At 43.9% G+C, this 72,089-nt stretch overlaps 1 protein-coding gene across 3 annotated transcripts; it reads left to right on the top strand.

The window, feature by feature from the left end:
- The first annotated feature begins 30,776 nt into the window (after nucleotides 1-30,776).
- LOC138645808 (zinc finger protein 84-like) lies at nucleotides 30,777-68,121 on the top strand. Of its 3 annotated transcripts, none has more exons than XM_069735323.1 (3): nucleotides 30,777-30,981; nucleotides 51,514-51,621; nucleotides 65,470-68,120. In XM_069735323.1, the coding sequence occupies exons 2-3, from the start codon at nucleotides 51,561-51,563 to the stop codon at nucleotides 66,990-66,992; spliced, it is 1,584 nt and encodes a 527-aa protein (XP_069591424.1). In that variant the 5' UTR covers nucleotides 30,777-30,981; nucleotides 51,514-51,560; the 3' UTR covers nucleotides 66,993-68,120. The 3 variants fall into 3 exon arrangements, with proteins under 3 accessions (XP_069591424.1, XP_069591426.1, XP_069591425.1); XM_069735324.1 differs by lacking the exon at nucleotides 30,777-30,981 and adding an exon at nucleotides 40,942-41,135 and having other exon boundaries at nucleotides 65,470-68,121; XM_069735325.1 differs by lacking the exon at nucleotides 51,514-51,621 and having other exon boundaries at nucleotides 65,470-68,121.
- The last annotated feature ends 3,968 nt before the right edge of the window (nucleotides 68,122-72,089 follow it).

The raw sequence follows: 72,089 nt of genomic DNA, 5'->3' as shown, positions 1-72,089 counted from the left end.
AATAGCTGCGGGAAAAAAGGAGCATGTCACTTCTTTTTTCGGAGCCGCAGCAGTTCTGCACCCATAGACCTCCATTGTGAGGTCAAACCCGCAGTAAAACCCGCAGATCAAAAATATATCTGCGGGTTTTATTGCGGTTCGTGGTGCAGAACCGCTGCAGCAGGAAGTGCGGGGAAGCGGGCGGAAGTGCGTGGGCGGAGTGTGGCTGCCCCGATCCCACCCCCCCATGCTCCGATGCCCCCCCCCCGTGCTCCGATGCCCCCCCCCGTGCTCCAATGCCCCCCCGTGCCCTCATCTCCCCCCCTTATACTTACCCGGCCTCCCGGTGTCCGTCCGGCCGTCTTCTCCCTGGGCGCCGCCATCTTGCAAAATGGCGGGCGCATGCGCAGTGCGCCCGCCGAATCTGCCGGCCGGCAGATTCGTTCCAAAGTGCATTTTGATCACTGAGATAGGTTATATCTCAGTGATCAAAATAAAAAAATAGTAAATGACACCCCCCCCCCTTTGTCACCCCCCATAGTTAGGGACAACAAAAAAAAATAATTTTTTTTTTTTTTTTTTTTTTTCCACTAAGGTTAGAATAGGGGTAGGGGTAGGGTTAGGGTATTTTCAGCCATTTTAACCCTAAAAAACTTCCTAGAAAACACACAGACTCTGCATAGAAAACTGCATAAAAAAAGGATCAAAAAACGCATAAAAAAACGCATAAAAAAAAGCACCAAAAAAAGGACCTGCGTTTTCTGCAAAGAGCTGCGGTTTCAGTCCTGAAAAAAAAAGGATGGAAATCAGGAACGTGTGAACATACCCTAACTCTGTATGTAACCCCGTTCTCATGTACAGCACCATGGAATTAATGGTTCTATATAAATAAATAATAATAATAACATTAAAAATAAAAATACTCAGCTCTCCCCAGTGCTCCAGACTCGACAGCAAGTACTGTGAAGCTCGTCACTGGTCAGTACAGCTGAAGTGGAATAGTGATGTTATCGCACCCGCTACGCTGAGACATCAGACGCAGGAGAATTATGGCTGAGATCCCTCATTCATTATTACCTTCAACTGTATCGGAATCCAGGATGCTGAACAGTTGAAGGAGTGATGCCGGGGAGGGGGCAGGGATTGGTGCGAACATCGTGGGCCAAATATAATCACCCCGCAGGCCAGAGTTTGACATAATGTGATTCAAACCATACTGGACTTCATGTAAATATTAAAAAATGGGTGGACAACTTTTCTAACATGACATATCAGCAGAAATGAATGCGATAAAAAGAAAAAAAAAATGCTTCCAACCTCAAGAAAAAATAGCATGGATCCCAAGAATACAACATCTCCAGACAAAACATTGCTTAAATAATGCAAAAAATAAAACTGCTAGTTCATTTAACCCCCTTACAACATCTTTTTTACTGATCTGAGATATAAAAGACTAGCATCCCCATACAAGTGACAATCCAGCAGCTGTCGGCTGTCCGCTATAGCTGACCACTTGCTGTATCAGCGACGATCAGTGTTGGCAGCGTCCATATCTGGTTATCCTCTTAGATGCTGCGGTCAATAGTGACTACATCGTATAAATGGTTAACAGATTGTCGGCGCTTCCGCTTTAATCTGATCGACACCCTAAAGCTGGAGTTACACTAAACGACTTACCAACGATCACGACCAGCGATACGACCTGGCCGTGATCGTTGGTATGTCGTTGTGTGGTCGCTGCGGAGCTGTCACACAGACAGCTCTCTCCAGCGACCAACGATCAGGGGAACGACTTCGGCATCGCTGAAACTGTCTTCAACGATGCCGAAGTCCCCCTGCAGCACCCGGTAACCAGGGTAAACATCGGGTTACTAAGTGTAGGGCCGTGCTTAGTAACCCGATATTTACCCTGGTTACCATTGTAAAAGTAAAAAAAAAAAAAAAACACTACATACTTACCTTCCGATGTCTGTCACGTCCCCCGCCGGAGTCCACCGGCATACACTGAATGTGTCAGCGCCGGCAGTAACAGCGGCACTCGGCCGTATTACGGTCTAGTGTGACCCCGGCCTTACACGAGTGATAGCTATTGTAAATTCTACAATACCATACAGCAGAGGGGCTTTATATAAGTCAACCCCTTATATGCCAATTATGCGAGAGCGACGCGCGAGCCTTGCATTGCCTCACCCGAAACGTCCGTTTTTCTATGCAGCTGCACACTACTGTCCAAAGAAAGGGCGGCTATGCAGGGTGAAGTGATGTGAGGATCTCGCAAGTATATATACTACTATATATAGTAGTATAATGCACCTCCATAGTGTATAATATGCCCCATACTGCGGCTTTAAATAAAAAATAAAGTTACTCTTTACCTGGCTGAGATCCAACGGTGTCCTCCACTAGATGCATCTGAGGCGCGGACCTTCGTTCCGGCGTATGACAGTGATGTCATATGCCGGCTAAGTGCCCGCTGATGTCAGCTGCGGGCCTGTGATTGGCTGGCGGATGTTAACTGTTGCCGTGGGGTAGCAATCTCCCGCACAGCAACAAATTTTAACTGCCTGTGCGTCTCAGGACACACGATCAGTTGCTGAGCTGGCAGAAGCCTTTACCTCTACTCATCGGTCCCTATCCTGTAAGGGCAGTAAGGCCCTGATGGCAGCCCTGCTTAGGTCAGTGGGTTTGGGAAGAAGGATAATATAAGGAATATTAGGAATAATTAAGATATATAAAAGAATTGTCCAGCTGAAAAAAGTGTAAGACCGGGGTCCCACGAGTGATAATTCTCTCATGTGACAGAATCGGCTCAATTGTGCCACTGACACTCGGCTCAAACTCTCATCTGAGTGTCAGCTGATTCTCTTGCATGAGATAATCGGAGCATATTGAGAAGACAAGGACACTTAATTTCTCCATCTTCCCCACTGTCTGAGGCCATGTATGTCGGACTGCACTCAGATGACAGCTGAGTGCAGCCTGAAGTTTCATCTGTTGCATCCCATTATATGGAGTTCCATAATAGCAGGCATCAAGGCATGCGGATTATGGTTGTGGACCAAGTTCTGGGTAACATCCGTGGAGGGGACTTAACTAAGGAACTCCTACGACGTGAAGCACGCTGGATCTATGACCTGAAGACTACATCTCCAAATGGACTAAATGAAGAACTTTTGTTCACTGGTTTTTATGCCTGATACTCGAATCTGGGGTGGTATCGGATATAGGGATATTGGGGTGTGCTTTTTGGCACGCTGTAACATTTTGCCTTGCCTATCGTGCATTTAGCATAGTTTGGCTTTTTGCATATTAGGGTTTGGTCCATATCACAGTACCATATGGCATGTGGTGTTTTCAATTGCTTGACCCTTCCATTTTCATATGTACCCTCAGTTCTGCTGTACCCTTATTCTCTGGGCCTGTTTTGAGTCTTTTCGGCATTGCGCCCATTATTGTTCTATTTTTGATAGGGTTTTTTTAGGGTTGCTTATCAATATGACTTTGAGACGCCATAGAAATACAGATATTGTACATTATACGAGATGGATATCGTTTTTCTAGGGTTGCTGGTTCATGTGACCTTGAGATACTATAAAAATAAAAAGATTGTATAAAATACTTGATGGATATCACAGTACCTTATAGCATTTAGTGTATATTTCCCTCCTTTTTTGGGGGGGTTTCAACTTTTTTAAGTTTTTTTCACTTGTCATTTCCCTTTTTGCTGGTTTTTGGGCTATAGCATATTTTTCAGGCCATGCTTAATTATGCGGATATACGTACGTTTTTGGTCACTTGTGCGTTTATCATGCGTCGTCCATCAATATATCATTATGCGATGAGTTCAATTTTTTTGCCAAGCCCTTTTGTATTCATATATGATCGCGCCGCATCCCGTACCCTTTGTATGTTTAGATAGCTTTGTACATACTTTTGTGTGTCCATGTTACTATCGCCGATCTCCATCTGATCTAGTCTGTGTGATATCTGTGGGGTTTGTATATTTTCTTGTCCCATGAGTATGTGTCGGAGGATGTATGACAATTTGGATAAGAGTGTGGTGGTCTGTGGCTATAGGTGGGCTGGCACTGGGAAAGCTGTGCAGGTGCTATGTTTACTTGTTTCCTTGTGCCGTCTTACACATATTCAGTGTGACTCTAAACATTGCTATATCTAAGATCGTAGCGGTTCAGCATGTTGTTGTTCTTACTGTGGGACTACTGTGGGAGGTGCCGTGTCTGTCTGGGACTGTTTCTTTAATAGGTGTGCGTTCTTCCTTCAGCGTTTTCCATTCAGCGCGCGGGCATACTTTCTATATGGGAATCAGGTTGCTGGGGACTTACTACAGGAGCGCGAGTGTGCAGGTTTATCGCGCACAAGTGCGCATGCGCCGGCGTCGAGCCCTTGCACAACTTTATTAGTCAGACGCCGTGATTCTGGACTAACAACATGGCCGCGTCCATCCTGCTCCATGTGTCTCTTGCCGCTGACGTTTTTGTACAGGTGAACACCATTTATGTCGTTATGATTTAGTTTATATTCATGTCTAACGTTCCACACAGCATGCTATTCTTTTCCCTGAGGAAGCCGCCACAGCTGCGGCGATACGCGTGGGTTGCACCCCACAGCCCTTTTTCCCTCTCTCCCATTTCTCTCCCTCTCTTACCTGTATATGACCTGGTCATTTATACGCATATGGACTTTCTTCAGGCGTGGGTATTTTGTTATATTCTGACATGTTTGTGACTACTTTGCCTAGCATGTGCTTTACCCATGTGGAATGAGTTTCTTTTTACCACAGTTGCCCAGGCATTGATTGCTACGTACCGGTTAGCACAACATTGTTATTATTTTTTCAGGGCTATATGGTACTGTGATATTAACCCCTTCCCGACCCATGACGCCACGTAGGCATCATGAAAGTCGGTGCCAATCCGACCCATGACGCCTATGTGGCGTCATGGAAAGATCGCGTCCCTGCAGATCGGGTGAAAGGGTTAACTCCCATTTCACCCGATCTGCAGGTACAGGGGGAGTGGTAGTTTAGCCCAGGGGGGGTGGCTTCACCCCCTCGTGGCTACGATCGCTCTGATTGGCTGTTGAAAGTGAAACTGCCAATCAGAGCGATTTGTAATATTTCACCTATTATAACTGGTGAAATATTACAATCCAGCCATGGCCGATGCTGAAATATCATCGGCCATGGCTGGAAATACTAATGTGCCCCCACCCCACCCCACCGATCGCCCCCCCAGCCCCCCGATCTGGCCGGTACACTGCTCCGGCTCCCCTCCGTCCAGTGCTCCGCTCCCCCCGTGCTCTTGTCCGCTCCCCCCGTGCTCCAATCACCCCCCCCCGTGCTCCAATCATCCCCCCTGCACTCCGATCCACCCCACCCGGTGCTCCGTTCCACCCCCCCCCCCCCCCGTGCTCCATTCCAGCCCCCCGTGCACCGTTCCACGCCCCCGTGCTCCGTTCCACCCCTCCCGCGCTCCGATTCCCCCCCCCCCCGTGCTCCGATCCCCCCCCGTGGTCCCCCCCAACCCCATCATACTTACCGATCCAGCCGGGGTCCCGTCCGTCTTCTCCCTGGGCGCCGCCATCTTCCAAAATGGCGGGCGCATGCGCAGTGCGCCCGCCGAATCTGCCGGCCGGCAGATTCGTTCCAAAGTGCATTTTGATCACTGAGATAGATTATATCTCAGTGATCAAAATAAAAAAAATAATAAATGACCCCCCCCCTTTGTCACCCCCATAGGTAGGGACAATAAAAAAATAAAGAAATTTTTTTTTTCCACTAATGTTAGAATAGGGTTACGGTTAGGGCTAGGGTTAGGGGTAGGGTTAGGGGTAGGGGTAGCGTTAGGGTTAGGGGTAGGGTTAGGGTTTCGGTATGTGCACACGTATTCTGGTCCTCTGCGGATTTTTCCGCTGCGGATTTGATACATCTGCAGTGCTAAACCAGGGCCGGCTCCAGGTTTTTGAGGGCCCCGGGCGAAAGAGTCTCAGTGGGCCCCCCCTTTAACACATACCCCGATTCATGATCGCATATAAACACAGCCATGTAGTATATAACACTGCCCATGTAGTATATAGCAGCCCATGTAGCATATAGCAGCCCACGTAGCATATAGCAGCCCATGTAGTATATAGCACAGCCCACGTAGTATATAGCAGCCCACGTAGTATATAGCAGCCCACGTAGTATATAGCAGCCCACGTAGTATATAGCAGCCCACGTAGTATATAGCAGCCCACGTAGTATATAGCAGCCCACGTAGTATATAGCAGCCCACGTACTATATAGCAGCCCACGTAGTATATAGCAGCCCATGTAGTATATAGCAGCCCACGTAGTATATAGCAGCCCATGTAGTATATAGCACAGCCCACGTAGTATATAGCAGCCCACGTAGTATATAGCAGCCCATGTAGTATATAGCAGCCCATGTAGTATATAGCAGCCCACGTAGTATATAGCAGCCCACGTAGTATATAGCAGCCCACGTAGTATATAGCAGCCCACGTAGTATATAGCAGCCCACGTAGTATATAGCAGCCCACGTAGTATATAGCAGCCCACGTAGTATATAGCAGCCCACGTAGTATATAGCAGCCCACGTAGTATATAGCAGCCCACGTAGTATATAGCAGCCCACGTAGTATATAGCAGCCCATGTAGTATATAGCAGCCCATGTAGTATATAGCAGCCCACGTAGTATATAACAGCCCACGTAGTATATAGCAGCCCACGTAGTATATAGCAGCCCACGTAGCATATAGCAGCCCACATAGTATATAGCAGCGCCACTCACTCATGCACTGGTAGGACTAGGAGCTCCTCCTGAATCTGCCTCATAACTTCAGCAGCACGGGGCGGAGATCAGAGCAGAGAAAGTGCTCTCTCCCCCCACAAACAATGTCATGCTGGCTGCCTTCTCTTAACCCCTATGTGTGCCTGCCTGGCTGCACTCACTGAGTGATAAGATGCTTGTGTCAGAGCTGGCACATAGGGGTTAAGAGAACGCAGCCAGCAGTGACTTTGTAGGCGGAGAGAGCATGTTATCTCCTGCTCTGCTCTCCCAGCTGTATCTATGAAAGCATGAGTGGGCCCCCCTCTCTCCCCAGGGCCCCGGCATTTGCCCGCTGTGCCGGGTGCTGACGCCGGCCCTGTGCTAAACCGCTGCGGATTTATGGCGGATTTACCGCGTTTTTTTCTGCGCATTTCACTGCGGTTTTACAACTGCGATTTTCTATTGGAGCAGTTGTAAAACCGCTGCGGAATCCGCAGAAAGAAGTGACATGCTGCGGAATGTAAACCGCTGCGTTTCCGTGCAGTTTTTCCGCAGCATGTGTACAGCGATTTTTATTTCCCGTAGGTTTACATTGAACTGTAAACTCATGGGAAACTGCTGCGGATCCGCAGCGTTTTCTGCAGCGTGTGCACATACCTTTAGAATTAGGCTATGTGCACACTGTGCGGATTTGGCTGCGGATTCGCAGCAGTGTTCCATCAGGTTTACAGTACCATGTAAACATATGGAAAACCAAATCCGCTGTGCCCATGGTGCGGAAAATACCGCGCGGAAACGCTGCGTTGTATTTTCCGCAGCATGTCAATTCTTTGTGCGGATTCCGCAGCGTTTTACACCTGTTCCTCAATAGGAATCCGCAGGTGAAATCCGCACAAAAAACACTGGAAATCTGCGGAAAATCCGCAGGTAAAACGCAGTGCCTTTTACCCGCGGATTTTTAAAAAATGGTGCGGAAATATCTCACACGAATCCGCAATGTGGGCACATAGCCTTAGGGTTGGAATTAGGGTTATGGCTACAGTTGGGATTAGGGTTAGGGGTGTGTTGGGGTTAGTGTTGGAGTTAGAATTGAGGGGTTACCACTGTTTAGGCACATCAGGGGTCTCCAAACGCAACATGGCGCCACCATTGATTCCAGCCAATCTCGTATTCAAAAAGTCAAATGGTGCTCCCTCACTTCCGAGCCCCGACGTGTGCCCAAACAGTGGTTTACCCCCACATATGGGGTACCAGCATACTCAGGATAAACTGCGCAACAATTACTGGGGTCCAATTTCTCCTGTTACCCTTGTGAATCTAAAAAAATGCTTGCTAAAACATCATTTTTGAGCAAAGAAAAATGATTTTTTATTTTCACAGCTCTGCGTTGTAAACGTCTGTGAAGCACTTGGGGGTTCAAAGTGCTCACCACATATCTAGATAAGTTCCTTGGGGGGTCTAGTTTCTAAAATGGGGTCACTTGTGGGGGGTTTCTACTGTTTAGGCACACCAGGGGCTCTGCAAACGCAACGTGACACCCGCAGACCATTCCATCAAAGTCTGCATTTCAAAAGTCACTACTTCCCTTCTGAGCCCCGACGTGTGCCCAAACAGTGGTTTACCCCCACTCATGGGGTATCAGCGTACTCAGGAGAAACTGGACAACAACTTTTGGGGTCCAATTTCTCCTGTAACCCTTGGGAAAATAAAAAATTCTGGGCTAAATAATTATTTTTGAGGAAAGAAAACGTATTTATTATTTTCACGGCTCTGCATTATAAACTTCTATGAAGCGCTTGGGGGTTCAAAGTGCTCACCACACATCTAGATAAGTTCCTTTGGGGGTCTAGTTTCCAAAATGGGGTCACTTGTGGGGGTTTCTACTGTTAAGCCACATCAGGGGCTCTGCAAACGCAACGTGACGCCCACAGAGCATTCCATCAAAGTCTGCATTTCAAAACGTCACTACTTCACTTCCGAGCCCCGGCATGTGCCCAAACAGTGATTTACCCCCACATATGGGGTATCAGCGTACTCAGGAGAAACTGGACAACAACTTTTGGGGTCAAATTTCTCCTGTTACCCTTGGGAAAATAAAAAATTGCAGGCTAAAAGATCATTTTTGAGAAAATAATTTTTTAATAATTATTTTTGAGGAAAGAAAACGTATTTATTATTTTCACGGCTCTGCATTATAAACTTCTATGAAGCGCTTGGGGGTTCAAAGTGCTCACCACACATCTAGATAAGTTCCTTTGGGGGTCTAGTTTCCAAAATGGGGTCACTTGTGGGGGTTTCTACTGTTAAGCCACATCAGGGGCTCTGCAAACGCAACGTGACGCCCACAGAGCATTCCATCAAAGTCTGCATTTCAAAACGTCACTACTTCACTTCCGAGCCCCGGCATGTGCCCAAACAGTGATTTACCCCCACATATGGGGTATCAGCGTACTCAGGAGAAACTGGACAACAACTTTTGGGGTCAAATTTCTCCTGTTACCCTTGGGAAAATAAAAAATTGCAGGCTAAAAGATCATTTTTGAGAAAATAATTTTTTTTTTTAATTTTCATGGCTCTGCGTTATAAACTTCTGTGAAGCACTTGGGGGTTCAAAGTCCTCACCACACATCTAGATTAGTTCCTTTGGGGGTCTAGTTTCCAAAATGGTGTCATTTCTGGGGGATCTCCAATGTTTAGGCACACAGGGGCTCTCCAAACGTGACATGGTGTCCGCTAATGATTGGAGCTAATTTTCCATTTAAAAAGCCAAATGGCGTGCCATCCCTTCCGAGCCCTGCCGTGCGCCCAAACAGTGGTTTACCCCCACATATGGGGTATCAGCGTACTCAGGACAAACTGGACAACAATATTTGGGGTCCAATTTCTCCTATTATCCTTGGCAAAATAGGAAATTCCAGGCTAAAATATCATTTTTGAGGAAAGAAAAAATTTTTATTTTCATGGCTCTGCGTTATAAACTTCTGTGAAGCACCGGGGGGTTTAAAGTGCTCAATATGCATCTAGATAAGTTCCTTGGGGGGTCTAGTTTCCAAAATGGGGTCACTTGTGGGGGAGCTCCAATGTTTAGGCACACAGGGGCTCTCCAAACGCGACATGGTGTCCGCTAACAATTGGAGCTAATTTTCCATTCAAAAAGTCAAATGGCGCGCCTTCCCTTCCGAGCCCTGCCGAGTGCCCAAACAGTGGTTTACCCCCACATATGAGGTATCGACGTACTCGGGAGAAATTGCCCAACAAATTTTATGATCCATTTTATCCTACTGCCCATGTGAAAATGAAAAAATTGAGGCGAAAAGAATTTTTTTGTAAAAAAAAGTACTTTTTCATTTTTACAGATCAATTTGTGAAGCACTTGAGGGTTTAAAGTGCTCACTAGGCATCTAAATAAGTTCCTTGGGGGGTCTAGTTTCCAAAATGGGGTCACTTGTGGGGGAGCGCCAATGTTTAGGCACACAGGAGCTATCCAAACGCGACATGGTGTCCGCTAACGATGGAAATAATTTTTCATTCAAAAAGTCAAATGGCGCTCCTTCCCTTCCGAGCCTTACCATGTGCCCAAACAGTGGTTTACCCCCACATGTGAGGTATTGGTGTACTCAGGAGAAATTGCCCAACACATTTTAGGATCCATTTTATCCTGTTGCCCATGTGAAAATGAAAAAATTGAGGCTAAAAGAATTTTTTTGTGAAAAAAAAGTACTTTTTCATTTTTACAGATCAATTTGTGAAGCACCTGGGGGTTCAAAGTGCTCACTATGCATCTAGATAAGTTCCTTGGGGCGTCTAGTTTCCAAAATGGGGTCACTTGTGGGGGAGCTACAATTTTTAGGCACACGGGGGCTCTCCAAACGTGACATGGTGTCCGCTAAAGAGTGGAGCCAATTTTTGATTCAAAAAGTCAAATGGCGCTCCTTCCCTTCCAAGCCCTGCCATGCGCCCAAACAGTGGTTTACCCCCACATATGAGGTATCAGCGTACTCAGGACAAATTGGACAACAACTTTCGTGGTTCGGTTTCTCCTTTTACCATTGGGAAAATAAAAAAATTGTTGCTAAAAGATAATTTTTGTGACTAAAAAGTTAAATGTTCATTTTTTCCTTCCATGTTGCTTCTGCTGCTGTGAAGCACCTGAAGGGTTAATAAACTTCTTGAATGTGGTTTTGAGTACCTTGAGGGGTGCAGTTTTTAGAATGGTGTCACTTTTGGGTATTTTCAGCCATATAGACCCCTCAAACTGACTTCAAATGTGAGGTGGTCCCTAAAAAAAATGGTTTTGTAAATTTCGTTGTAAAAATGAGAAATCGCTGGTCAAATTTTAACCCTTATAACTTCCTAACAAAAAAAAAAATTTTGTTTCCAAAATTGTGCTGATGTAAAGTAAACATGTGGGAAATGTTATTTATTAACTATTTTGTGTCACATATCTCTCTGGTTTAACAGAATAAAAATTCAAAATGTGAAAATTGCGAAATTTTCAAAATTTTCGCCAAATTTCCGTGTTTATCACAAATAAACGCAGAATTTATTGACCTAAATTTACCACTAACATGAAGCCCAATATGTCACGAAAAAACAATCTCAGAACCGCTAGGATCCATTGAAGCGTTCCTGAGTTATTACCTCATAAAGGGACACTGGTCAGAATTGCAAAAAACGGCAAGGTCTTTAAGGTCAAAATAGGCTGGGTCATGAAGGGGTTAATAGTTCTATGCGTTTGCATACTTTGCATTGTTTCAATTTAGGTTGAGAGCTATATATTATACTATGTTTTTCCATACTATGTATGTGAATATGTGACTGTGTTTTGGGATTACTACATTTGTTTATATACATACATCTCTGTTTTCTTGGGAGGAGATAGGGTTGTGGGTCGTCATTTTCCCTATACTAGGATATGACTGCTGTGTCTTTTTGGTGTTGCATTTTTAAATGTTTTTAATCGTGTGCTTTTTTTGTGTGGTATATTGTCATGCTGATCAATAATAAAAAAACTTTGTATTTTTGATATTTGCTTGAGGTGCTCCCATTTTTATGGACATGATTTTTTCTTTCTCTTGGTTTCATTGTAGTTTGTCAAGTCCATGGTGAGCCCCAGTATATTACTTAGATGTATATTCAGTGGTGCCCTCCGCCTTTCTCCATTTTATCTACAGCCTGAAGTTTCACACACATCCATAGATTTCAATGGGTCCGTGTAATCCAAATTCCAGAGCCACTCGCAGCGTGCTGCAGATAAATTTTTCCACAGATGAATTCGGTCTGTAGAAAAAAATCACAGATCTGCTTTGCCCTATAGTATAACTTTATGCCGAGTGTTATCCTATAAACATCACATAGCACTCGGATGGGTTATACATTCGTGTGAGCGAGGACTAAGACCCTTTATTCCCCTGCAGATCTTCTCTCATTAGCCTTTCATGCTAAGTCTGGCCTCAATTACTTTTCTGTAGTACTGTGGAATTTTTGCATACTTTTACCATATACTGTGTTATATATATACATATATATATATATATATATATATATATATATATATATATCTATATATATAATTGTCTAAGGGTTTTTCCGTCTGTCTGTCTGTCTGTCTGTCTGTCCTGGAAATCCCGGCTCTCTGATTGGTCGAGGCCGCCAGGCCTCGACCAATCAGAGACCGGCACAGCATCGACGTAGAAATCCGGCGTCTCTGATTGGTCGAGGCCGCCAGGCCTCGACCAATCAGCAACGGGCACAGCGACGATGATGTCATAAAGGACGTAGAAATCCCGCGTCTGATTGGTCGAGGCCGCCAGGCCTCGACCAATCAGCAACGGGCACAGCGACGATGATGTCATAATGGTTGCCATGGCGACGATGATGTCATAAAGGTTGCCTCAGCCAATCAGCGACGGGCACAGTGTGCCGTGAATTCTGGAATCATCATTGTCCATATACTACGGGGACATGCATATTCTAGAATACCCGATGCGTTAGAATCGGGCCACAATCTAGTGTATATATATATATATATATATATATATATATATATATATATATATGTATATATATATATATGTATATATGTGTATATATATATATATATATATATATATATATATATATATATATATATATGTATATATATAAATATATGTATATATATAAATATATGTATGTATATATATATATGTATGTATATATATATATATATATATATATATATATATATATATACATACAGTGTGTGGTCATGTTATATAACATCTCTAGAAGGTGAGCCTGTTCAGCAGCTTACAACTCCTGATGAGCCCCCTCCAGAGAACAGAGAAGGATAAGGCTATGTGCACACGTAGTCTGGGTCCACTGCGGATTTTTCCGCAGCGGATTCCAGCAGTTTTGATAAATCCTCAGTGGTAAACCGCTGCGGATTTACTGTGGTTTCCACTGTGGATTTACAACTGCGGTTTTCCATAGGGCAGTTGTAAATCCAATGCGGAAAACGCACAAAAGAAGTGACATGCTGCGGATTGTAAACCGCTGCGTTTCCGCGCAGTTTTTCCGCAGCATGTGCACAGCAGGTTTTTTTTCCCATACGTTTACATTGAACTGTAAACGCAGGGGAAACGCTGTGGATCCGAAGCAAAATCCGCAACGTGTGCACATAGCCTAAGGCTTCTGTTCCCCATCTGCCCCCTGACAGGACACCACAGCTCCATTCTGAAGACTGAAGTTCTCAGATGTACATGCAGGGAATCTTGAGAGGGGGGGCTGCTGTGTCCTGTCAGGGGTAGGTGAAGGGGGAAGGGGCACTCAGCTCTGCTATTTTCATGATGATACACAGACCGGTCAGACTCAGGACATAGCAGCTGCTGTGCTGACTGATGCTGTCAATGAGCACAGTAGACAAACTCATGGAGGATGGTCAGCTGCAGGGACTGGACTAGAGCCTGTCAGGACACCGTCCATGAACTTAAAAGGAACCTGTCACCCCGAAAATCGCGGGTGAGGTAAGCCCACCGGCATCAGGGGCTTATCTGCAGCATTCTGTAATGCTGTAGATAAGCCCCGATGTTACCTGAAAAAGGAGAAAAAGACGTTATATTATACTCAACCAGGGGCGGTCCCGCTGCTGGTCAGGTCGGATGGGCGTCTCTGGTCCGCTGCGGCGCCTCCCATCTTCATTACAAGATGTCCTCTTCTGATCTTCAGCCACGGCTCCGGCGCAGGCGTACTTTGCTCTGCCCTGTTGATGGGCACAGCGACGATGTCATAAAGGACATAGACATCTCACGTTTCTGATTCAGCGACAGGCACAGTATCGACGTAGATGTCATAATGGTTGCCATGGCGACGATGTCATAAAGGTTGCCTCGACCAATCAGCGACGGGCACAGTCTGCCGCGAATTCTGGAATCATTATTGTCCATATACTACGAGGACATGCATATTCTAGAATACCTGATGCGTTAGAATCGGGCCACAATCTAGTCTATATATATAATTGTCTAAGGGTTTTTCCGTCTGTCTGTCTGTCTTTCTGTCTGTCTGTCTGTCCTGGAAATCCCGCGTCTCTGGCGGCCTCGACCAATCAGCAATGGGCACAGCGACGATGTCATAAAGGACGTAGAAATCCCACATTTCTGATTCAGCGACGGGCAAAGTATCGACGTAGATGTCATAATGGTTGCCATGGCGACGAGGTCATAAAGGTTGCTACGAGGACATGCATATTCTAGAATACCCGATGCGTTACAATCGGGCCACAATCTAGTATCCCATATAAACAGGTGTGTATTATATTCCCTGAGCCTGATAGGTGGGGAATGAACATGAAATATATGTAGATAGCGCTATATAAAAATAAAGATTATTATTATTATTTTACTTTTTCAACGCAGAATTGGCTGGAATTGAGATCGGATGCCATGTTGTGTTTGGAGAGCTCCTGTGTGCCTAAACAGTGGAAACCCCTAATTCTAACTCCAACCCAAACACACCCCTAACCACACCCCTAACCCGAACAGGCCCCTAACCCTAATCCCAACCCTAATCACACCCCTAACCCCAACACACTCCTAACCCTAACACACTCCTAACCCTAACACATCCCTAATCCCTACCATAACCCTAACCACACCCCAAACCCTGACACACACCTAACCCTAATCCCAACACTATTCCCAACCGTAAACGTAATCCAAACCCTAACCTCATCTCTAGCCCCAACCCTAACCCAAACTTTAGCCCCAACCCTAACCCTAACTTTAGCCCCAACCCTAACTTTAACCATAGCCCTAACCCTAATGGGAAAATAGAAATAAATACTTTTTGATTTTATTATTTTTCCCTATCTAAGGGGGGTGATAAAGGGGGGTTTGATTTACTATTTTTAGTGGGTTTTATAGCTTTTTTTGCTTGGCAGCTCTCACACACTAAAATCGCTTTTTGCATCACCACATTTTGAGAACTATAGTTTGTCCATATTTTGGCCAACAGAGTCATTTGAGGTCTTGTTTTTTGCAGGACAAGTTGATGTTTTTATTGGTACCATTTTTGGGCACGTAACGTTTTTTATCAATTTTTATTACGATTTTTGGGAGGCAGAATGAACAAAAAACAGCAATTTATGAATTTCTTTTGCAGGGGGCTTTTATACCGTTCCACGTTTGGTGAAATTGATAAGGCAGTTTCATTCTTCGGGTTAGTACAATTACAGTGATACCTCATTTATATTTTTTTATGTTTTGGTGCTTTTATACAATATAAACTATTTTATATATAAAAAAAAAAATTATTTTTGCATTTTTGCATCGCTTTATTCTGAGAGCTATAACTTTTTTATTTTTTTGCTGATGATGCTGTATGGAAGCTTGTTTTTTGCGGGACAAGATTACGTTTTCAGCGATACCATGTTTAATTATATCCGTCTTTTTGATTGCGTGTTATTCCACTTTTTGTTCAGCGGTAAGATGATAAATCGTTGTTTTTTGCCTCGTTTTTTATTTTATTTTCACTGAAGTGGTTAACTAGTGGGACAGTTTTATAGGTCGGGTCATTACAGACGCAGCGATACTAAATATGTCTAATTTTATTTTCCTTTTCTTTTTATTTACATAAAGAAATACATTTTTTTTTTTTAAATTTATTTCATTTTTATACATCAATGAATAAAGTCAGATCGCTGATATGACACTTTGCAGAGCACTCCACCTCCCTACAGGACCCAAAAGGACCCCGCTGCCATCTTGGTTTCGGGGCCCGTAGGGAGGAGACCCTCGGAACAACGCAATCACATTGCGTTGTTCTGAGAGTCCCAAGGAAACACACTGGGAACCCCCTCCCTGCGCGATGCTTCCATATGCCACCGAAATGCTGCGATCTTGTTTCCGGGGTTAAAGTGACGGGAACGGTCCGTGACTGCTCCTGGCACATAGTGCCGGATGTCTGCTGTGATAATCAGGTGACACCCGGCCGCGCTTCCCCCGTGAGCACGGCTGATCGGTGATGATGTACTATCCCGTACTATCCCGTCCATGGGAATTAGGTCCCAGGTCACACAAACGGCATAGTGCGTCTGATGGTAGAAAGGGGTTAAACAAATGTCCCTTGCAGATTATAGATGGATATTTGAACTAGACACTCTAATACCTAGAGGTCTCAACAGCGAAGCCTTCACTGAAGATAAGACAGCTCCGTCAATCAATGGACCATCCCTGACGAAGGAATCCGAGCATTCCGAAATGGGAAGGAATTAGTCCACATAGAGCTCTGTACATTGTCACGTGCCTGGTCATGTGATTTCTGACTTCACACAAGGTCCTGCACGCTCACCGCGCGCTGCCGGCTTCTACTGCGAGTGCTCCATACTTGCGCAAGGGCCTACCAGAGAAGCAAGAGGGAATCTGCCACCGGCCGGGACAGCGCTCCAGAAGACTTCCTGAACTCCAACCACTAACGCTTCTGCGAAACCCCTCCCTCCTCCGGGACTATCTAGAGATCGAACACTGGATTACTCCCAAATCTCTGCTATATAAGGTAACCCATGAATTACAAACTGATGCTTTGTTACCTTAGTATAACTTCATGTGCATAACTCTATGAATCATGTGATTATGGTCCATTTATTTAAAGGGATACATGTTTAGCGCAAATATACTGTATCATTTTTATTTTGGAATATAATATATACCTGTTTTTATGGCATATGAGTTTATTCTCCTATTCTCTGTCCTGATTGGTCTGGCGAGTAGACTGGGACCAGGGGCACCTTTCCTGGCCCTAACACTAGGGGGTGCCCTAACTCACCCTGTTCCCCGGGATACCTCAGATGGCGAGGATGTCGGCGCCCTTGCCCTGTCTCCTAACTACAGCCCTGCGTCTGTCCCCCTCCCCACCCGGGGAAGAGAGGCGCTACCGTGTACCGCAGTACACCAACCCGACAAGGGTAAAAGTGAACTCCACTCACACAAAATATGCTCTCCCAAATAACAGAGGTATTCACCAGGGAGTGAAGGAAGAGGGAAGTAAATAAGGCAGGTAAGGATGAGGAATTTCCAGGCTCTTCAGACACCAGCTTCTTACTACTCCAGGTCTATCTAGCAAGTCAGACAAGGATCTGACCAGAAGGCCTAACTTTTATAGAAAAATATTTAGAATTGAGAGTCCTCAGTGGTTGATACCTTTTAATGGCTAACTGAAAAGATGGTAACAAATTGCAAGCTTTCGAGACTACACAGGTCTCTTCATCAGGACTCTCAATTCTAAATATTTTTCTATCCACTGGCTAACACAGTACCAAGATATATTTCTTTCCTGTAACTTTTATAGGAGAGAGGAGTGGCTAACCGAGCACAGCTGAATGCAGGGAGTACCACATGGCCGATTAACCCCTGTCCTGCTGAAAGAAAACAAACACTTTTAATACACTGGAGAAGTGCTTCTTCTCAGCGGCGAAGCAGGAGCCATCAGACGCCGTGGTCTTTATTATGATGGAATATAGGCTGAACTGGATGGACAAATGTCTTTTTTCGGCCTTACTAACTATGTTACTATGTTACTATGTCTTCTGGTACTGCTCTGTCACGGTGACTCCGTGACATTCTCTACATACATTTCATGTTCATTCCCCACCTATCAGGCACAGTGACTATAATATACACCTGTTTATATGGGATATGTGTTCATTCCTCTATTATCTACGTATATTTCATGTTCATTCCCCACCTATCAGGCTCAGGGAATATAATATACACCTGTTTATATGGGATATGTGATCATTCTCCTATTATCTACATAAATTTCATGTTCATTCCCCACCTATCAGGCTCAGGGATTATAATATACACCTGTTTATATGGGATATGTGTTCATTCTCCTATTCTCTACATATATTTCATGTTCATTCCCCACCTATCAGGCTCAGGGAATATAATATACACCTGTTTATATGGGATATGTGTTCATTCTCCTATTCTGTAAATAAATTTTATGTTCATTCCGCACCTATCAACCTCAGGGACTATAATGTACACCTGTTTTTATGTATCTATGTTGATTTCCTAATTTTCTACATATATTTCATGTTCAGTTCATATCCAAGATTCATAAGAAATCTATAACATCTCTCCATCTCTTTGGACCTAAAAGTTATTATGTTCATTCTTTCTTATTCCTTTTCTTCATTCTTTTTAGTATGTCCCGTATCCTGTCTCCCCTCTCCCACAATACCCCCATGATCTAAGATTCACCCCCCAGTACCCTGTTCTCCCTCACCTACTTTCAGCCCCTACAATACCCCCATTGCCTCATTCACCCCCCCAGTACCCTGTCTCCCCTCTCCCACAATACCCCAATGGTCTCACATTCACCTCACAGTGACATACCTGAATTTAGTAAAGCTAATAAGTTCCATCCCCACTTACTGATGAAGTTTGTAGACAGGACCAGGAAGTGTCTCTGTGTCAGTGAAATGGCACTAGGACCCAGCGTGCACACTGCACAGAGTCAAGATTCAGAGCTGCAGCCCAGGAAAAGACAGACAATACCATTCACTGCAGGAGGGAGACTCTGCAGCCGGCCACTAGCAGCTTGCAGCGTCTCTGTCAGAGGGGAGCGGTGTGTGTTCTGCCTCGTCACAGAAATGGGCTCGCCCTGGCTCCCAGTGGGCCCCTTCATGTGACAAGGCCCAGGGTGATGGCCCCCTCTGCCCCCCCAGTAGCTACGCTACTGTTTCTGGGCACCAGAACTGGCATCAAAATGGGCAAACAGCCCATTTTTGCAGATTTGAATAAGTAACTGATGTTTTTAAGGGGTTAAATGCTTTTGGGCCACGGCATCACTGTCTGTGAATTTTAACCCCTTAGTGACCGCCAATACGCCTTTTAACTGACCTGAGATATAAGAGACTTATATCCCCATACAGGTAACAATCCAGTAGCTGTCAGCTGTCCACTATAGCTGACAACTTGCTGCATCAGCCATGATCAGTGTTTGCACCATCCAAATCTATTTAACCCCTTAAATGCTGCTGTCAGTAGTGACTACATCATTAAAAATGGTTAACAGAGCGTGGGGGCTCCCTCTTTATCCCAATTGGTGCCCTCAGATCTTGATTTTGTGGTCCTGATGTTTGCCATGGCAATTCACGACCAAATAGCGGCTTTAGAGTCTGACGGCTATAGTGTTCTGTTCAGAAGTTAGCGGCATTTAGGTGGTAAAAATACACATTTTCATTTTCCTCATGCCACTTTGCATTAATTCCTGAAAATCACCCGAAGGGTTAACAAACTACCTGACTGAAGTTTTCAATATGTCAGGGGGCGCTGTTTTTAAAATGGTATCACTTTTGGGGGTTTCCCTATATATAGGACCCCCAAATTCACTTCAAACATGGATAGGTCCCTAAAAAAATACATTTTGTAAATTTCCTTGAAAAAAATTTAAATTGCTGCTAAATTTTTAAACCTCCTAAAATGCTAACAAAATAAAATAACATTTTGCAAATGGTGCTGATGTAAAGCAGACATGTGGGAAATGTTATTTATTAATGTTTTGCTGTGGTATGACTATCTGGATTAAAGGGATAATCATTTAAAGTTTGAAAATTGGTAATTTTTTAACATTTTTCTCAAATTTTTGATATTTTTCATAAATAAACACAAAACATATGAACCTAAACTTACCATTATCATAAAGTATAATGTGTCACGAAAAAACAATCTCAAAATCACTTGGCTTTGTTGAAGCGTTCCAGAGTTATTACCACATAAAGTGACACTGGTCAGATTTCAAAAATTTGGCTCTGTCACTAAGGGGTTAAGTGTCGTATCAGTGGCCTAAAGGCATTTAACCCCTTAAAAACATCAGTTACTTATTCAAATCTGTGAAAATGGGCTGTTTGCCCACTTTGATGCCAGTTCTGGTGCCCAGAACCCATTTGGGTCAGGCTGAATGGACCTGGGTTTGATGCAGGGCATCACTTTCTGTTTATTTTAAGTGTCGTATCAGTGGCCCAAAGGCATTTAACCCCTTAAAAACATCAGTTACTTATTCAAATCTGTGAAAATGGGCTGTTTGCCCACTTTGATGCCAGTTCTGGTGCCCAGAACCCATTTGGGCCAGGCTGGAGGGACATGGGTTTGATGCAGGGCATCACTTTCTGTGTATTTTAAGTGTCGTATCAGTGGCCCAAAGGCATTTAACCCCTTAAAAACATCAGTTACTTATTCAAATCTGTGAAAATGGGTTTTTTGCCCACTTTGATGCCAATTTTGGGGCCCAGAACCCATTTGGGCCAGGCTGGAAATAACAGGTTTTGATTTGGGGCGCCCTGTTCTATATGTCTGCAACGTGAGATCAGTTGCCCAAAGGCATTTAACCCTTTCTTCAGCGCTCTTTGTTGCCCACTTTGATGCCCATTTTTGTGCCAGTTTTATTGTTTTGTAGCCTTTTTTAAGTGTATTCACATCAGGGCTCCTCGCTGCATTGTGTTTTATTATTGTGATAATTATTTTTTGTTGTTAAACCTATAAAAAACAGAAAATAAAAAATGGCCGAATAAGAAACTGACGAATAAGAAACCAACTTCAGCTCCGAATAAGAAACTGAACGAATAAGAAACCAACTTCAGCCTCGTCTACATTCAGGCACCTTCATTCCTCTGTGCAGCTCCCTGATTCTGACTGGGGTTATCTTTTGTCCAGACTTCAGGTGAGGAGCTACTCGCCTCTGGAACTGCTATGGTCAGTTAGAAATCCTGACATCATTATTGGACTGTGTCTGTTGGGCTGCGGAGCTGGACTTGTGCAAGACTTTTCAGCCCAAAAGGTACATTAACACTTCCATGTTTAGTGCTGTGTGCATTCTCACTCATATTATTGCTGGACTTCTACGTTTAGTGCTGTGTGCATTCTTGCTCATATTATTGCTGGACTTCTACGTTTAGTGCTGTGTGCATTCTTGCTCATATTATTGCTGGACTTCTACGTTTAGTGCTATGTGCATTCTCACTCATATTATTGCTGGACTTCTACGTTTAGTGCTATGTGCATTCTCGCTCATATGATTGCTGGACTTCTATGTTTAGTGCTATGTGCATTCTCACTCATATTATTGCTGGACTTCTACGTTTAGTGCTGTGTGCATTCTCACTCATATTATTGCTGGACTTCTACGTTTAGTGCTGTGTGCATTCTCACTCATATTATTGCTGGACTTCTACGTTTAGTGCTGTGTGCATTCTCACTCATATTATTGCTGGACTTCTACGTTTAGTGCTGTGTGCATTCTCACTCATATTATTGCTGGACTTCTATGTTTAAAGTGCCGTGTGCACTCCTGCATCATATTACTGCTGGACTGGTTTGTATTAGCGGTCACGCCCCACTATTGTTTGCTGAACATTTCTATATCATGCTGTGCACTTCGTTACAATTGCAGGAAGATCTCTGTTAGTTTTCTTACACTTCTGATTTTCTTAAATACACCTGTTTGCCTCAGCTCCATAGTACCCACATAACTGTTAGAGAGCTACACAAAAATTAATGGAATGTGGAAGTAAAAAAAAAAATAACATTTAACTTTTTTTCACTAAAATGTTACTTTAGACCCAAATTTTATTTTCAGAAGGGTAACAGAGAAATAGTGAGGATGTTACCTTTAGTAGCCATTTGTGTCAACTTCTGTGTATGCTATCAGACCCAAATCACCGGGGTATGTGAACTTTTAATCATTTGGATGTTTTGGGTTGTCATTATGATATAAAAAGTGAAAACACAGTAGTTTGACAATAAATGGCTTCACCCAACCACTAACCATGAGTGGAGAAAAAGTATTGGTGTTATCATTCATAGTCTCTTGGAAAAAGGCCAAGAAAGCAAAAATTCTGCTGGGGTATGTAAATTTTTGAGCACAACTGTAATCTCGTTGTCCTCATCAGGGTCTCCACCTGACTGCAGTTTGTCATTGTAACTGACTTGAGTGGGAAAATACATTCGTTGGTGACTGGCACATTGGAGAGGTCTTCACTTCATGGATGAATCCTGATTTTCCCTCTACAGGGCAGATAGCTGACTGCATATATTGCATCGTGTAAGCAATTTGCCGATGTCATTATTGTCAATCAAGTGGGGTTATGGTATGGCCACAGAAATGTTATGGACAACAAACACAAGTGCATTTTATTGAAGCCATTTTGAATGCACAGAGATAATGTGATGAAATTCTGAGGCCCATCGTTTTGCCATTCATCTACTACATTCACTTCATGTTGCAGCATCATAAATCACGGCCCCATGTTGCTAGGATCTGTACACAATCCTTGGAAGCTGAAAACATCCCAGTTCTTACATATTCAGCATACTCACTGGGCGTGCCCACCATTGAGCATGTTTGTGATGCCCTTGATCGTTGTATATGACAGTGTGTTCAAGTTCCTGCTAATATCCAGCAACTTCACACAGCCATTGAAGAGGAATGGAACAACATTCAACAGGCCACAATCAACACCCTGATCAACTCTATGTGGAGGAGATGTGTTGTTCTTCGTGAGGCAAATGGTGATCACCAGATACTGACTGGTTTTCTGACTCCACCCCACCTGACCCTCCCAAAACAGTGTAAAACTGCATATTTTACAGTGACCACTTATTGTGTCCAGCCTACGGCACCTGTGCAGTAATCATGTGTCTAATCAGCAATCTAATCTATGCCACACCAGTGAGGTGGATCGATTATCTAAACAAAGGAGAAGAGCTCACTAACACAGATTTAGACAAATTTGTGCACAATAATTAAGAGAAAAGTTATTTTGTGTACAAAGAAAAAGTCTTAGATCTTAGAGTTCATCTAATGAAAAATGGGAGCAAAAACATAAGTGTTGCGTTTATATTTTTATTCAGTGTATATATCAAAAAAGTGTATGAAGGTAGAAAAGGTAAGTGAATGGTAAAGATTGTATTTTTAGGATTATAAAATGCACTTGGGGGTGAGTCTTATAATCCAAATTGTAGCTGCGCTGGAGATTATTGGTGCGGTGGAGTGGGGTGCCAGGCTCGCTGCTGCAGGAAGCTACTGGCGGCGGCGGGAGGAGTGGGGCGATGTTGCAGGTCCCAGGCTGGTAGGACTGCAAGGGTTCTGCTGACATTTTATGAAAGCCTGGAGCTGGAGGCAGAGCATGCCCACATTGAGATCTTGGCACCAGAGATCTCGGCTCCCAAGATCTCAATTGCACATGCACTACCTCTGGCGGCTATTTTCCAAGAGTCCACTGCATTAAAAAATATAGAAAGTGTGGGGTTGTGGGCTTTCACAAAATGCCAGCAGAGCCCTCCAGACTACTGAACGCCCCATTCTACGAGCCTGGGACCTGCACCATCACCCCACTCTTGCCTCTGCCAAACTCCCTGTCATACAAGCCTAGGGCCTGCAGCATCTCCTGCCTCCGCCAGCTTCCTGCACCAGCGACCCTGCCACCTGGAATCCCGTTCCACCGCCACCCCTCAGGTAAGCTACCGTAAAAGCGGATTATAACACATACCACTATTTAATTAGAAAAATATTTGTTTCCTATTTTCCTTCCCAAAATTTGGAGTGCGTCTTATATACTGGTGTGTTATGGAAACAGAATAAATAGGACCAATAGAAAAGTGACTATATGGTAGTAATTTCCTTGTTCATTCAAGTACTTCAGGAAGTGTTAACTGTAAGGCTGCCGTCACACTATCAGTATTTGGTCAGTATTTTACATCAGTATTTGTAAGCCAAAACCAGGAGTGGAACAATTAAAGGAAAGTATAATAGAAACATATGCACCACTTCTGTATTTATCACCCACTCCTGGTTTTGGCTTACAGATACTGATGTAAAATACTGACCAAATACTGATAGTGTGACGGCAGCCTAATACTCAATATATGCCAGTCCCCCGGCCACAGACCCACACTCCATACTTCTTTAAAAAAAAAATGCCCCATAGTTAACTAAGCCGCATCCGTTACCCAGTGTAGATCAAGAGTAGAAACTGCTTCTGATCTCCACAATGTTTTTCTAGTATAGCTTGACAAAAGGTGTCCAAAATGTGCAAATTTCATTTGTATTTGCTTCATAAGAGCATGAAATGTTGCGGTCGTCTTTTACCCGCCATCACTTGTGCCATCCACCTGCAAAATATCCTCCCTGTGCGCATTATTCTACAGGCGAAGTTCAGTTTTCCAAGCAGAGATCTAAGACATTGCAAAGTTATCTCTGTCTTCACCATTGCTTTTACTGCTCGCTGCAAATCAAGAAGCTTTGGCTCAGGTAAGCGATATTCTATACTCTGGGAATCGATTTCAAAACATCTAAAAAAATGTGAACTCATCGGGCCCTGAGTTTTTACTACTTCCAATGGAACTCCAAAATGAGCAAAAATGAGAGTCAAATATTTCAAGTTAGTACCACTTGTGAAACGATGAACTGGACCCAGACACACATGTTCTAAAAGCCTCAAAATAAGCGCATGAAGTGGATCAGTCTATAGGGAGTCAACATATTCTGGCATGTTCCAGGAGGAGGCGGAATCCCAATTCAACATCCGCCTTTGAAAATAAAGCACCCTGACTTGCCTGCTGAACCAGTTTTACTGCCTCATCACGTGATGTGTAAGTAACATTTTATTATTATTTATTTATATAGCACCATTAATTCCATGGTGCTGTACAGGAGAAAGGGTTTACATACAGAGTTATAGATATTGTTTACAGTAAACAAATTTACAGTGACAGACTGGTACAGAGGGGAGAGGACCCTGTCCTTGCGGACTTACATTCTATGGGATAATGGGGAAGAGGCAGAAGGTATGGGCGAGGCAGCGGCTCTGGCGATGGTGAGGTGGCAGAATCGTTATTGCAGGCTGTAGGCTTTCTTGAAGAGATGGGTTTTCAGGTTCCATCTGAAGGATCTGAGGGTGGTCGATAGTCGGACGTGTTGAGGCATGGAATTCCAGAGGATAGGGGATATTCGGGAGAAATCTTGGAGGCGGTTGTGTGAGGAACGAATAAGTGTGGAGGAGAGTAGGAGGTCTTGGGAGGATCGGTGATTATGTGAGGGAAGATATTGGGAGATTAGTTCAGAGATATAGGGAGGGGACAGGTTGTGGATGGCTTTGTAGATCAGTGTTAGTAGTTTGAACTGGATTCGTTGGGGAATTGGGAGCCAGTGGAGGGATTTGCAGAGGGGAGAAGCAGGGGAGTAGCAAGGAGAGAGGTGGATTAGCCGGGCAGCAGAGTTGAGGACAGAGTGGAGTGGTGCAAGAGAGTTAGCGGGGAGGCCACAGAGGAGGGTGTTGTAGTAGTCGAGGCGGGAGATGATGAGGGCATGCACAAGAGTTTTGGTAGATTGTGGGCTGAGGAAGGAACGGATTCTGGCAATATTTTTGAGTTGGAGGCGACAGGAGGTGGCAAGAGTTTGTACGTGCGGTTTGAAGGACAGGGCAGAGTCGAGAGTTACCCCGAGGCAGCGGATTTCAGGTGCGGGAGAGAGCGTGATGCCGTTTACCATAATAGATAGGTCAGGTAGGGGGGAAAGATGAGTTCGGTTTTGTCTACATTGAGTTTTAGGAAGCGAGAGGTGAAGAAGGAGGATATGGCTGACAGACACTTCGGGATTCTGGACAGCAGAGAGGTGACATCTGGGCCAGAGAGGTAGATCTGAGTGTCGTCCGCATACAGGTGGTACTGGAAGCCGTGGGACTTTATGAGTTGTCCTAGGTCAAGAGTATAGATGGAAAAAAGTAGGGGCCCTAGGACATAGCCTTGAGGGACTCCGACAGAGAGAGGGCGGGATGAGGAGGTGGTGTGATAGTGGGAAACGCTAAATATGCGGTCAGAAAGGTATGAGGCAATCCAGGACAGGGCAAGGTCTTTGATGCCAAGGGAAGAAAGAATCTGTAGCAGTAGGCATTGATTGACTGTGTTGAAAGCAGAGGACAGGTCAAGAAGGAGGAGGATGGAGAACTGTCTGTTAGCTTTGGCTGTAAGTCATTAGTAATTTTTGTCAGGGCAGTTTCGGTGGAGTGGTGGGGGCGGAAGCCAGATTGGAGGTTGTCAAGGAGAAAGTTAGATGAGAGTTGGGAGGAAATTTGAGCATGGACATGCTGCTCAAGGAGTTTTGAAGCAAACGGGAGCAGTGATATGGGGTGGTAGCTGGGCATAGCAGTTGGGTCAAGGTTAGTTTTTTTGAGGATGGGTGTGATGGTGGCATGTTTGAAGGCCAAGGGGAAGGTACCAGAAGATAGCGATAGGTTGAAGAGATGAGTTAGGGCTGGAATGAGCATGTTAGTGAGGTTGGGGAGCAGGTAGAGGGGATGGGGTCAAGTGCACAGGTGGTGAAGTGCGATTTGAAAAAGAGGCGAGTAAGCTCTCCTTCAGTGATGTTGGAGAGGGAAGTTATTAGGGAAGGGCAGCGGTCTGGTATATGGAGTGGTTGGGGTGATGGAACAGTAAAGGTTTGCCTTGTTTGGTCGATCTTGTTTTTGAAGTAGGTGGCAAAGTCCTCGGAGGAGATGAGGGGAGTTGGAGGTGGCAGTGGTGGGCGGAGGAGGGAGGTAAATGTGCTGAATAGTTGTTTTAGGTTGTAGGATAGTGAAAATACAAGGTTAGTGAAATAGGTCTGTTTAGCAGAGGTGAGGGCTAATTTGAAGTCAAATGTAGCTTGTTTGAAAGCAGTGAAGTCGTCTGGCAGGCGTGTTTTCTTAAAACGCCGCTCCGCAACCGTGGATGCTTGTCGAAGTTTTTTTTTTACATTTGACAAGGATTCATCAATATCATCATTTACAGATACCCCTTTAGGAGATGACAAATAGTGGATCAAATAAAATTTTCCATTCTCCATTTTGAGGACCAAATCTAGCGTCGAGACCCTCAAATTATCTATTGGTGATAAGGAAAAGGGGCCAGAGATTCTTCCCATGGTAACCTCTTCAATAAGTTTTTACTAAACTAATTCCGTATTATCATCTACTGAAAAAGATTCTTAGGCTCGTTTCACATTGCATTCTTGCAGAATTTCAGGGGTCCCTTGGGGTCTCCATCTGAACCCCTGCAAAACAGAATTTGGACGTAGGCACTGACGGGGCCAGAGACTATAATGGTGGGATAGAAGATACTTGGCTCTGATGTGCATACTTTTCGGATTTATACGCCTACTGGAGGCGACACTCGGATGCAATCTACTATGACAGAATGCCTGAATGAACTCGCAAAGGAGAATGTGTAAATGGGTGATGGAAAATTTAATGTGCCAGATGACTCCATGAAACCATAGTCTGTTACATACTGTGCCTTAGGCCATGTTCACACTATGCGGTTTTTACTGCTGAACCGCGGCGATTTTGCCGCTGCGGGTCCGCAGCTGTTTTCCATGCAGGGTACAGTACAATGTTACGCTATGGAAAACAGAAACCGCAGTGCACATGATGCGGAAAATCCCGAAAAAAACCGCGCTGAATTGCTGCGGAAAAAAAGAAGGACCATGTCACTTCTTTGTGTAGAATCGCAGCGATTCTGCACCCATAGAAGTGCATTGATCCGCTTACTTCCCGCATGGGGCTGTGCCCACCATGCGGGAAGTAAGCGGATAATGTGCGGGTTATACCCGGGGTGGAGGAGAGGAGACTCTCCTCCAGGCCCCGGGAACCATATTTGTATTAAAAAAAAAAAGAATAAAAACAAAAAATCATGTTATACTCACCCTCGGAAGTCTCAGCGCTGCACGCGGCCGTCCGGTCTCAGGTTTGCTATGCGACCAGGACCTTCGGTGACGTCGCGGTCACATGACCGTGATGTCACCGAAGGTCCTGGTCGCACAGCATCTTTGGAACCAGACCGCCGCCTGCAGCGCCCAAGAGATCGGGACGTCAGAGGGTGAGTATATCATCATGATTTTATTATTTTTAACACTACTATTGATGCTGCATATTGCTGCATATGCAGCATCAATAGTAGGGGTAAATCCCACAGCGGAACCCGCAGGACAAACCGCGATAAAACTGCAGGGATAACCTCAGCGGGTTTGCCCTGCAGATTTATCAAATCCGCTGCGGGAGAACCCGCAGAATAAAAAGGAACGTGTGAATGTGGCCTTAGTGTTTGACATGGATATGAGATGTCAGTGGCTGAGTGCAGTAGTCCTACACTCAAAGGATGAACAGTAACCGCTAACCATTCACACCTTCTTCTAGTAAGGCTGTGTCCACACGGTGCAGTTTTGCTGCATTTATTCTGAGCGGAATTAGCCCCCAAATGGTAGGGATTCCTTATGACAGCAAAGTCAATGAGAATCCTGAAGTGCTATGCGCACGATCAATATTTTTCCTTTCAGGATTTGTGCTGCTTTTAAATCCGATTGATTGATATCAGTACCCTGGTAAACAACTATAGGAATATATTTGTCTCTGGTGCCAACTTTTGTATAACTCTAATCTTCTTTCTGCACTTTGGTCTATCGATATGTATAGTCCCTCTCTTGGCACAATACTTATATTTATTTCTATTCTGTTATTTGATTTTTCTTCTATTGCTTTATAATGGCTACAGTTATTTCTTGTGTTGTTTATTTCTATATTATAATACACTTATTGTAATATCTTTTTGTAGTTCTGAGGAAGGCCCTTGGGCCGAAACCTCAAAAATATTTTCTTGCAACACAATTAACACTATGTGAAATAAATCTATTTGCATCATATTCTGGATTGCCAAATTCTTTTTCGAAATTAAAATAAAGAACCCTGTCCACACCCCCCTCCCACCCCATGTGCGCCCGCCAGCTGTTATTAAAATACTCACCCGGCTCCCTCGCAGTGTCCTGTCCTGGCCGCAGCTTCTCCTGTATGCGGTCACGTGGGGCCGCCGATTAGAGTAATGAATATGCGGCTCCACCTCCCATAGGGGTGGAGCCGCATATTCATTACTGTAATGGGCGGCCCCACGTGACCGCTCATACAGGAGAAGGTGCGGCGAGGACAGGACACTGCGAGCGAGCCGGGTATTTTAATAACAGCGGGCGGGCGCACAGGGGGTGGGGACAGGGATCTTTATTTTAAAGGGAACCTGTCACCCCGAAAATCGCGGGTGAGGTAAGCCCACCGGCATCAGGGTCTTATCTACAGCAATCTGTAATGCTGTAGATAAGCCCCCGATGTTACCTGAAAGAGAAGAAAGACGTTAGATTATACTCACCCAGGGGCGGTCCCGCTGCTGGTCAGGTCAGATGGGCGTCTCTGGTCCGCTGCGGCGCCTCCCATCTTCTTTCCATGACGTCCTCTTCTGATCTTCAGCCACGGCTCCGGCGCAGGCGTACTTTGTCTGCCCTGTTGAGGGCAGAGCAAAGTACTGCAGTGCGCAGGGCCTCTCTGACCTTTTCTGGCGCCTGCGCACTGCAGTACTTTGTTGTGCCCTCAACAGGGCAGAGCAAAGTACGCCTGCGCCAGAGCCGTGGCTGAAGATCAGAAGAGGACGTCATGGAAAGAAGATGGGAAGCGCCGCAGCGGACCAGAGACGCCCATCCGACCTGACCAGCAGCGGGACCGCCCCTGGGTGAGTATAACGTTTTTTTCTCCTCTTTCAAGTAACATCGGGGGCTTATCTACAGCATTACAGAATGCTGTAGATAAGCCCCTGATGCCGGTGGGCTTACCTCACCCGCGATTTTCGGGGTGACAGGTTCCCTTTAAACACGAGAAACAAAAAAAAAAAGGATTTTTCATATCTTCTCTACAGCAAACGCTGCTGCAGAGAAGATATGAATGGCTGCTTCAGCACCAGATGCAGGGGACAGCGCTTATCTCTAGCGCTGTCTCCTGCACGGTGCGTGTGGTACCCAGTCGGCACACGTGTGCCACACTGATGTGCCACAGAAACGCACGGGCACACGGACACGGATAATTCCGGTACCGATTTTTCCGGTACCGGAATTATCTGGACGTGTGAGACAGCCCGTATTGGAAGAGCCTGGGCTAAGTGCTGGAACTGGCGTTTCACATATGAAGTGCTATTTCTGAGGGAGCTGAGGGCCATTTTTAGCCTGGGACGGTAAAAATAAGAATGAACAAGAACTTTACTATTCATGTGCTGCGGGAAGAGGGTTTTCATCAGGGGTCGATACTGGACAAGTGGTGGGGACTTGGCAGTGATAATGCTCCACCAGTTTGGGGGGGCAGAAAATAACTTGACAACCCACCCCGAACAACTATACTAGAAAGAGTTAACAAACATGGATGCTGTGTGGCCGGTTGCTATGGGCAACGGACAGGTTATATGCTAGATTTCGTAGTTTTGGTTTAGGTTTACAACTTCCCAATTAATATAAATGCAATTAAAGATTTTGGAAAATCAAACAACGGAACAAGTAGTAGGAGGAAGAGGAGTCAAGGGAGCAATGTCTGGTGTCACGTGACGACGCTGCACGTCTCCCAGCGGCCGCCTGGCGCAGGCCCCTCTGTTTCCGGTCGGAATGTCCTGAGCGGTGCACACGGGCGGATATGGAAGCTGTTGTGTCAGTCAGGCTTTGAGAAAGGAGCGGTTCGTGGGCGGCAGAGCTCTTGCTCCGTCCTGTGTGAACTGGACCAGTAGCCATCACCAAGCCGGGGCTGCAGCTCTTCGCCCGGCGCTGGGCCACGGCCAGTGATGATCTGGTGTTTCCCGGAGCCTTTGAGCTGCTGATTAGGTTCATCTGGTGAGTATGCTGGGACTTGTAGTGTTGGTTGCTGTGGTAACGTGCCTGCTGAGCTCAGCGTATGCTTCAGCTGTCATGACGTGAACATTGCTGTTTAATACGGATTCTGGTGCCTGTAGTGTTCTAGGGCTGTGGGACTACAAATCCCACAATGCACTTGTGATGACTGGTTGGTTACAGGGCTCTTACATGTCCTTTAATTGGAGGGGCAGTAACAATTTCTTCACTGCAGGCTGTAGCTGGGCTGTTCTATATCCATATAATGGAAAATGGCCACTTAACCCCAGCGTCAGACTGAGCGCTGCCCCCAAATCCTGCAGTCAGACCCCCATACCAGATACTGATGGTGACTAAATCTATATGACAAATAATAAAAAGCTGTATATGAAACAGTCCCTGAACCCAGAGGGTAGAATGGGGATGGAGCTCCTGTCCCCCCACCCTGATCCTGCTTGGGGGTCCCAAAAGTGCTGTTAGAATCATTACCAGGATAGAGGCACAATTTACAGGGGGTAACATAGTTAGCAAGGCTGAAAAAAAGACATTTGTCCATCCAGGTCAGGCTTTATTCAGAATAAATCCCCAGATCTACGGAGTGCAGAGTGCAGATTTTCCATCACCCCGTAGTACAGAATGCTGCCTTTAAAGAGGACCCGTCCTCACTCCTGACATATCTGCTTTAGTAAATATTAATCAGAAATTGTGGAGCAACTTTTCTCATGACATCTCTTATTCTTCTTGGAAATTTTGGAGCAAAAAGACAGCTGGATGCAGGTCCTTAGTGCTCTGACATTGGAAAATCAGTGCTGCCAGTATCGGACTGAGGCGTCTCTTAGATGGATTACATACATTATATACACATAGAGTAGATATATAGATGTTAGTGACATATACAATTAGTGCAGTGTGTGTGCTGCTTACTGCACATGTAAATAAAAGATTATTTTTCTGAAAAAAAATGGCGTGGGCTCCCGTGTAATTTACATAACCAGCAGGGGGAAAGCTGACGGCTGGGAGCTAATGTTTATAGCCTGGAAAGGGGGTAATACCCATGGAGCTTACCAGCCTATTTTGACCTTAATGACCTGGCCATTTTTTGCAATTCTGACCAGTGTCCCTTTATGAGGTAATAACTCAGGAACGCTTCAACGGATCCTAGGGATTCTGAGATTGTTTTTTCGTGACATATTGGGCTTCATGTTAGTGGTAAATTTAGGTCAATAATTTTTGAGTTTCTTCGTGAAAAAATTGGAAAATTTTGCAATTTTCAAATTTTAAATTTTTATTTTGTTAACCCCTTCATGACCCAGCCTATTTTGACCTTAAAGACCTTGCCGTTTTTTGCAATTCTGACCAGTGTCCCTTTATGAGGTAATAACTCAGGAACGCTTCAACGGATCCTAGCGGTTCTGAGATTGTTTTTTCGTGACATATTGGGCTTCATGTTAGTGGTAAATTTAGGTCAATAAATTCTGCGTTTATTTGTGATAAAAATGGAAATTTGGCGAAAATTTTGAAAATTTCGCAATTTTCACATTTTGAATTTTTATTCTGTTAAACCAGAGAGATATGTGACACAAAATAGTTAATAAATAACATTTCCCACATGTTTACTTTACATCAGCACAATTTTGGAAACAAAATTTTTTTTTGTTAGGAAGTTATAAGGGTTAAAATTTGACCAGCGATTTGTCATTTTTACAACGAAATTTACAAAACCATTTTTTTTAGGGACCACCTCACATTTGAAGTCAGTTTGAGGGGTCTATATGGCTGAAAATACCCAAAAGTGACACCATTCTAAAAACTGCACCCCTCAAGGTGCTCAAAACCACATTCAAGAAGTTTATTAACCCTTCAGGTGCTTCACAGCAGCAGAAGCAACAAGGAAGGAAAAAATGAACATTTAACTTTTTAGTCACAAAAATTATCTTTTAGCAACAATTTTTTTATTTTCCCAATGGTAAAAGGAGAAACTGAACCACGAAAGTTGTTGTCCAATTTGTCCTGAGTACGCTGATACCTCATATGTGGGGGTAAACCACTGTTTGGGCGCACGGCAGGGCTTGGAAGGGAAGGAGCGCCATTTGACTTTTTGAATCAAAAATTGGCTCCACTCTTTAGCGGACACCATGTCACATTTGGAGAGCACCCGTGTGCCTAAAAATTGGAGCTCCCCCACAAGTGACCCCATTTTGGAAACTAGACGCCCCAAGGAACTTATCTAGATGCATAGTGAGCACTTTGAACCCCCAGGTTCTTCACAAATTGATCCGTAAAAATGAAAAAGTACTTTTTTTCACAAAAAAATTCTTTTAGCCTCAATTTTTTCATTTTCACATGGGCAACAGGATAAAATGGATCCTAAAATGTGTTGGGCAATTTCTCCTGAGTACACCAATACCTCACATGTGGGGGTAAACCACTGTTTGGGCACATGGTAAGGCTCGGAAGGGAAGGAGCGCCATTTGACTTTTTGAATGAAAAATTATTTCCATCGTTAGGGGACACCATGTCGCGTTTGGATAGCTCCTGTGTGCCTAAACATTGGCGCTCCCCCACAAGTGACCCCATTTTGGAAACTAGACCCCCCAAGGAACTTATTTAGATGCCTAGTAAGCACTTTAAACCCTCAGATGCTTCACAAATTGATCTGTAAAAATGAAAAAGTACTTTTTTTTCACAAAAAAATTCTTTTTGCCTCAATTTTTTCATTTTCACATGGGCAGTAGGATAAAATGGATCATAAAATTTGTTGGGCAATTTCTCCCGAGTACGCCAATACCTCATATGTGGGGGTAAACCACTGTTTGGGCACTCGGCAGGGCTCGGAAGGGAAGGCGCGCCATTTGACTTTATGAATGGAAAATTAGCTCCAATTGTTAGCGGACACCATGTCGCGTTTGGAGAGCCCCTGTGTGCCTAAACATTGGAGCTCCCCCACAAGTGACCCCATTTTGGAAACTAGACCCCCCAAGGAACTTATCTAGATGCACATTGAGCACTCTAAACCCCCAGGTGCTTCACAGAAGTTTATAACGCAGAGCCATGAAAATAAAAAATAATTTTTCTTTCCTCAAAAATGATTTTTTAGCCTGGAATTTCCTATTTTGCCAAGGATAATAGGAGAAATTGGACCCCAAATATTGTTGTCCAGTTTGTCCTGAGTACGCTGATACCCCATATGTGGGGGTAAACCACTGTTTGGGCGCACGGCAGGGCTCGGAAGGGATGGCATGCCATTTGGCTTTTTAAATGGAAAATTAGCTCCAATCATTAGCGGACACCATGTCACGTTTGGAGAGCCCCTGTGTGCCTAAACATTGGAGATCCCCCAGAAATGACCCAATTTTGGAAACTAGACCCCCAAAGGAACTAATCTAGATGTGTGGTGAGGACTTTGAACCCCCAAGTGCTTCACAGAAGTTTATAACGCAGAGCCATGAAAATAAAAAAAAAAATTATTTTCTCAAAAATGATCTTTTAGCCTGCAATTTTTTATTTTCCCAAGGGTAACAGGAGAAATTTGACCCCAAAAGTTGTTGTCCAGTTTCTCCTGAGTACGCTGATACCCCATGTGTGGGGGTAAATCACTGTTTGGGCACATGCCGGGGCTCGGAAGTGAAGTAGTGACGTTTTGAAATGCAGACTTTGATGGAATGCTCTGTGGGCGTCACGTTGCGTTTGCAGAGCCCCTGATGTGGCTTAACAGTAGAAACCCCCCACAATTGACCCCATTTTGGAAACTAGACCCCCCAAGGAACTTATCTAGATGCACATTGAGCACTTTAAACCCCCAGGTGCTTCACAGAAGTTTATAACGCAGAGCCATGAAAATAAAAAATAATTTTTCTTTCCTCAAAAATGATTTTTTAGCCTGGAATTTCCTATTTTGCCAAGGATAATAGGAGAAATTGGACCCCAAATATTGTTGTCCAGTTTGTCCTGAGTACGCTGATACCCCACATGTGGGGGTAAACCACTGTTTGGGCGCACGGCAGGGCTCGGAAGGGATGGCATGCCATTTGGCTTTTTAAATGGAAAATTAGCTCCAATCATTAGCGGACACCATGTCACGTTTGGAGAGCCCCTGTGTGCCTAAACATTGGAGATCCCCCAGAAATGACCCAATTTTGGAAACTAGACCCCCAAAGGAACTAATCTAGATGTGTGGTGAGGACTTTGAACCCCCAAGTGCTTCACAGAAGTTTTTAACGCAGAGCCATGAAAATAAAAAAAAAAATTATTTTCTCAAAAATGATCTTTTAGCCTGCAATTTTTTATTTTCCCAAGGGTAACAGGAGAAATTTGACCCCAAAAGTTATTGTCCAGTTTCTCCTGAGTACGGTGATACAACATATGTGGGGGTAAATCACTGTTTGGGCACATGCCGGGGCTCGGAAGTGAAGTAGTGACGTTTTGAAATGCAGACTTTGATGGAATGCTCTGTGGGCGTCACGTTGCGTTTGCAGAGCCCCTGATGTGGCTTAACAGTAGAAACCCCCCACAAGTGACCCCATTTTGGAAACTAGACCCCCAAAGGAACTTATCTAGATGTGTGGTGAGCACTTTGAACCCCCAAGTGCTTCATAGAAGTTTATAATGCAGAGCCGTGAAAATAATAAATACGTTTTCTTTCCTCAAAAATAATTATTTAGCCCAGAATTTTTTATTTTCCCAAGGGTAACAGGAGAAATTCGACCCCAATAGTTGTTGTCCAGTTTCTCCTGAGTACGCTGATACCCCATGTGTGGGGGTAAACCACTGTTTGGGCACACGTCGGGGCTCAGAAGGGAAGTAGTGACTTTTGAAATGCAGACTTTGATGGAATGGTCTGCGGGCGTCACATTGCGTTTGCAGAGCCCCTGGTGTGCCTAAACAGTAGAAACCCCCCACAAGTGACCCCATTTTAGAAACTAGACCCCCCAAGGAACTTATCTAGATATGTGGTGAGCACTTTGAACCCCCAAGTGCTTCACAGACGTTTACAACGCAGAGCCGTGAAAATAAAAAATCATTTTTCTTTCCTCAAAAATGATGTTTTAGCAAGCATTTTTTTAGATTCACAAGGGTAACAGGAGAAATTGGACCCCAGTAATTGTTCCGCAGTTTATCCTGAGTACACTGATACCCCATATGTGGGGGTAAACCACTGTTTGGGCACACTTCAGGGCTCGGAAGTGAGGGAGCACCATTTGACTTTTTGAATACGAGATTGGCTGGAATCAATGGTGGCGCCATGTTGCGTTTGGAGACCCCTGATGTGCCTAAACAGTGGTAACCCCTCAATTCTACCTCCAACACTAACCCCCCCACACCCCTAACCCTAATCCCAACTGTAGCCATAACCCTAATCACAACCCTAACCACAACCCTAATTCCAACCCTAACCCTAAGGCTATGTGCCCACGTTGCGGATTCGTGTGAGATATTTCCGCACCATTTTTGAAAAATCCGCGGGTAAAAGGCACTGCGTTTTACCTGCGGATTTTCCGCGGATTTCCAGTGTTTTTTGTGCGGATTTCACCTGCGGATTCCTATTGAGGAACAGGTGTAAAAAGCCGCGGAATCCGCACAAAGAATTGACATGCTGCGGAAAATACAACGCAGCGTTTCCGCGCGGTATTTTCTGCACCATGGGCACAGCGGATTTAGTTTTTCATATGTTTACATGGTACTGTAAACCTGATGGAATACTGCTGCGAATCCGCAGCGGCCAATCCGCAGCCAAATCCGCACCGTGTGAACATAGCCTAATTCTAAAGGTATGTGCACACGCTGCGGAAAACGCTGCAGATCCGCAGCAGTTTCCCATGAGTTTACAGTTCAATGTAAACCTACGGGAAACAAAAATCGCTGTACACATGCTGCGGAAAAACTGCACGGAAACGCAGCGGTTTAGATTCCGCAGCATGTCACTTCTTTCTGCGGATTCCGCAGCGGTTTTACAACTGCTCAAATAGAAAATCGCAATTGTAAAACCGCAGTGAAATGCGCAGAAAAAACGCGGTAAATCCGCCATAAATCCGCAGAGGTTTAGCACTGCGGATTTATCAAATCCGCAGCGGAAAAATCCGCAGAGGACCAGAATACGTGTGCACATACCGAAACCCTAGCCCTAACCCTAGCCCTAACCCTAGCCCTACCCCTAACCCTACCCCTAGCCCTAACCCTAACCCTAACCCTACCCCTAACCCTAACCCTATTCTAACATTAGTGGAAAAAAAAAATTTTCTTTATTTTTTTATTGTCCCTACCTATGGGGGTGACAAAGGGGGGGGGTCATGTATTATTTTTTTTATTTTGATCACTGAGATATAATCTATCTCAGTGATCAAAATGCACTTTGGAACGAATCTGCCGGCCGGCAGATTCGGCGGGCGCACTGCGCATGCGCCCGCCATTTTGGAAGATGGCGGCGCCCAGGGAGAAGACGGACGGGACCCCGGCTGGATCGGTAAGTATGATGGGGTGGGGGGGGACCACGGGGGGGGGGATCGGAGCACGGGGGGGGGAATCGGAGCGCGGCAGGCGTGGAACGGAGCACGGGGGGCGTGGAACGGAGCACGGGGGGGCTGGAACGGAGCATGGGGGGGTGGAACGGAGCACGGGGGGGTGGATCTGAATGCAGGGGGGGGTGATTGGAGCACGGGGGGGTGATTGGAGCACGGGGGGAGCGGACAAGAGCACGGGGGGGAGCGGAGCACTGGATGGAGGGGAGCCGGAGCAGTGTACCGGCCAGATCGGGGGGCTGGGGGGGCGATCGGTGGGGTGGGGTGGGGGCACACTAGTATTTCCAGCCATGGCCGATGATATTGCAGCATCGGCCATGGCTGGATTGTAATATTTCACCCGTTATAATGGGTGAAATATTACAAATCGCTCTGATTGGCAGTTTCACTTTCAACAGCCAATCAGAGCGATCGTAGCCACGAGGGGGTGAAGCCACTTCCCCTGGGCTAAACTACCACTCCCCCTGTCCCTGCAGATCGGGTGAAATGGGAGTTAACCCTTTCACCCGATCTGCAGGGACGCGATCTTTCTGTGACACAGCATATGCGTCACAGGTCGGATTGGCACCGACTTTCATGACGCATACGCTGTGTCACAGGTCGGGAAGGGGTTAAACCAGAGAGTTATGTGACACAAAATAGTTAATGAATAACATTTCCCACATGCCTACTTTTACATCAGCACAAATTTGGAAACAACATTTTTTTTGGTTAGGGAGTTATAAAGGATACCAATTATCTAATGATTTCTCATTTTTACAGCAAAATTTAGAAAACCATTTTTTAGGGACCACCTCATATTTGAAGTCAGTTTGAGGGGTCTATATGGCTGAAAATACCCAAAAGTGACACCATTCTAAAAACTGCACCCCTCAAGGTGCTCAAAACCACATTCAAGAAGTTTATTAACCCTTCAGGTGTTTCACAGCAGCAGAAGCAACATGGAAGAAAAAAATTTAACATTTAACTTTTTAGTCACAAAAATTATCTTTTAGCAACAATTTTTTTTATTTTCCCAAGGGTTAAAAGGAGAAACTGGACCCCAAAAGTTATTGTACAATTTGTCCTGAGTATGCCGATACCCAATATGTGGGGGGAACCAATGTTTGGGCGCACGACAGGGCTCGGAAGGGAAGGAGCGCCATTTTACTTTTTGAATGGAAAATTAGCTCTTATCGTTAGCGGACACCATGTCGCGTATGGAGAGCCCCTGTGTACCAAGACATTGGAGCTCCCCCACAAGTGACCCCATTTTGGAAACTAGACCCCCCAGGGAACTTATCTAGATGTGTGGTGAGCAGTGGCAGTGGTCAGGCGGCGATGATGTGGCAGCAGGCCAGCAGAAGGGACATTGCTCTGCAGCTCCCATGGAAGGGATCAAGCTGCAGAGGGCAACCATATTTCACTCCGCCCCGCCACATCTAATTGGAGCCATAGCATCACATGTCTCCCTGTTCAGTGTCTCCAGGTGAACTCCTATTCCCTGTCTGATGGTGCTATCAGAAAGGTCGTGCGGGTTCACAGCCAATGAACTCCCTTCACCTTTCTAGTCAGTATTCGCGTCAGCGACATCTTTATATCTGCCTATGTTATGTGTATATCTTTTCTATTCTAACCTGCCACACTGTGATTTTACTGTACGCGGCATATAATCTATATACATAATTGTCTAAGGGGTACTTCCGTCTTTCTGTCTGTCCTTCTGTCGCGGTTATTCGTTCGCTGATTGGTCTCGGCAGCTGCCTGTCATGGCTGCCGCAACCAATCAGCGACGGCCACAGTCCGATTAGTCCCTCCCCTACTCCCCCTGCACTCACTGCCCGGCGCCCGCTCCGTAATCCCCTCCACTCACCGCTCACACAGGGTTAATGGCAGCGGTAACAGCCCGCGGTGTAACGCACTCCGTTACCGCTGCTATTAACCCTGTGTGTCCCCAACTATTTACTATTGATGCTGCCTATGCAGCATCAATAGTAAATATATGTCATGTTAAAAATAATTTAAAAAAAAAAAACCCTGCTATACTCACCATCCACCGCCTTTCTCGCTCCTCGCCACGCTCCCGGGACCGCTACATTGCAAGCGGCAGCTTCCTGTCCCGTCCCAGGGCTGGTGTGCAACAAGGACCTGCTGTGACGTCACGGTCATGTGACCGCGACGTCATCATAGGTCCTGCTCACACCAGCCCTGGGACTTGCAATGGAGTGATCCCGGGAGTGTGACGAGGATTGCGAAAGGCGGCGGCCGGTAAGTATAGCAGGACTTCAACGGGCTATAGGTGAGTATATGTTTATTTTTTTTTTTAAGTCTCTATACTACATGGCTCTGTGCTGGCCAATATACTACGTGACTGGGCAATATACTACGTGGCTCTGCTATATACTATGTGGCTGTCCAATATACTATGTGACTGGGCAATATACCGTACTACGTGGGCTGTGCTATATAGTACGTGGCTGGGCAATATAGTACGTGGCTGCGCAATATAGTACGTGGCTGGGCAATATAGTACGTGGCTGCGCAATATAGTACGTGGCTGCGCAATATAGTACGTGGCTGCGCAATATAGTACGTGGCTGGGCAATATAGTACGTGGCTGGGCAATATAGTACGTGGACATGCATATTCTAGAATACCCGATGCGTTAGAATCGGGCCACAATCCAGTGTGTGTGTGTGTATATATATATATATATATTTTCACCCCCTGATGTCACACTGTTGTGAATTCTGTTGTCAAGCTCCCTCCTGTGGTCATGAATGGTACTTCGGCTGGTTCTGTCCATGGGCTTCCTCTGGTGGTTGTGAGTGGGGCTGCGGCTTCTGAGTTTCCTTCCACAGGTGACGAGGTTAATTCGTTAGCTGGCTGCTCTATTTAACTCCACTTAGATCATTGCTCCATGCCACCTGTCAATGTTCCAGTATTGGTCTGTTCGCTCCTGGATCGTTCTTGTGACCTGTCTTCTCCAGCAGAAGCTAAGTTCCTGCTTGTTTTTCTCTTGTTTGCTATTTTTCTGTCCAGCTTGCTATTTTGATTTTTGTCTTGCTTGCTGGAAGCTCTGGGACGCAGAGGGAGCGCCTCCGCACCGTGAGTCGGTGCGGAGGGTCTTTTGCGCCCTCTGCGTGGTTTTTTTGTAGTTTTTGTGCTGACCACAAAGTCACCTTTCCTATCCTCTGTCTGTTCAGTAAGTCGGGCCTCTCTTTGCTAAATCTATTTCATCTCTGTGTTTGTGATTTTAATCTTAACTCACAGTCATTATATGTGGGGGGCTGCCTTTCCCTTTGGGGAATTTCTCTGAGGCAAGGTAGGCTTATTTTTCTATCTTTAGGGCTAGCTAGTTCCTTAGGCTGTGACGAGTTGCATAGGGAGCGTTAGGAGCAATCCACGGCTATTTCTAGTGTGTGTGATAGGATTAGGGATTGCGGTCAGCAGAGTTCCCACGTCCCAGAGCTTGTCCTGTATTATTATTAACTATCAGGTCTTTCCGTGTGCTCTTACCCACCTGGTCCATTATTGTCCTAACCACCAGGTCATAACATCACACCCCCTGACGAAGGAACTTTTCTTTGGGTCCGAAACGCGCGTCGGGGTACATATCACCACACATTGGCGGTCCTGGAAGTATTCTCCCCAGTTTTATAAGTAAGTGGCATCAGATCAGATTGGATCATATGTTCAAATAGCACTTTTTTTCAGTGTGGGTCAAGCACGGCATGCACGACAAGCTGCCTCCTATATAGTTATTGTACAGGACTTTTTCCTAGCACTTCTTGCATGTTCTTATACACATGTTCATTGTTATGTGATACACATTTTTAATATATATTGTATATAATCCTTTTATATACATATATATTTTTTATATATTCTTTTTTAACCCCTTACTGACCTCGGACGGGATAGTACGTCCGAGGTCAGATCCCCTGCTTTGATGCAGGGCTCAGCGGTGAGCCCGCATCAAAGCCGGGACATGTCAGCTGTTTTGAACAGCTGACATGTGCCCGTAATAGGCGCGGGCAGAATCGCGATCTGCCTGCACCTATTAACTAGTTAAATGCCGCTGACAAACGCAGACAGCGGCATTTAACTACCACTTCCGGCCGGGCGGCCGGAAATGATCGCATCGCCGACCCCCGTCACATGATCGGAGGTCGGCGATGCTTCAGAATAGTAACCATAGAGGTTCTTGAGACCTCTATGGTTACTGATCCCTGGCAGCTGTGAGCGCCACCCTGTGGTCGGCGCTCACAGCACACCTGCATTTCTGCTACATAGCAGCGAACAGCAGATCGCTGCTATGTAGCAGAGCCGATGGTGCTGTGCCAGCTTCTAGCCTCCCATGGAGGCTATTGAAGCATGGCAAAAGTAAAAAAAAAAAAAAAGTAAAAAAAAATGTGAAAAAAATATAAAAGTTTAAATCACTCCCCTTTCGCCCCAATCAAAATAAATGAATAAAAAAAAATCAAATCTACTCATATTTGGTATCGCCGCGGTCAGAATCGCCCGATCTATCAATTAAAAAAAAGCATTAACCTGATCGCTAAACGGCGTAGCGAGAAAAAAATGCAAACGCCAGAATTACGTTTTTTTGGTCGCCGTGACATTGCATTAAAATGCAATAATGGGCGATCAAAAGAACGTATTTGCACCAAAATGCTATCATTAAAAATGTCATCTCGGCACGCAAAAAATAAGCCCTCAACCGACCCCAGATCATGAAAAATGGAGACGCTACGAGTATCGGAAAATGGCGCAAATTTTTTTTTTTTTTTTTTTTTTTAGCAAAGTTTGGAATTTTTTTTCACCACTTAAATAAAAAATAACCTAGACATGTTAGGTGTCTATGAACTCTTACTGACCTGGAGAATCATAATGTCAGGTCAGTTTTAGCATTTAGTGAACCTAGCAAAAAAGCCAAATAAAAAACAAGTGTGGGATTGCACTTTTTTTGCAATTTCACCGCACTTGGAATTTTTTTCCCATTTTCTAGTACACGACATGCTAAAACCAATGATGTCGTTCAAAAGTACAAATCGTCCCGCAAAAAATAAGCCCTCACATGGCCAAATTGACGGAAAAATAAAAAAGTTATGGCTCTGGGAAGGAGGGGAGTGAAAAACTAACACGGAAAAACGAAAAATCCCAAGGTCATGAAGGGGTTAATATTATTTTCAATTTTTGTTTCACATAAATTGGTCCTTTTTATTTTATTATTTTTTACATATGGCTTTTTTTGGTACTTATACTTATATATATATATACATATATATATATTTTTTTTTCTGTCCACTGGGGTATCCAGAGCATATACATTTTTGACTTGCCATGTGCTAATTGTATATTGCATTATTTATATAGTGTGTGATGTGTGCATATACATATAAATGTAAAAAAACATACATATACACAGTTGTTTTATTTCCTCATTTTTAATAATTATTGCTCTTGCTATATAATAAAAATTATCATTTTAAATATTATTCCCTGCCATCATCATTCTTTTTACTGGTTTTGGTCCATGCTTGGTGCTCGTTCCTCTTGTCGTTTTAGTGGTCTCACTATATTGCTTTGACACAGGTGGTGACCGGTATTTTTATCGATATTGGTTAATGGGTGTATCCTTTTAATTTTAGCTATTTCTCTCCATAATACCTGGTTTTTCTCCTGTGTCTATTTGACTGTACTGAGTGGTCACATGGTACCGCTCATTACAGTAATGAATATGCGGCTCCACCTCCCATAGGGGTGGAGCCGCATATTCATTACTATAATGAGCGGTAACGGTGACCGCTCATTACAGGAAGAAGCTGCGGCGCCGGGGAAGCAGGGACTGCACCGCGCCAGGAGCAGGTGAGTATAACGGGGAGGGGAGCGCTGCGCGATATTCACCTGCTCCTCGTTCTGGCGCCGCTCCGTCTTCAGCGTCTTCTGCAGTGATGCTCAAGTCAGAGGGCGCAGTGACGTGATTAGTGCGCACCCTCTGCCTGAACATCAGTGCAGAAGACGCTGAAGATGGAGTGGCGCCGGAACGAAGTCAGGTGAATAATGAAAGTGCCGGGGGCCTGAGCGACGCAGAGGTGAGTATGTGATTTTTCTCTTCGCCACGACAGCACCCACTTGAGAGAGGGGATCCGCCCCTAGGAACAGGAAACCCCTATGGAGAGAATAAAAGGGGCGGTCCCCCTCGCTCCCACAGTTGGTTTCCTGTTCCTACGGGAGACACCTGGAGAGAAGAGGATTCCCAGCCTGGATGCCGCTTGCGCAGTTTACCTTATAGGGACGGCAAGGGCTCCAGAGCTGGAAGCGGCGTCGGGGGTTCTATGGCAGCTTCCCCCCTCTGCCGGCAGGTACCGTGAGGCCAGGATCGGGGAGTCGCCTGGCTCACAGGAGTTTTCATCCAGCATGCCTGCAGGGTCTGGATCGCTGCAGTAAGAACCTGTGTCGCCATCTTCGGGTGGCGCACAGGCAGCGTGTGACCCAGTGATTGTCCCCCGGAAGTATTGTTACAACTTCCGGGGTGAGGCTGAAGGAGGACGGCGCCTGCGCGCTGGATGTGGAGGCAGGCGCGCACAGCAGAGCCGCAACCCGGATGTAGTGGTCACTTCCGGGTGCGGCAGGAAGAAGATGGCGGCCCCCAGTACAAGAGAACGCTGGCGCTGATTCCCGGCGTCCATCATGGCATCTCCCCAGGACACAGCGTTGCCTTCAGTGGAGGTCACCGCTGTCACTCCTGGAAGCCGGACAAGCAGCAGCCGCAGATCTTCCTCCAAGAGCAAGAGATCGGACTGGTCGGTTCTTCCCTCTGTGCCTCCGTCTCCTCCTCGTCAGCCGGTATTATGATGACAGCTTCAGGGGTGAGTGTTGCCTACCCTATTTTAAGCTGATTACGTTCCCCTCTTTCATCTAATTCCCTAGGCTAAAAGAACAGGGAAATCCAGACATAAGCAATGTGCCTTATGCTCTCAGCCGCTCCCGGATATCTATTTAAAAAAGCTATGCCAGTCATGCATTGAATCCACCTTACGTGAGGAGTCATCAGTAAGGTCGGAAGACATACGTAGCATGATCAGAGAGGAATTACGAGCCTTTAGAAGCTCTGAGAAAGTTCCTGAAAGTAGGAAGAAATATACCTCTCCTACATCTGAACAATCCTCTGGGGTGGAGGATAAGGATTCGGACGGGTCTCAAGAGGTTATATTTTCGGAGAGTGAGCAAGATTCATGCTTCCCTACAGATAGCATTGACAACTTAGTCAATTCAGTACGTAACACCATGGGTATAGAAGATGCTAAAACCCTTAAAACGCCACAGGATGTGATGTTTGCAGGCCTATCTGAAAGAAAAAGAGCGTCTTTCCCTGTTATTCCAGCAATAAAAGAATTAGTCAAAAAGGAGTGGGAAAGCCAGGGACAAAAAGGGTTGCCGTCTTCCTCAAAACGTCGCTATCCCTTTAATGACGAGGATTTCTCCAAATGGTCAAAAGCCCCAAAAGTGGATGCGGCAGTGGCGTCCACTTCTAGAAAATCTTTATTGCCTGTTGAAGATTCAGGATCCTTGCAAGACCCGCTTGACCGGAAAGCTGATTCCCTTTTGAAAAGAGCGTGGGAATCCTGTACAGGAGCTTTCAGACCGGCTATTTCGGCCACATGTACGGCTAGATCCATGCTGGTCTGGTTAAATGATCTTGAAGAGGGCCTGAAAGGTGGTCTTTCCCACGATAAACTAATGTCCTCTATTCCATTAATTAGAGGAGCTACTGCCTTTTTGGCTGATTCTTCGGCTGATTCCATCCGTTTAGCAGCCAAATCAGCAGGTCTAACCAACGCGGCTCGCCGCGCTTTGTGGTTAAAAGGATGGAAAGGGGATCCACAAACGAAATCTAAGTTATGTGGTCTGCCATGCCAGGGTGAGTACCTATTTGGTACTCAATTGGATGACATTCTTACCAAAGCGGGTGAGAGGAAGAAAGGGTTCCCCAATAACACTTATCTTCCATCTTATAGGAGAGCATTCCGAAAGCCCATGTTCAACAGAAGACTGGACTATAAAAACCAGAACCGTTGGGATAACAAGGACTTTAAGCAAAAAGGAGCCTTCTTCGGAAAACGCCCTTTCAAACCTGAGGATAAACCCCGCTAGGACAGATCTACCTGTTGGTGGTAGGTTGTCCTTCTTCCCTACTCAATGGCTGGCAATAACTTCAAATCCATGGGCAGCTAGCCTTATAACTACAGGCCTAAGATTAAAATTTCTCCAAGTCCCCCCGGACTCTTTTTTTCTGACTTCCTTAGGGTCACCATCACAACAACAAGCCTTGGAACAGGAAATAACTCTCCTGTCCAAAGGAGTATTGGTGGAAGTCCCCTTTCATCAAAGAGGAAGGGGATTTTATTCCCCTTTATTTTTGATTTCGAAACCAGACGGGACATATAGAACAATAATTAACCTTAAGAGACTAAACATCTTCTTAGAGAACCAAACCTTTAAAATGGAATCCATTCGGTCAACTATTAAGCTTCTGTTTCCCCATTGCTTCATGGCAGTTCTTGACCTTAAAGACGCATACTATCATCTTCCAATCTTCAGGGAGCATCAACAATATCTGCGGGTGGCAGTTATGATCAAAGGTCAGGTTCGACATTATCAATACACAGCAATGCCCTTTGGACTATCAATAGCCCCTAGAGTTTTCACAAAACTAATGTCAGAGGTAATGTCATATTTGAGGTTAAAAGACACCCTCATAATACCATATTTAGACGACCTATTGATAGTCGGGAATTCCCTTTCTCAATGTCATCAACGTATATCCGATTCAATTTCGGCCCTACAGAGGTTGGGGTGGTTAGTAAATTGGGAAAAATCTAGATTGTCCCCTACAACTAATCAAAAATTTTTAGGGATTATTCTAGACTCTACAAATCAGATGTGCTTCCTTCCCGAGTCAAAACAAATAGCAATCATAAATAAAGTACAATCAGTAATTAACAACCCCCTAATTTCCATAAGAGAAGGTATGTCCCTTCTTGGTTCTTTCACATCATGTATTCCAGCTGTTCCGTGGGCCCAATTCCATAGCAGGAAATTACAGTACACGATACTTCGTGAGGAAGAAAGACTGCCGGGCCGATTAGATAGTCGTATTTCCTTACCATCAGATGTGGTACAATCTCTCACTTGGTGGTTAGATCCGGATCATTTTACCAGTGGGGTTCCCTGGGTGGTTAAACCTTCAAAAACTATCTTCACTGATGCCAGTCCTAGTGGTTGGGGAGCACACTTAGGAGATCAAGTAGTGCAAGGTCTGTGGTCTCTTAGAGAATCAGATGATTCTTCTAATAAAAAAGAACTGAAGGCTATCTATCATGCCTTGTCTAAATTTCTTCCGCAGCTACACGGTACACATACAAGAGTCCTTTCAGACAACATGACAGCAGTAGCATACATAAACCACCAAGGAGGAACAAGATCAGAAGCACTCATGTCTATAGCCGACAACATTCTAGCCATAGCAGACGAGCACCTTCTGTCTTTATCAGCACTACATGTGAGAGGGATCGACAATTCGAGAGCAGATTTCTTCAGTCGCCACACTCTCCATCAAGGAGAATGGGTTCTAAGTCATCGTATCTTTTGCATGATAGTAAAAAAAATGGGGCACTCCCGAGATAGATCTCTTTGCGACCAAACAAAACAGGCAAGTCAAAAAATTTGCATCTTTATTCCGATCTGACAATCCAGATATCTTCGACGCCCTACAAGTGCCATGGGTATTCAAAAAGGCTTATGCCTTTCCCCCGCTGATACTACTTCCGACAGTGATCAGGAAGATAAGGGAGGACAGAGCAAACGTGATCCTAATTGCTCCGTTCTGGCCCAAGAGGCCATGGTTTTCCTGGCTGAGAGCCATGTCAATTTCAGACCCATGGATCCTTCCGGAGGATCGGGATCTTCTTTTCCAGGGCCCCTTCAACCACCCTCATGTGAAGGGTCTACGACTAACAGCCTGGAATTTGAGAGGCAGCTGCTAAAGATCAGAGGGTTCTCAAACAAAGTTATTGACACTCTACTATTAAGTAGGAAAAATTCCACTACCTCCATCTACGCAAGAGTGTGGAGAAAATTTCTAAACCTCTACCCAACAGCCCTGTCAAACGAAATTCATATCCCTAGGATTCTAGAATTTCTCCAAAAAGGGCGCGATCTAGGTCTGGCGGTCAGTACCTTAAAAGTACACATTTCTGCGCTGGGGGCTTTATATGGTCACGATATTGCAGGTAATAAGTGGGTAGCCAGGTTTGTTGCAGCATGCCAGAGGTCAGAGACAGTTCACATTCCCCATGTACCACCTTGGGATGTTAATTTAGTTCTTGAAGCTCTTACAGACCACCCTTTTGAGCCACTACATTCAGCTCACATAAAACATGTCTCCCTCAAGACAGCTCTTCTCGTCGCCTTAGTATCAGCAAGAAGAGTAAGTGACATACAGGCACTATCGATAGATCCTCCCTTTATGTCAATCTTCCCAGATAGAGTTGTCCTAAAAACAGACCCTTCATACTTACCCAAAGTATGTACTAAATTTCACAGATCGCAAGAAATTTACCTTCCCTCCTTCTATGATAACCCTACAAGTCAGGAGGAACAAAAATACCACACATTAGATGTGAGGAGAGCCATATTAGCTTATTTGGATAGGACTAGTGCTTGGAGGAAGAGCAGGGCTCTCTTTGTTTCCTTCCAGGGTCATAGAAAAGGAGCTGGAATCACGAAGGGTACTTTATCTCGGTGGATTCGAGATGCAATATGTCTGGCCTATTCATCCAAAGGGGAGAATCCGCCTGAGAACGTAAGAGCACATTCCACCCGGGCGATTGCATCATCCTGGGCTGAGCGAGCGGAGGTTCCGATAGAACAGATATGTAAGGCCGCAACCTGGTCTTCGCCTACTACCTTCTATAATCACTATAGATTAGACTTGTCTTCCTCATCTGACTTGTCCTTCGGTAGATCAGTCCTTAACACGGTGATCCCTCCCAAATGACTATCTCTGAAAGTCTCTCAAGTGGGTGCTGTCGTGGCGAAGAGAAAACACCGGATTACGTACCGGTAATGCTCTTTTATAGAGCCACGACAGCACCCCTTCACTTCCCACCCTTATAGGTTTTTTATTAGGAGCACGGTTAAGGGTGTTTGGTTCTTGTAGTTAGCCATGCTTAAGTTAACTAATTATAAACGATGATATTGAATGACCTACTAAAATCTGTTGGGCGGTTCCTCGCAATCTCTGTAAACCCAACTGTGGGAGCGAGGGGGACCGCCCCTTTTATTCTCTCCATAGGGGTTTCCTGTTCCTAGGGGCGGATCCCCTCTCTCAAGTGGGTGCTGTCGTGGCTCTATAAAAGAGCATTACCGGTACGTAATCCGGTGTTTTTTATTTAATTTTTTTAACGCAGCAACAGCAAATGGGGCAAGTGTCTGTATGGAGCACCTTATGGGGTCATAATCAAGGTTTGTGCAGCACTATATGGGGCAAGTGTCTGTATGGAGCATCTTTTGGGGCCATAATCAACGTTTGTGGAGCATTATATGGGGTAGGTGTCTGTATGGAGCATCTTATGGGGCCATAATCAAGGTTTGTGCAGCACTATACAGTTGTGGCCAAAGGTATTGACACCCCTGCAATTCTGTCAGATAATACTCAGTTTCTTCCTGAAAATGATAGCAATCACAAATTCTTTGGTATTATTATCTTCATTTAATTTGTCTTAAATGAAAAAACACAAAAGAGAATGAAGCAAAAAGCAAAACATTGATCATTTCACACAAAACTTCAAAAATGGGCCAGACAAAAGTATTGGCACTCTCAGCCTAATACTTGGTTGCACAACCTTTAGCCAAAATAACTGCGACCAACCGCTTCCGGTAACCATCAATGAGTTTCTTAAAATGAAATCCAAAAACCAAAGAAAAACAGAAGACCGCACTAACAGCTGGTTCTATCACCTGGATAAATTAAGCATGATTTAGATACCAAGAAGCTGAATTGGAAATCAGGTGCTCACGCTGAAAATAAGTCCAAATCACCGCTGCATGAAAATAGAAGACCCGTGGAAGCGCAGCTGCGCGAAACAGCCGTCGTCTTGTGGAAGCCCGTGTTTCCCTGCCTGTCCTGCATTTGACATGATGTCAGAATAAAGTTTGGATTTTATTTGGATGGTGAGTGCCCGCATTTCTTCTATTTTCATGCAGCGGAGTTTCTTACAATGCTCTGCTGGAATTTTAGACCATTCTTCTTTGGCAAACTGCTCCAGGTCCCTGATATTTGAAGGGTGCCTTCTCCAAACTGCCATTTTTAGATCTCTCCACAGGTGTTCTATGGGATTCAGGTCTGGACTCATTGCTGGCCACCTTAGAAGTCTCCAGTGCTTTCTCTTAAACCATTTTCTAGTGCTTTTTGAAGTGTGTTTTGGATCATTGTCCTGCTGGAAGACCCATGACCTCTGAGGGGGACCCAGCTTTCTCACACTGGGCCCTACATTATGCTGCAAAATTTGTTGGTAGTCTTCAGACTTCATAATGCCATGCACACGGTCAAGCAGTCCAGTGCCAGAGGCAGCAAAGCAACCCCAAAACATCAGGGAACCTCCACCATGTTTGACTGTAGGGACCGTGCTCTTTTCTTTGAATGCCTCTTTTTTTTCTCCTGTAAACTCAATGTTGATGCCTTTGCCCAAAAAGCTCTACTATTGTCTCATCTGACCAGAGAACATTCTTCCAAAACGTTTTAGGCTTTTTCAGGTAAGTTTTGGCAAACTCCAGCCTGGCTTTTTTTATGTCTCGGGGTAAGAAGTGGGGTCTTCCTGGGTCTCCTACCATACAGTCCCTTTTCATTCAGACGCCGATGGATAGTACGGGTTGACACTGTTGTACCCTCGGACTGCAGGGCAGCTTGAACTTGTTTGGATGTTAGTCGAGGTTCTTTATCCAACATCCGCACAATCTTGCGTTGAAATCTCTTGTCAATTTTTCTTTTCCGTTCACATCTAGGGAGGTTAGCCACAGTGCCATGGGCTTTAAACTTCTTGATGACACTGCGCACGGTAGACACAGGAACATTCAGGTCGTTGGAGATGGATTTGCAGCATTGAGATTGCTCACTCTTCCTCACAATTTGGTTTCTCAAGTCCCCAGACAGTTCTTTGGTCTTCTTTCTTTTCTCCATGCTCAATGTGGTACACACAAGGACACAGGACAGAGGTTGAGTCAACTTTAATCCAAGTCAACAGGCTGCAAGTGTGATTTAGTTATTGCCAACACCTGTTAGGTGCCACAGGTAAGTTACAGGTGCTGTTAATTACACAAATTAGAGAAGCATCACATGATTTTTCGAACAGTGCTAATACTTTTGTCCACCCCCTTTTTTATGTCTGGTGTGGAATTATATCCAATTTGGCTTTGGGATAATTCTTTTTGTGTTTTTTTTTTCATTTAAGACAAATTAAATGAAGATAATACCAAAGAATTTGTGTTTGCAATCATTTTCAGGAACAAAATGAGTATTATCTGACATGACAGAATTGCAGGGGTGTCAATACTTTTGGCCATAAGTTACAGTGTAACGTGGCACAGTTGTGAGGTGCACAAAGAAGGTTCCCAAACCAGAAACTATATGAAATAAACTTTGGCACTCAACTTTTAGTAAATCGTAAGTATTTTATTGGCAGCCACTTGTACAAACGTTTCGGTCAGTGTTGTTGACCTTCTTCAGTGTATCTATGGAGACAAAGATAATGTATGGATCCGATTGGTGGATCTGAGTAAACTCCCTACCCAGAATTGGCAGTGGTGATGGGTGGACCAGATAGGTGGACCAGGGTGATTTCCCTGTCCAGGTTAGGCAGTGATGTCCGTCAGGAACGCGGTGTCCGCCGCTTGTTCTGTGGTGATACCACACCATCTAGAACATTCCATGTGAGTTTTCCTTCTGTTTGTGACTTCTACATTATTACTTTCACAGCTTTGACATCCAGGCAAATATCTGAAGAATATTGATGTTGAGGCATAATGGAGAAAGGAGAAAATGATGTGCGGGATCATGAGTGGTGCAAAGAGGACGTTCCTACAGGTAACTGCCGCAGTGAGGAGTAACCATTAAATAAAGCAGAGAATAGTCACATTCTTGTTATTCACTGGACTGGAAAATTGAAGTTTTGTTATGTGTTTTCTCAGTTTTTTTGGCCATAGATTTCCTCATTCAGCTAAAATAAAGATTATATAGTGCTGACAATGTAATGGTGCAATATGTAATAAGACTGGTTGTGTATCTATAATATAGATTTAAGAGTAGACTGGGATGATAGATCATCAAAGACATGACAAACCTCACTGGCAAAGTATCTAGTTTAGTGTTTTACATCATATCCATCATGGTTCTGGTTCCAGGATTAATATATAACCTAAGTAATCTATTTGATATACTGAACTAGCTGGAGATAAGAAAAAAAACTGTTTTATGACAATTGTCTCATAGTCGCAGCCAGGAGTAGATTATAAGAGAAAGCAGAGAATTGCCTGGGCTTATCCAGCTTCATATTTGCTCCATGGCCATGACTTCCTATTACACCACCTAGTAGTACTGACATCTGAGCATTTCTCTAGGCACAAGTAACACAATATGAGCAAGTCCTGAACTCTGTCATATGGAAGATGGGGTGCCAGTGGTCGATGTGTAGTGTTCACTGAAGATTAGATATGACTAGCTGAAGAGCCCGACGTTGCCCGAGCACAGTAACTAACTGTGGTTAGTTATAATAAATTACAATGATTATATTGCACATAAAAACATTTCACATCATATACTCAACACTACAGATTTGCAACACAAATTAACTAAACGATTACCTAAGTATTGATAGTATTTTATTTTCAACTCATTCAAGAGCCTTTTGGATAAACAACATTTTTGGTTTTTCCTTCCGGTGCAAAGATTAACAGATTTTTGGCAGTTCCAACTCTTGAACAGGCCACGTAAAGTTGACCATGAGAAAAGCATGGAGATTGCAAATCAATCCCTACTACTTTGAAGGACTGTCCCTGAGCCTTGTTAATGGACATTGCAAATGCCAGACCAACTGGAAACTGGAGGTGTTTAAAATCAAAAGTCAAATCAGATGAAATGAGATGAATTCTTGGAATGAAAATGTCCTCTCCTTTGGCACATTCTGTTGCTGAGCTGTGTATTTAATTTTGTCCTGTGTGATACTGATACTGTCTTGCTGAGCCGTGAATCTAATCCCATCAGGTCATTCCATGTCAAGTGATTTTTACCCCTATATTTTTAACTCTTTTGAGATTTTGTTATTTGGTAATAGTGTGTAGACCTATTATTAATTTTTTTCTTTTATTGATTTTCAAAGTTCGGAAAAAGTGCTAATTTTGGTGTTGCCTGCCGTTACATTTCTCCTCATAACTCGGGCTAGAAAAAAGATAGCGAAACAAATTAGACACCATTCTACTCAGAACTGTACAGTCTTTCACCAGATATGTCACAAGAGTATCTTTGATAATATTTTACCCATCCAAATGCAAACACAAAACTTTAAACCGCATTTCCGAAAAAAAAAACGTTTAATTTAAAAATGTTGAAAACTGCACATGTGCCTGCTATGCTCCTAGTCACATCTGTACCAAAATACAAGCTGGGATCGTGATTGGATCATATTTAAAAAAATAAAACTATTACAGTGTCAGATCAAAAATCTTGAATTCAGATCTGTTCAGCCTGTGGTCTAAAAGTGTGGGGTCTATATTTCCCAAATAATCCATGATTTTTAGATATTACTGTATTATTTTATTATGTTACAGTTTAGAAGCAGGAGAGGACAGAGGAGAAAGCTTTGTTAGGGCTCAACCTGAGAATGACAATGGGTAGACAATTAATGCAGAGCAGATGAGAGGCCGGTAGCTCGGGCCTCCACAGGCAATATTCAGACCAAATCTTAACACCTATGCAACTCTTCAAATGGAGGGAGAAAAATATTCTTAACATCCAGTTCATGTATTGTACAAACCAGGACTACGAGGAGGAAGAGAGTTTGTGAAAACATCGGTTACAGGAAGCAGAACCCATCACGGACTCAGCAATACTGCACTGTCATTCCATGTAGTGAAACAGAAATAAAAATAAAGAATTTTTTCATTCAGCAAAGACCATAAAGTCCATGAAGTGGTAGAAGGCGGCACAAGATCGGCAATGACTGACATAACTGGTTATGTGACCTGTGAATATGATTGGCACTGGTGGCAGCTACTGGACTCTCCAAAGATTGTGTAAATGAAGAAGTAGAAGTGACTTTTCTGCACCTTCTGGTCCTTTGTGTATCCAAGAAAGGCAGACATTTTAAAAGTGAACAAAAATCAGATATAACTCAAGTGGAGCCGAGCACCATGACAGGCCGTGCATACTCCGACACAAAAGGAAATGGCCATTGATAGTAAGCGCTTATGGACAAGATTACATTTCACCCACTAGAAGGGACACATCTATATATATATAATCGTCTAAGGGGTACTTCCGTCTATTTGTCTGTCTTTCTGTCTGTCACAGAAATCCCGCATCTCTGCCGGCCACGACCAATCAGCGACGGGCACAGTCCAGCCGCGAATTCGCACCTTCCTACTCTGTCAGTGCGCCCTCCAGTCAGCGCTCACACAGGGTTAATGGCTGCGTTACACCGCGTTATGCCGCGGTGTAACACAGTCCGTTAACACTGCTATTAACCCTGTGTGACCAACTTTTTACTATTGATGCTGCCTATGCAGCATCAATAGTAAAAATATCTAATGTTAAAAATAATAAACAAAATAAAAAATCATTATATCCTCACCTTCCGTCGCCTTTCCTGCTGCTCCTCGCAACGGAAGCGCCTGGCCTGGGTCCGGGGGCCGACGGAAGGTGAGTGTAACTATTTTCTATTTTAATTATTATTATTTTTTTTTTAAACAGGGATATGGTGCCCACATTGCTATATACTGCATGGGCTGTGTTATATACTACATCTCTGTGCTATATACTATGTGGCTGTGGTATACATTTCGTGGCCGGGCAATATACTACATCGCTGTGATCTATACTACGTGGCCTGTGTTATATACTACGTGGCTGTGCAATATATTACGTGCCTGTGAAATATATTGCGTTACTGGGCAATATACTACATCGCTGTGCTTTATACTACGTGGCCTGTGTTATATACTGCATGGGCTGTGTTATATACTACGTCTCTGCTATATACTATGTGGCTGTGCTATATACTACATGGCTTTGCAATATATTACGTGGCTGTGCAATGTATTACGTGTTTGTGCTATATACTACGGGGCTGTGTTATATATTACGTGGGCTGTGTTATATATTACGTGGGCTGTGTTATATATTACGTGGGCTGTGTTATATACTACGTGGGCTGTATGCTACTTGGCTGTGCTATATTTCTCTGCTGTATCTGTGCATCATGAATCGTGGTATGTGTTAAAGAGGGGGGGCCCACTGAGACTCTTTTGCCCGGGGCCCTCAAAAACCTGGAGCAGGCCCTGGCTTCACTGATTGTTCGCAGCCGGGCGTGACCAGTCAGTGACAGGTGCAGTCCGGCCGCGAATTGGCGCAGAATTTGAACCACGCTTTGCTAATTGGTCGCACCCGGCCGGCCGAATCGTGTATAAATTGCATTATTCTGATAACTTCATAAATAAACTACATACATATTCTAGAATACCCGATGCGTTAGAATCGGGCCACTATCTAGTTGATGATAAAAGGCCAGTTTAAAAACGTACTATTAATTGTTTGATTAGTTCATATTTTATAGAACGAGGATTTAACTACTGTACTATTCTTCTTAAACACTTCATAAATGACATGTTTAGTGATATAGTAGAAAAAAATGTACATGTATAAATAGGTGGTAAAAATATTGGTTCTTTTAATCTTGTTTTTAACATATAATTAGGATGAGACTGAACATCGAAAATCACACTTGAGGATATGATCGCCTTTTTTCTTTTGGTTTGTTCAATGCATCCTGATTAAAAATGCTGAGCAAGTTGTGTTATGATGATCAAGATGTATTTATTCTGGCACTTCGGAATTTGTTTTTTTGTGTTTCTTTATTGTTACATATAAATGTTGAATTCAATAAGTTGTAATTTGAAAAGAAAAAGGGAAGAAACTCACACAAACATAAAATCAGATGATTCAAGGCTTAAAAAATAATATAAAAATTTGATAGATCCCAAGTTGAATCCCTGTACAAATATAAAAAAGAACACAAGTAACACACATGCATGTTTCATAAATTTAAAACATACTTTTTTTCACAATTGCGCTTGAAAATTTTGAATTTGATTTCTCCAAAACAAAATATAAAGATACATAGTCTTGTGACATATCAAACGAAAGCCGGTACCGTTCTGAGAAAAATGATGCCTCTCCCACCTCTTTATCTTAATTCTAGCCTGAGATATGATAACAAATGTAAAGCCACACCAGGCCAAAATTTGCGCTTTTTCAAAACTTTAGAAATCTGTAAAAAATTAAATAATGAAGAAAAAAAATCCAAACTTTTAATTTGTAATGAACTAAAGTTGTACTTCATAAAAAAATAAATAAAAAAATAACCTATAGACGTCAGGTAAAAAAAAAATATTTATATTTGGATCACTTGATATGGAATTACCCTATCCTGTGTGATACGGTCTGCTGAGCCATGTATCTAATCCTATCCTGTGTGATACGGTCTGCTGAGCCGTGTATCTAATCCTATCCTGTGTGATACTGTGTGCTGAGCCGTGTATCTAATCCTCTCCTGTGTGATACTGTCTGCTGAGCTGTGTATCTAATCCTATCCTGTGTGATACTGATTGCTGAGCTGTGTATCTAATCCTATCCTGTGTGATACTGATTGCTGAGCCGTGTATCTAATCCTCTCCTGTGTGATACTGTCTGCTGAGCTGTGTATCTAATCATATCCTGTGTGATACTGATTGCTGAGCTGTGTATCTAATCGTATCCTGTGTGATACTGTCTGCTGAGCCATGTATCTAATCCTATCCTGTGTGATACTGGGCTCCGCCTGCGTCTGTGTCAGGCCGGTTTCACACATCAGTGGCTCTGGTACCTGAGGTGTCAGTTTCCTCACGTACCGGAGACACTGACTCACGTAGACACATTAAAATCAATGTGTCTCTGCACATGTCAGCGTGTTTTCACGGACCGTGTGTCCGTTTGAAAAACACGGAGACATATCAGTGTTCGTGGGAGCGCACGGATCACACGGACCCATTAAAGTGAATGGGTCTGTGTAAAACACGTACCGCACACGGATGCTGTCCGTGTGCAGTCGGTGTGCCGTGCACGAGACAGCGCTACAGTAAGCGCTGTCCCCCCAGCTTGTGGTGCTGAAGCCTATTCATTTCTTCTCTCCAGCAGCGTTCGCTGGAGCGAAGGAATGAAAAATAATTTTATTTTTTTTTGTTGTTGGGAGGTGGAGCTGCATGTTCATCACTGTAATAAGCTGCACCACGTGACCGCTCATACAGGAAGAGCTGCGACACTGAGAGGAAGCATCGGGGGAGCTGGGTAAGTATTTTAATGCCTGCGGGCGGCGCACAGGGGGAGGGAGGGGTGAGATTACCGGGAACTTTATTTTAACAACAACAAAAAATTTAAAAAAACCTGATTTTTCATTCCTTCTCTCCAGCAAACGCTGCTGTGAAGAAGGAATGAATTCTGGATTCGGCACCCAAAGCAGGGGACAGCGCTTACTGTAGCGCTGTCTCCTGGACGGTGCGTGTGGTACCCAGTCGGCACACGGACACGGATAACTCCGGTACCGGAATTATCTGGACGTGCGGGAAAGGCCTCAGAGGGTGGTCTGTGTCAGCACGGTAATAAGTTATTTCCAGCTTTACAGAGGGACAATAACACCATAGAAATGATAAGAATAATAAGCCTCAGTTACCACAACTGTCTACAAGGAAAACTGTTGCTCATAGCAACCAATCACAGCTCAGGTTCTTATAAACGGCTATGGTGAAATGAAAGCTGCTTAGTGATTGGTTGCTATGTGGAGTGGGTGTGGCTGATACACACACAAACACACATGCTTAATGATTGGTTGCCCCCACACACACACTCATTAGATAGATATAGATTTCCGCAGCACACACCACAGGATGCAATATGGAATCCAATTTTGCTTTATTATTCTAAACCAGTCCAGACCACAGACATAGACATGTAATTATAGTTGTTAGTACAGCCATTACTTGTACCTGAGTCTGCTGACCGCACTGTCTCTGAAATCCACCATAGCCGTGACGGTTCGGCCAATCATTCATCTATTTTCTATGGGGGGAGAGAACAAAGCTGCTCCCATATAATGAATCAGTGTTTGTTACAGGTCATTACCTGCCTGTGTAAATGAACCCCTAAAGATAACCTGTCCGCTTCAAAAATGCAATTTACCTGCAGGTATATTGGTAATCTGTAGGTAAATAGTATTTAAAGCACGTTGGGCTGTTTTACTGGGAGAGCGGCTACCAGGAGAAATTGAAATATGTTCCTTGCAGCTACTTGCTTAACCCCTTATTGACATTGAGGCTATGTGCACACGTTCAGGTTTTTTCGCGTTTTTTTCATGGTAAAAATGCTATAAAACTCATTAAAAACGCATACATTATGCATCCTATCATTTAGAATGTATTCTGCATGTTTTGTGCACATGATGCGTTTTTTTCCACGAAAAAAACGCATCGCGGTAAAAAAGCAGCATGTTCATTAATTTTGTGGATTTTCTGCGTTTTCCCCCGCTATTCTATGCATTTGGGAAAAACGCGTCAAAAACGTAAAATCGCGGTAAAAACGCATGCGGATTTCTGGCAGAAATATCCGTTTTTTGTCAGGAAAATTTCTGCAAGAAATCCTGACGTGTGCACATACCCTGAGTGTAATGGTACTCCGATGTCAGTATCCCTCCCTTTGATGTTGGCTCCGGCGGTGAGCCCACATCTTTCCCGGGACATGTCAGCTGTTTTGAACAGCTGACGTGTGCCTGCAATATCCGTGGGTAGAATCGCGATTCACCTGCTTCTATTAACTAGTTAAATGCCGCTGTCAAACTCTTGACAGCAGCATTTAAATGGTGCTTCCTGCACTCGTGCCAGAAATACGCACACCGTTGACCCCCGTCATGTGATCAGGGGTTACCAATTCGTCAGCATGACAACCAGAGGTCTCCTGGAGACCTCTCTGGTTGTCAGTGGCGGATTGCTGTGAGTGCCACTCGGTGGTCGGTGCTCATAACAAGTCAGTAATTCAGCTACATAGAGGCGAACTGATCATCGCCTCTATGTAGCTGTCGATCCGGTTGTGGCAGCTTCTAGCCTCCCATGGAGGCTATTGAAGCATGCCAAAAGTAAAAAGAAAAATGTTTTTAAAAATATAAAAACATTTTTAACCCCTTTCTGACAGACGTACTATCCCGTCGAGGTGGGGTGGGCCCGTATGACCACCGACGGGATAGTACGTCATATGCGATCGGCAGCGCTCACGGGGGGAGCGCGGCCGGGTGTCAGCTGTCTATCGCAGCTGACATCCAGCACTATGTGCCAGGAGCGGTCACGGACCGCACCCGGCACATTAAACCCCGGCACACCACGATCAAACATGATCGCGGTGTGCCGGCGGTTTAGGGAAGCATCGCGCAGGGAGGGGGCTCCCTGCGGGCTTCCCTGAGACCCCCGCAGCAACGCGATGTGATCGCGTTGCTGCGAGGGTCTCCCTACCTCCCTCCCTGCTCCAGGCTCGGATCCAAGATGGCCGCGGCATCCGGGTCCTGCAGGGAGGGAGGTGGCTTCACAGCGCCTGCTCAGAGCAGACACTGTGAAGCCTGCACTGCTGTAAGTCAGATCGGTGATCTGACAGAGTGCTATGCAAACTGTCAGATCATCGATCTGTGATGTACCCCCCTGGGACAAAGTAAAAAAAGTAAAAAGAAAAAAAAATTCCAAATGTGTAAAAAAAAAAAAAAAAAAAATCCTAAATAATGAAAAAAAAATAATAATAAAAAAAATATATATATATTATTCCCATAAATACATTTCTTTAAATAAAAAAAACAATAAAAGTACACATATTTAGTATCGCCGCGTCCGTAACGACCCTACCTATAAAACTGGCCCAATAGTTAACCCCTTCAGTAAACACCGTAAGTAGAAGAAAAAAAAAAAGAGGCAAAAAGCAACACTTTATTATCATACCGCCGAAGAAAAAGTGGAATAACACGTGTAACGGGGTCTACTGTGCTGTAGTACCTCTTTCAGCACCCCCCGTGTTTCAGGAGGTCCATTCTGCTTTTGTTGGATTCTGAATGGAGGACGCTGGCTAGAATTTCTTGATTACATGGGAGCATATAAAAGCTGACTGCTACTCCACGTATTTAAAGTCTAAAAGAACACACTTTATTTTCAACACATAGAATATATAACACAGATACACAGGGCAGGCCAATAGAAAAAAACAGGCCAGACATACATTACAATAGCCGCAGGGGGCCGGAGCCTGCTGGTATTTACTGTGGGAATTACAAAGGTGGGGGAGGTCAGCCTCTGCCTAGGGATGCAGCCTGTGGATTGATGCATTTCACATGGAACCTATTATACATAATATATATACAGTGGGGCAAAAAAGTATTTAGTCAGTCAGCAATAGTGCAAGTTCCACCACTTAAAAAGATGAGAGGCGTCTGTAATTTACATCATAGGTAGACCTCAACTATGGGAGACAAACTGAGAAAAAAAAATCCAGAAAATCACATTGTCTGTTTTTTTAACATTTTATTTGCATATTATGGTGGAAAATAAGTATTTGGTCAGAAACAAAATTTCATCTTAATACTTTGTAATATATCCTTTGTTGGCAATGACAGAGGTCAAACGTTTTCTGTAAGTCTTCACAAGGTTGCCACACACTGTTGTTGGTATGTTGGCCCATTCCTCCATGCAGATCTCCTCTAGAGCAGTGATGTTTTTCGCTTTTCGCTTGGCAACACGGACTTTCAACTCCCTCCAAAGGTTTTCTATAGGGTTGAGATCTGGAGACTGGCTAGGCCACTCCAGGACCTTGAAATGCTTCTTACGAAGCCACTCCTTCGTTGCCCTGGTGGTGTGCTTTGGATCATTGTCATGTTGAAAGACCCAGCCACATTTCATCTTCAATGCCCTTGCTGATGGAAGGAGGTTTGCACTCAAAATCTCATGATACATGGCCCCATTCATTCTTTCATGTACCCGGATCAGTCGTCCTGGCCCCTTTGCAGAGAAACAGCCCCAAGCATGATGTTTCCACCACCATGCTTTACAGTAGGTATGGTGTTTGATGGATGCAACTCAGTATTCTTTTTCCTCCAAACACAACAAGTTGTGTTTCTACCAAACAGTTCCAGTTTGGTTTCATCAGACCATAGGACATTCTCCCAAAACTCCTCTGGATCATCCAAATGCTCTCTAGCAAACTTCAGACGGGCCCAGACATGTACTGGCTTAAGCAGTGGGACACGTCTGGCACTGCAGGATCTGAGTCCATGGTGGCGTAGTGTGTTACTTATGGTAGGCCTTGTTACATTGGTCCCAGCTCTCTGCAGTTCATTCACTAGGTCCCCCCGCGTGGTTCTGGGATTTTTGCTCACCGTTGTTGTGATCATTCTGACCCCACGGGGTGGGATTTTGCGTGGAGCCCCAGATCGAGGGAGATTATCATTGGTCTTGTATGTCTTCCATTTTCTAATTATTGCTCCCACTGTTGATTTCTTCACTCCAAGCTGGTTGGCTATTGCAGATTCAGTCTTCCCAGCCCGGTGCAGGGCTACAATTTTGTTTCTGGTGTCCTTTGACAGCTCTTTGGTCTTCACCATAGTGGAGTTGGAGTCAGACTGTTTGAGGGTGTGCACAGGTGTCTTTTTATACTGATAACAAGTTTAAACAGGTGCCATTACTACAGGTAATGAGTGGAGGAAAGAGGAGACTCTTAAAGAAGAAGTTACAGGTCTGTGAGAGCCAGAAATCTTGATTGTTTGTTTCTGACCAAATACTTATTTTCCACCATAACATGCAAATAAAATGTTAAAAAAACAGACAATGTGATTTTATGAATTTTTTTTTCTCAGTTTGTCTTCCATAGTTGAGGTCTACCTATGATGTAAATTACAGACGCCTCTCATCTTTTTAAGTGGTGGAACTTACACTATTGCTGACTGACTAAATACTTTTTTGCCCCACTGTATATAGCATAACATATTCTTGGTGCTGGGGGTTCTGTAACAACACGCGATGAAAAAGACGGATATAAATAACCATGGTACCGCTGAAAACGTCATCTTGTCCCGCAAAAAACTAGCCACCATACAGCATCATCAGCAAAAAAATAAAAAAGTTATTGTCCTGAGAATAAAGCGGTGCAAAAATAATTATTTTTTCTATAAAATAGTTTTTATTGTATAAAAGCACCAAAACATAAAAAAAGATATAAATGAGGTATCGCTGTAATCGTACTTACCCGAAGAATAAAACTGCTTTATCAATTTAACCAAACGCAGAACAGTATAAATGTCTCCCCCAAAAGAAATTCATGAATAGCTGGTTTTTGGTCATTCTGCCTCACAAAAATCAGAATAAAAAGCGATCAAAAAATGTCACGTGCCCCAAGATGGTACCAATAAAAACGTCAACTCGTCCCGCAAAAAACAAGACCTCACATGACTGTGTGGACCAAAATATGGAAAAATTATAGCTCTCAAAATGTGGTAACGCAAAAAATATTTTTTGCAATAAAAAGCGTCTTTCAGTGTGTGATGGCTGCCAATCATAAAAATCCGCTAAAAAACCCGCTATAAAAGTAAATCAAACCCCCCTTCATCACCCCCTTAGTTAAAAAAAAATTAAAAAATTGTATTTATTTCCATTTTCCCGCTAAGGTTAGGGCTAGGGTTAGGGTTGGGGCTAGGGTTAAGGCTACAGTTACTGTTGGGGCGAAGGTTAGGGTTGGGGCTAAAGTTACGGTTAGGGTTTAGATTACATTTACGGTTGGGATTAGGGTTAGGGGAGTGTCAGGGTTAGAGGTGTGGTTAGGGGTGTGTTTGGATTAGGGTTTCAGTTATAATTTGGGGGGTTTCCACTGTTAAGGCACATCGGGGGCTCTCCAAACGTGACATGGCGTCCGATCTCAATTCCAGCCAATTCTGCGTTGAAAAAGTAAAACGGTGCTCCTTCCCTTCCGAGCTCTCCCGTGTGCCCAAACAGGGGTTTACCCCAACATATGGGGTATCAGCGTACTCAGGACAAATAGGACAACAACTTTTGGGGTCCAATTTCTCCTGTTACCCTTGGGAAAATACAAAACTGGGGGCTAAAAATACTTTTTGTGGGAAAAAAAAGATTTTTTTATTTTCACGGCTCTGCGTTATAAACTGTAGTGAAACACTTGGGGGCTCAAAGTTCTCACAACACATCTAGATAAGTTCCTTGGGGGTCTAGTTTCCAATATGGGGTCACTTCTTGGGGGTTTCTACTGTTTAGGTACATTAGGGACTCTGCAAACGCAATGTGACACCTGCAGACCATTCCATCTAAGTCTGCATTCCAAATGGCGCTCCTTCCCTTCTGAGCCCTCCCATGCGCCCAAACAGTGGTTCCCCCCACATATGGGGTATCGGTGTACTCAGGACAAATTGTGCAACAACTTTTTGGGTCCAATTTCTTCTCTTACCCTTGGGAAAGTAAAAAAATTGGGGGCGAAATGATGATTTTTGTGAAAAAATAAGATTTTTTATTTTTACGGTTCTGCATTATAAACTTCTGTGAAGCACTTGGTGGGTCAAAGTGCTCACCACACCTCTAGATAAGTTCCTTAGGGGGTCTACTTTCCAAAATGGTGTCACTTGTGGGGGGTTTCAATGTTTAGGCACATCAGGGGCTCTCCAAACGCAACATGGTGTCCCATCTCGATTCCAGTCAATTTTGCATTGAAGAGTCAAATGGCGCTCCTTCGCTTCCGAGCTCTGTCATGCGCCCAAACAGTGGTTTACCCCCACATATGGAGTATCGGTGTACTCAGGACAAATTGTACAACAACTTTTGGGGTCCATTTTCTCCTGTTACCCTTGGTAAAATAAAACAAATTGGAGCTGAAGTAAATTTTTGGAAAAAAAGTTAAATGTTCATTTTTATTTAAACATTACAAAAATTCCTGTGAAAAACCAGAAGGGTTAATAAACATCTTGAATATGGTTTTGAGCACCTTGAGGGGTGTAGTTTTTAGAATGGTGTCACACTTGGGTATTTTCTATCATATAGACCCCTCAAAATGACTTCAAATGAGATGTGGTCCCTAAAAAAAAATGGTGTTGTAAAAATGAGAAATTGCTGGTCAACTTTTAACCCTTATAACTCCCTAACAAAAAAAAATTTTGGTTCCAAAATTGTGCTGACGTAAAGTAGACATGTGGGAAATGTTACTTATTAAGTATTTTGTGTGACATATCTCTGTGATTTAATTGCATAAAAATTCAAAGTTGGAAAATTGCGAAATTTTCAAAATTTTCACCAAATTTCCGTTTTTTTCACAAATAAACGCAGGTAATATCAAAGAAATTTTACCACTATCATGAAGTACAATATGTCACGAGAAAATGTCAGAATCACTGGGATCCGTTGAAGCGTTCCAGAGTTATAACCTCATAAAGGGACAGTGGTCAGAATTGTAAAAATTGGCCCGTCATTAACGTGCAAAACACCCTTGGGGGTAAAGGGGTTAAAATAAGTTCAAATCACCCCCCTTTCGCCCCATTCAATATAAAAAAAAAAAAAAAAAAACATACACCTATTTCGGATCGCCGAATTCAGAAACGCCCGATGTATCAATAAATAAAAATCGGCACACAAAAAATAAGCCCTCACCCGACCCGAGATAATCAAAAATGGAGACGCTACGGGTATAGGAAAATGGCGCTTTTTTTTTAACAAAGTTTGTATTTTGTTTTTCACCACTTAAATACTAAAGACCCTAGACATGTTTGGTGTCTGTGAACTCGTAATGACCTGGAGAATCATAATGGCAGGTCAGTTTTAGCATTTAGTGAACCTAGTAAAAAAAAAAGCCAAACAAAAAACAAGTGTGGGATTGCACTTGGGATTTTTTTCCCGTTTTCTAGTACCTGACATGGTAAAACCAATGGTGTCGTTCAAAAGTAAAACTCGTCCTGCAAAAAACAAGCACTCACACGGCCATATTGACGGAAAAATAAAAAAAAAAGTCATGGCTCGGGAAGAAGGGGAGCGAAAAATGAAAACGCAAAACCGAAAAAAGCTCCGGGGGTTAAGGAGTTAAAGTTATTGAGGTGTTGCATGGAGCTCTAACAGAGAGGTGACTGTTACAGCCCACTACTTCTGAAGAATAAAATAGAGTGGCTGCAAGGGGAATATAATTTCATCAATAAGCAGTGATTGATGGTATAGGAAGGTGATTGGGGCTTATTAGCTTTCATTTTGATGAAGGAATGATGATTTGTTTCCTTACCTCTTGGCTTTTTTATTATTGCAGAACATCCTCAATTTATACAAAGGGGATGATGTGCTGTCAATAACAATCATTTTTATTCTAAGATATAAAATATGCGACCAATGACAAATGTTTTATTATTTGATGTTTGCACTGGCCAATAATTGAGAATGAACATTCTTTGTGAAATCATCACATCATTTAAATTACACCTTTAGTCAGTTAATAATAGAACTTTGCTACACACTTTACAATTTCTATGTATTTTTTTATTTTTGGTTTTCGTAATGTTTTTTATATTTAGATAAATATAAGCATTAAGGTTATTTGACTCAAAAATCACATCAGTTATATTCTTGACAGATGGTTGTACCAGCAGCTCCAAAATCCAAAAAAGCTTTGCACAAGACCCATATGAAGAACATGCCAACATCTCAAACATGGATCCTTTTAAAGTACACTGTCCTAATTCATCACAGACTGTTAAACAAAATAAAAGTCACAGAAGAAGTGTGGGAAATAAAAAAGCTCCCTCAAAGAAGCCATTTTCATATTCAGAATGTGGAAAATGTTTTACTAAAAAAGATCATCTTGTTACACATGAGAGAATTCACACAGGCGAGAAGCCATTTTCATGCTCAGAATGTGGAAAATGTTTTACACACAAATCAACTCTTGTTACACATGAGAGAATGCACACAGGAGAGAAACCATTTTCATGTTCAGAATGTGGAAAATGTTTTACTAAAAAAGATCATCTTGTCACACATGAGAGAATTCACACAGGTGAGAAACCATTTTCATGTTCAGAATGTGGAAAATGTTTTACTAAAAAAGATCATCTTGTCACACATGAGCGAATTCACACAGGCGAGAAGCCATTTTCATGCTCAGAATGTGGAAAATGCTTTACACACAAATCAACTCTTGTTACACATGAGAGAATGCACACAGGAGAGAAACCATTTTCATGTTCAGAATGTGGAAAATGTTTTACTAAAAAAGATCATCTTGTCACACATGAGAGAATTCACACAGGTGAGAAGCCATTTTCATGTTCAGAATGTGGAAAATGTTTTACTAAAAAAGATCATCTTGTCACACATGAGAGAATTCACACAGAAGAGAAGCCATTTTCATGTTCAGAATGTGGGAAATGTTTTACATATAAATCACATTTTGTTAAACATGAGAGAATTCACACAGGCGAAAAGCCATTTTCATGTTCTGAATGTGGGAAATGTTTTATAGATAAATATCATCTTGTTACACATGAGAGAATTCACACAGAAGAGAAGCCATTTTCGTGTTTGGAATGTGGGAAATGTTTTAAAGACAAATCAACTTTTGTTAGACATGAGAGAATGCACACAGCAGGGAAGCTATTTTCATGTTCGGAATGTGGGAAATGTTTTAAAGACAAATCAGCTCTTGTTACACATGAGAGAATTCACACAGGAGAGAAGCCATTTTCATGCTCAGAATGTGGAAAATGTTTTACACAGAAATCAACTCTTGTTACACATGAGAGAATGCACACAGGAGAGAAACCATTTTCATGTTCTTATTGTGGGAAATGTTTTACTCTGAAATCACATCTTTTTACACATGAGCGAATTCACACAGGAGAGAAGCCATTTTCGTGCTCAGAATGTGGAAAATGTTTTACTCAGAAATCAAGTCTTGTTACACATGAGAGAATGCACACAGGAGAGAAACCATTTTCATGTTCAGATTGTGGGAAATGTTTTACTCTGAAATCACATCTTTTTACACATGAGCGAATTCACACAGGAGAGAAGCCATTTTCGTGCTCAGAATGTGGAAAATGTTATACACAGAAATCAAGTCTTGTTACACATCAGAGAATGCACACAGGAGAGTAGCCATTTTCATGTCCTGAATGTGGGATATTTTTTTTTCTAAATCTCAACTTCTTAGACATCAGAGAACTCGCATTGGGAAGAATGTATTGTAATTCTTTAGTGACCAAACCTAATTTTTGAAATTTGATATGTCACTTTTTGTAGTAATAATGATGGAATGTCTCAGGGCCGTGGCTATGTAAGCACTGAGAGGTTGCATCTGAGAGGCGTTCCTGCCATCCGTACATTATCCTGCATTATACCTGACATCTGAGGCTCTGGTAAGCCTGTAAACTTCATCCTGAGGTGCATTTAGTCTGGCTCCAAAGGGGCTGTTTTGGTTCAGCCTCAGTTGGGCAGGGAATTGCAAATCAACCACACAGAATACAGCTCTGGAGGTGTCAGTGACCATCTTGGGTCCATGCTCTAAGGGACAGAGAGAGGAGTGAAATTGCTCACAGCCTACTATGGGATATGAACTTTTTCAGATACAGCCTGGGAGCTGTGGTGCGGAGCCCTGAATAAGGGACCCACAGCCAGCATTTCTCTGCTGGACACAGGAGTCAAGGCTACTTTCACACTTAAGTTTTTTTGAATCCGTCGTAATCCGTCGTTTTTTGTGAATGCAGGATCCTGCAAAAAAAATTTCCCATAGACTTGTGGTAGCAACGGATTGTGACGGATGGCCATCCGTTTCATCCGTCGTGACCTGGATCCGTCGTAAAATAGCGGTCTGTCTTGCAGAGAAAATGTTCATAGGAACGTTTTTTGTGCACGTTGGAAAATCGGTCAGCGACGCATCATGGTAGCCTATGGATGCAGGATCCATCGCTGAACGTCACACACAGAAATCCAGCGACGTATCACATTTTTCCCCTCTGAGCATGCCCGAAAGGATTTTCAAGACTGGGAAAAAGTGTGTGTCTCTCTCTCTCTCTCTCATCTTGATTCAGTGAGGAGATTCTCTCACCCTCCTCCCAGAGATTAGTTCACTGGCAGTGAAAAACTTTGATTGTGACTCTCAGCAGGCACAGAGGTAAGCTGCATTAAAAGCCTTGTGATAAGGAACTGATAGCAAGCCTTAAGGCCCCTTCACATTAAGCGACGCTGCAGCGATACCGACAACGATCCGGATCGCTGCAGCGTCGCTGTTTGGTCGCTGGAGAGCTGTCACACAGACCGCTCTCCAGCGACCAACGATGCCGGTAACCAGGGTAAATATCGGGTAACTAAGCGCAGGGCCGCGCTTAGTAACCCGATGTTTACCCTGGTTACCATGCTAAAAGTAAAAAAAAAAAAAAACACTACATACTTACCTACCGCTGTCTGTCCTCCAGCGCTGCGCTCTGCTTCTCTGCTCTCCTCCTGTACTGGCTGTGAACCGGAAAGCAGAGCGGTGACGTCACCGCTCTGCTTTCCGGCTCATAGACAGTACAGGAGGAGTGCAGAGCACAGCGCTGGAGGACAGACAGCTGAAGGTAAGTATGTAGTGTTTGTTTTTTTTTACTTTTAGCATGGTAACCAGGGTAAACATCGGGTTACTAAGCGCGGCCCTGCGCTTAGTTACCCGATGTTTACCCTGGTTAACAGTGAAGACATCGCTGGATCGGTGTCACACACTCCGATCCAGCGATGTCTGCAGGGAGTCCAGCGACGAAATAAAGTTCTGCACTTTCTTCAGCGACCAACGATCTCCCAGCAGGGGCCTGATCGTTGGTCGCTGTCACACATAACGATTTCATTAACGATATCGTTGCTACGTCACAAATAGCAACGATATCGTTAACAATATCGTTATGTGTGAAGGTACCTTTAAAACTCTCTAACAAACAATAGACACAGGCTGAGTGTCACAGGACCCACAGTTCATAAAAAAAACACAGGCATTACATATAAATAGACCAGGCTGTTAAGGAATATAGAATACTCCAAACAGTGAGCAAAGTGCTATATTGCCTAATCTTTCACACTGCAGTTATTTTGTTTGTCAAAATCCGTTGTTTTGTGAAAAAAATGGATCCAGCTAATTTGCCCGCTAGATCTGTCTTTTTCTCATAGACTTGTATTAGCGACGGATTACGACGGATGGCCTCACGTTTCGTCTGTCGTGCGCTGGATCCGTTGGAATTTGTTTATCCGTCGTCTGGAGAGGACGGACAAAGTAATATTTTTTTGTCTGCGTCGAAATGTCGGAAAGCGACGAATCCAGTGCCACCGGTCGTTGGCTAGTATGGAAGCCTATGGGCGCAGGATCCATGGCTCTCCGTCAAATGACGGAATCCAGCGACTGATTCCTTTTCTTACACTGCATGCTCCAAATCTGTATTTAGTAGCCAATTGGCCTGACATCCCCAAATCTAAACCTGCCATGTGGCTTCATTCCTCAATGTGCCAGCAAGAAATATACAAGCAAGAAGCCTGCCAGCCATCCAGCCCGCAAGAGGCCTGCCAGCCAGAGGACTGCCAGCCAACGGATCTGTTGAAGAAACGGATTAAAAGACGGGTGCAACGGATATGATTTTTCGAAAGATCCGCTATACGGATCTGTCGAAAAACCGGATCCATTTTTCACTATTTTTGACGGCTCTGTCACTACGACGGATTTTGACTGACGCAAAAAAACTGAAGTGTGAAAGAGGCCTAAGCCATTAACTGAACTCACTTTATTAAATGACTGCTCACACCCCCTACAAAATGTGTCCTGGGAAGAGTTCAAATGTGGCAGAAAAGTATAACAAATATGCCAGGACTGAACAAGCTGACTCCCCCATTCCTCAAGGGAACAACATACCTCAACAGCTAAAAATACAGAGCAGTGCAGATCAGATCTCAAATAAGCGAGAATGAGGGGAATGAAAATCAAGAGAATGTGACTCTGAAGCAAGTAACTGAACAGCTTCTACACGCTATCTCTAGCTGTAAAACATCCCTATGAGGGAAGATTGAGGAGGTACATTCTGAAGTGGGGCTTCTTTGGCAAGATATGCAGACCCTGAGAGGCTGTATAACAGAGGCCGAAAATAGGTTGTGGAGCTTGGAAGACAGGGTGGATGGCCACTAAACTAACAAAAGTGTTGGGATTAGTGATGAGCGAATATACTCGTTGCTCACGGCCGCACCTCATTTTCAGTGATCGCCCCTCCACGCACCCTAGATGTTCTTAGATACCAGTGCTCTAATGATGGGACAACCCAATATCACATACAGAAAAACATTCAGTGAGGTTGGACAGGACTCCCCTATTTTTGTGCGATTTCTGAGAAGTTGCCAAAATTGACAATTCCACTTTACAAGAAAAGATGATTAACGAAAAAAAAGGTGTACAGCTCATGAAACATTATGACTAGTGATGTTTGTGACGGGGTGTATGGCAGAGCAAGAAGGGACAACAGGCCGAGGGATGATTCTACAGATTTATTATCAAGAACGCTAGAACAACACATGCAGGTAGATCTACAGAGTCCACAATTAGTCCAACGGAACATATTCGGGGGCACCTCCTGATAATCCTTGTGCCAGGTAACAAAGCAGGTTTTGCGGACACAGCACGCCACTGCGCAGAGCACTTTAGGAGAAGGCACGGAGCAGGTAACATGTATGGGGGACGGGACGCACCGCTTATTATACTTTAGCCGTATGGCATAGATTAGAGGTGTTACAAATGTAATTGTCTTAGCCTCCATTTACATGAGATATGGTGTGGTTCTGGCCTATATGGCTTTCAACTAGTCTAATAGACTTGCTATATGGTAATTCGATATACCTATAGTGTATTCACCTGGCTCCAGTATCCTTATTCTCTGCTGACCGCCATAGGGTTGTTCTTGAGGCACCTTGTTTATGTATGTGTGTTTTGTATTTTAGTGTTTAATAAAAGTACTTGGTTTTTAAATAAATGTATTTAGTGGCACTTCTTGGATCACAGTTTAATATCTGTGCTCCTGATATGATATAACTGATATATGAGATGTTGCCCACTTCCCAGGAGGGATTATGGGCTTGGGCGTTGTGCTTACAATTAGTCCAACGGAACATATTCGGGGGCACCTCCCGATAATCCTTGTGCCAGGTAAGAAAGCAATAGTCCACAATTAGTCCAAGGGATCCCAAAACAATCCCACGAATGACGAGATATGTCCTCAGCTCAAGTCTCGCCCCGTTCGCTTCCGCAGTCACAGCTGGACGTGGGGTCTTGCCTCAGCTAAGAATCCCCACTCCTTCTCCTTCAAGGATTAACTCACATCTGATCTCAAAATAAGAATGGATTGTCTGAGCTCCTGGGATCCGCCCATGAAGGGGGGTAGGGGTCACACATTCTATTCAATGGTTGGGTCCACCAGAAGATTCTAGACTGGTGGGCTCCGCGTAGTCTATGTAGTATGTACAAATTGGCTACTCTTTCACTAGTGGTGTTGACAAAGCTTAATTACATTATAGCTTAGGGCTGCAAGTATTGGGGGAAGGAGACATATTGTTACAGGTGAACTCCCAGCACAAGAAAATACATACGGTAAATTACAGCTAATAGAAACCAGAGAACCGTTACATACATCAAATGGCATATTATTCAAATACAGGACAGGGCAAAAGTACATATCATGACAATGAGCGAGTATACTCGTTGCTCAGGTGGTCTCAGAATATTTGTTAGTGCTCGGAGATTTAGTTTTCATTGCCGCAGCTTTATGGTTTACATCTGTTAGCCAGCTTGATTATGTACATGTGGGGATTTCCTAGCAACCAGGCAACCTCATGTACTCAGCCTAGCTAGTAGCTGTAAATCATTCAGCTTCGGTGATGAAAACTAAATCTCCGAACACTAACAAATACTCGGAGACCACTTGAGCGTGCTCGGGAAAACGCAAGCAACGAGTATATTCGCTCATCACTAGTCGGGAACAATAAACGCCTGGCATCAAAAAGCGGATGACTTGGAAAATCATCTGCACCACAATAATTTGCACATCAACGGATTACCAGAGCGCACAGAAGGGCAATAACCTGAGTGTTTACTGGAGGAGTAGCTCTAGAACACACTTGGGGACAAATTTTCAAGTTTGCGGTAGAAAGAGCATAGAATCCCGACCAGACCTCTCCCACCCGGTGACCTCCACGTCC

The sequence above is a fragment of the Ranitomeya imitator genome, chromosome 7, assembly GCF_032444005.1.
Source record: "Ranitomeya imitator isolate aRanImi1 chromosome 7, aRanImi1.pri, whole genome shotgun sequence".
Lineage (NCBI taxonomy): Eukaryota > Metazoa > Chordata > Amphibia > Anura > Dendrobatidae > Ranitomeya > Ranitomeya imitator.
Note: the sequence above shows the minus strand (reverse complement) of the source record. Positions and strands in the feature narration are given on the sequence as shown.

What these genes read in the sequence shown, in the direction of transcription:
- LOC138645808 (XM_069735324.1), top strand. Translation starts at nt 51,561, where the DNA reads ATGGAGAAAGGAGAAAATGATGTGCGGGATCATGAGTGGTGCAAAGAG. An exon ending in CAAAGAGGACGTTCCTACAG is followed by an intron (nt 51,622 to 65,469) that starts GTAACTGCCGCA and finishes TATTCTTGACAG; the next exon opens with ATGGTTGTACCAGCAGCTCC.